Source organism: Gossypium hirsutum, chromosome D08 (genome assembly GCF_007990345.1).
Source record: "Gossypium hirsutum isolate 1008001.06 chromosome D08, Gossypium_hirsutum_v2.1, whole genome shotgun sequence".
Taxonomy (NCBI): domain Eukaryota; kingdom Viridiplantae; phylum Streptophyta; class Magnoliopsida; order Malvales; family Malvaceae; genus Gossypium; species Gossypium hirsutum.
This window is the reverse complement of record NC_053444.1, coordinates 14,725,568-14,791,478: the sequence shown is the minus strand read 5'-3', so window position 1 is coordinate 14,791,478 and position 65,911 is coordinate 14,725,568. Positions and strand designations below refer to the sequence as shown.

Sequence of the window (65,911 nt, the reverse complement as noted above, 5' to 3'; positions counted from 1 at the left end):
GTGGAGACCCGAGATGCACACATTCCATCTTCCATGTGGAGAGTGTACTATCACTTTGGAATATGTGAATTTGCAATTGGGATTGCCGGTGGACGGGTACGCAGTCACCGGGTCTGTTTAATCTGGTGATTGGGGAGCGGTATACTATGAGTTTTTGGACGCTATTCCGGAGAATATTAACGGAGGTCAGATTGAGATGGGCTGGTTACGAGACACATTCCCGGATCCGGATGATGATTCTACCGAACTAGAAAGAATCTGATATGCTCGGGCATACATTCTTTAGATAATTAGAGGTTATCTGATGCCAGACTTGTCACGGAACCTTGTACATCTAAGATGACTGCTGAAACTCGTTGGGTTTAGAGTAGCTGGTGAATTTAGTTGGGGGTCTGCCGTGTTGGCAACATTGCACCGGGAGATGTGTGGGGCGACGCTACCGAATAAAGTGAAAATCGGAGGTTGCCTGTCACTATTGCAGTCATGGGCACGGTTTCGCCTTCCATTTTTACGTCCTCGAGTGGATCACCCATATACATTCCCACTCATAACGAGGTAAATTTTATATTATATTTTACAATTATTACATAGATTTAAAATATAATAGTATGCTAAAAATTTATTTAATTAAGTGGAACCATTCGGCAAGTTATGCTCGATTACCTACCTCTCTTGAAGATATACGGCTTCTATTAGACCAACAGTCGGAAGCACAAGTAAGTATTAAATAAAATAGATATTTCCATCATGAGCTAGTCGATTGGTATTTAGTATTTAGTATTATGTATTTAGTATTATGTATTTTGTATATAACTAATATTTCCATCATGTTCATATAGTTTAGATAGACACCATACGAGGATCCGGCAATTTGGGCAGTAATTCCAGATGAGTACTTCCAAAATCCAAACGCTTGGCATGTAAAAGTCGCATTGGTCAACTATAAGTCCGTGGAGATGCACCAGTCAGACAGAGTATTACGGTAATTTAGATTTCGACAACTGATTCTCGTGGCACCTGAGGTGTTGGATGATCATCACAAAATCGACCTACGGCAATTGCATACGGATTGGCCGAGATTCTGGTCATACTATATCCAAATGTGGGAAGATCGGTATGATTATATACCTACTTGAGAATCGATCATCGTTCTAGAGTTAGCGTGCGTGCCGGAATACATGCCATGGTTTAGGATCCATGGCAAGCCGTATTTACTGTCGGCAGAGGAGAGGCAATGACAATTGCGTGTCCAAATGAAACAGCGTGGCCATTTAAATCTAAGAAGAATGGACGACGACGCAAGCCCATCAACGAGGCCCAGACATTCACCCGGCCCATCATCAGCGCCCATACAATCAATAGGCCCAGCAATAGCACCAACACAGTCACCTGACCCAGCAGTTCAACGGATGATACCCACGGAACAGCCTTTTCAGATGATGTCAGGTGCGTATCCTAGCCCTTTTATGTATCCTAACCCTTATATGTTTCCTTTTTATAGTCCTATGGCAGGTTTGAGTCCATGGCCCGGTTCATCTCCATTTTTTATTACGCCGAGTGGACCGCCGATGTATAGGCCAACGTCGCACGAGGGATCGCAAGAGGGGCCGTCGTGGAGCTCTTCTTTTTACCAATCCCCATCACTGTATGGGTTTCAAACAGCTTCGCTGTTGGTGATGCAAACACCTCCACAGTCACTATTCTATCAAGGTGGCTCATCGTCCCAACACCGACAACCAGATCCCTACCAGAGGAACCAGAATCCCCGCCGGAGCAACCAGAACCCTCGCCGGAAGCTAGACAAAGGAGGAATCCAGCTCGTAACCATCGACGACCGCCATGTGGTACTGAATCCGGCGGGCACGAAGATTGATTTTTATTTTAATATATTTGTACAAATATTTTGAATATTTTGATATTATTTGATGTAATAAAATAGAAATTCTTCCATATTATTTCATGTACTAAAATAGAAATTTACTTTTACATTTTTAATATAATAGAAATTCTTTTAAATAAGGCAATATGTTGAATATTTCTATATTATTTCATTTAATAAAATAAAACGTTGTTTTGAATAAAGTAATTGTAATTTACTTTAATATTTTTAATAAAATATATTTTCTTTTAAATAAGTTAATATTCTGAATATTTGTACCAATTTTCGATTTAAAAAAATATAAATAATACAATTTTTTTTACAATAATGTTCAACTATTGTAATTTGGGCATGATCAGCTTGTATGGCCTGGGTTCCTACACCATCCGCACAACTTCTGTTGACTGGCTGTTTCTCGGATATCCGTATTGTTATGTATTCTAGTCGAGCAAGGTCGACCCTTTGGTTTGCGACGCAATTCTCTATCCGGTAACAGCTTAAAGGGAGCAAGCGATACAGATGGCCACTTACGTTCATCTAGGACCGGTGGGAATACGTGTCTCCAGATGTTGTACATGTTTTCTAATTTGTACACTTCGTCGACATAGCTCATTGGATCCAGACGGAGATTCTGACAAGCTGCAATTACATGAGCGCATCGGATAACGAAGTGCGTCAAACATCCCACAGTCACAAGTCCTATTTCGTAAGTGTACACGATATTGCCCGCCAATAACACCTTAGTGCGATCTGTCAAACTTATCAGCTTGCACTGCACACTTCGCCTCAAACTTATCAGCTTTAGATTTGACCACGTGGTAGTTAACACCGTTATTGATGCTATGTTGTTTCAAAGAACCAATAAAACTATCATTGTTGGAAAACTGATTACCAACTTCAAATCACTCGAATCCAGTACCAAACTTGTACGATCATGCAACCGGTGTGGTAGATCTGGAAACTCCAACGCAACATCTGCAGACAAATCGACATTATGTGTTGAAACCATTTTTTTGTATTTGAAAAAAATGGGGATCGGCTTTGAAAATGGGAATGAAGTCGCCACCGATCCTTTATTGGAGTGTGATCGGCTCACCTTAAAATCGATTTTGGTCTACGAGATTTAAGAAAACAGGTTCGGGAGTCAGTTACACACGAGGAAGGGTTAACACCCTCGTAACGCCCAAAATTGGTATCGAATTGATTGTTTAATGTTTTAGTATCGAAATTTTGAAAAGATTTTAAAATACGATCATTTTATAAAATGAATGGGATGATAAGGCTTGCTTATTTCAAAGAAATAAATTGTCACACTCCGTAAGTTAGAGTGCAACACTTCAAATCCTCAAAATTAAGTTTGACTTTTAAAACCTATGCATTTTGAGAAGGATGTCTGATTATTTAGGTCAATCGAGAAATCAGAGTCCAGTAAGTTAGGGTTTAATTTCCCGAAATTCCTAAACAGCAAATATTGCCTTTATTTTAAAATTGAGATAACAGAATGTCATATCCAATAAGTTAGGATCCAACATTTTGAAATCTTAAAAAACTTTATTTTAAAGATTGTATGGTTTTAATAAAATAAACAATTGGCTATTTGAATTCATCGAGAAGAATTGGAACCCAATAAGTTAGGGCACAATTCTCTCGAAAAATATGAACGCCAAGCCTTTTGAAAATTATGGAATAGAATGATTGTTGAGCTTTAAAAAAGCGACTTTTACAAATGGAACATGATTGAATAGCGATACGTAATGTAAAAAGATATAATTCACATTCTAGGTACAAACTGAGGGATAATAAACAATGGAGGAATTCGAACGAAAGTGGTTACAACAATTTTTATCATATTATACAAATATCCATCCTAATTGCCAAATATCAAATGAATTAAGTGCCACAACATTTATTAATAATAACCTTTATAAGTTAAAATATTCACACATAGGCTCAAAATGGGCGTGAAACAATATGATACAACATTGGATAATGTTATTTTAAAACAAATATGAAACAAATAATATATTTATTAATGTACCCTAAATAATGCATATAAAATGACTATGTAGAGTCCCAATACGTATATAATTTTTTTTTAAAAAGTAATCACCTAAATAGATTTTGAAAGAAATAAATTATATAAAATCGACTTAAAATACATATATACATATAAAAACTTTAAATTTATAATCATGATAATATTAAACATCAAAACAAAAAGAATATACATAATTTTTTTGAAATGATTTAATAACATGTATAGTGGCATTTAAAAATATTATATCAAAAAATATAAGTTATAACACAAAATGAATTATTAAAATATACACAAGGTATGTCGAATTATTATAAAAACATTTTTACATATATAGGCGGTAAAACATATAATGATATAGGGTTTTAAAAAAAATTTAAAACAATGTTGATAAATTCAAAATATGTTTGGGCTGCGGCGTTGGAGGTTCTAGAAACCCTTAGGGTTTCTGAAACTGTAGAAAACCTGGGTTGTTTGGGCTTGATGCATTCGGGTTTGGGATTGGGTAATGTATTTTAGGTTTGGTTATTTAATTTCTGGTATGTAATTAGGTGGTGTATTGGGCCGACTAGGTTAGGTATTAGGAAATTTGGATTGGGCTATTGGGTTTTAGGTGGGTTAATTTGGGGCTTAGTGGGTCTGTAATTAGGTATTGGACCCGAATTGCATTGGGCTTTGTAAAACGGGACATTTTATTATTATTTAGTTTATATATATATTTTTTATATCTGGGTTTTAATAGTTGGGCTCGAGCCCAGCAAAATTTGGGTATTACATTATGCATGTGGGCTGGAGGTGAGTATGCCCTGAATCGTGGATTTTCTTCTTCATCTGAACCCCCTTCAACATCTTCAGGTTCAGTTGGAATAAGCTTCAGTTCAGAAAATAATGCAACTTATGCACTATTGGGCCCGGCCTCTCGAGGTGGATCCACATCGGAGTCATTTTCTAACCCACCATCATCTGCAACATACGAGGTCCCCTCACCGGTGGATGTCGTAGGGAGTACATCATCCCTTCTTCTGGGCGTTTCATAACGTCCCTAATTGGATGTAGATTGCCTACCACTAGAAGTTGATCCCGTTCCCCAGTACGTATTTTCAGCATCAAACATCGACCCACCGAGGTACATGTCCCATCCACCGACAGAGTGTCTTACAGGGGATATGCATTCCATACCGCTACCAAACATAGGTTGTTCTGTGTTTTGTAACCCACTAACCAAGTGTTGGGCAGGGGTCGTGTATACCTCTCGAACAGCAGTAGCAAGTACATCATTTGGCAATGTAAAGTGTACATATAACTCAATATAGGGTGCTCCACTAGCGAGATGAGTCTGCACCATTGCCTCCAAGCTATGAGCACCTTTTATGTCGAACAAGTCATATATCATCGGATCAATAGAAGAACAAAATCGATACGTAATAGATAGAACTTTCATTGGTGTCGTTCTGAATATTTTACGCCTAATTCTTTTACGAAGTTCTGTCAAATCTATGTTCTGGTTAAAAACCAGTCGCACTGTATTCTCCGGTAAAAAACCAACACCGTTCTCGGTGTGGCAAACCCCACCATCATAGTAAATAACAACACTAATACGTTTACTCATCTTTAATTTCTATCCTTCTTAGCCTCTCTAAATTATTTTTGCTGTAACTTATGCAATCTGAGAAAATTTTTTGCCTCATTTATTGCCTCAAGCCAAACATGCGCTACTATAGCAAAAGTGCGTTCACGTGGGAGCGATTTTAGTACTTTTGCTGACAAAGCATCCTACTTAAAGCGTTTTTGACACTATTTGCTCAGAAACGTCTACTCGAAATTATTTTTTTAGGAGCTACTGTAGCAAAAGCGCTTCCACGTGGGAGCTATTTCAGTACTTTTGCTGACAATGCATCTTGCTTAAAGCATTTTTGACACTATTTGCTCAGAAACGTCTACTCGAAATTATTTTTTCAGGAGCTACTGTAGTAAAAACGCGTCCACGTGGGAGCGATTTCCTTAAAAAATTCTTAATTAAATTACTCAAGTAACCCTAAACCCTAATTTAATTGATTTTTTCTTAAAAAACCATAAACACGAAACCTAATCCAATTTTGAAAAATTTATAATTAATTTAATTGAGAAACCCTAAACCCTTATTTATTTAATTTTTTCTCTAAAACCCTAAACTTAAAACCCCCAAAACCTTAACTCTAACCCTAAACCCTATACCCTAAACCCAAAACCCTAACGGCAGTGCAAAACGCTTCCTTGAAGAAGCGTTTTCCTACTTCGTCCCCTGACAATGCGCTGACGTGGACGCGTTTTTAGGAAAATAGGGTCATTCCAGTAATTAATTTATTTACAGGGCCCATTTCGGTAAATTTTTCTAAAAAAGGGCTTTTATATGTATTTTCCCCATTAAAAACTATATATGTTTTTTAAGCAAATAGAATTAATATTTGATAAAAATTAGCTTTAAAATACTTTCATTTTTTATTAGAAGACAGTTGTATTTTTATTAAATTGCTTTTTTTACTAGAAATTAACAAAAACATAACTATATTTTCATCAGAATTTTTTTAATTACAATATATGTTTTTAACAAAATTTGACAAACTAATTATATTATTTTTAAATATTAAAAATATTAACAAAATTATATGAACTAATTTAATAAATTTTAATTGATATTGCAATGACACAATAATTAACAACAATTAGTTCTGTTTATCGCACTTGTACTTTTAGCTATTAAATTCAATTTTAGTAATTAATTAATACAAATATATTTTATTACAATACGATATACATTTATGACAATTTATTTAATTTAGAAATTTTAATATATTATTTAATTGAGTAAATTACATTCAATTATATTTTTTTAAAACTACACTTATATATATTATTATGTTTTAATTTCATAATCACATTATTTGTAAAACGTTATAAAATTCTAAAAAAAAATCATTACATGTAATTTAATTAATACATAAAATAAATCCTACATTGCATGGATAAGAAAATTAATATATATATAAATTTTTAATTTTTAAAATTTTTAAAGTTTGTATTATTATCTATATAAGTTAAAGGATAAAAAAATAATATTTAGAGGTAGAAGTATTATGTAAGCCTTTTTACTAAGAGTCAGATTGCATTTTACCTCATTACTCAAAAAAATGAACAAATTAGTCCTTGCATGTTAGATAAAAAAGCAAATTAGTCCTTCAGTAAAAAAATTTATCAATTTCTACTATTAAAAATTTGTCTCTATATGTTGACATGAGGTCCACGTGACATACTATGTGTAATTGTCTAGTTATTCTATCAGCCATGTCAGTTTTTAATAATAGAGGTGGATGAAAATTGTAAGTGAAAGGACTAGTTTGCTTTTTTATTTAATGTATAGATACTAATTTATTTATTTTTTGAGTAAAAGAGACAAAATACAATCTGACTCTTAATACAAAGACTCAATAATACTTTTTACCATATTAAAAAGAAATTAGAATTAATTAATATTTGTGACAATTTATTCAAAGTGAAATATATTATTTAAAAATTTTCAAAAGAAAAAAAGTTTATTATTTAAAAAGACTATACTTTTTAACGGAAACGAGGATCAATCTAGATCGAAGAATTACAACTCCTTTTTCTATATCAAACTCCCCAGCAGGCTCTAGTAGCCCAATGTGGTGAGTCAAATATCTTTAATCCTCTCGTATCAACCTTTAGCCTCTTAATCATATAGTCGGCTACCTGGTTACTCCCTCGACACTTGCTCGAGTTTAACATTCCATTGCCATTATAATAACACCTTAATCCATCGAACCAATAAAAAAAATGGAAAAAAGATTGTATGAAACATGAATATTATCCATTTCCAATAGTTTAATGCCACATTAGCAATTTTATCTTGAATTTCAGGATTTTTATTTGGATTTGATTTTTTTCAAGATGGAAATGCTAATGTGGCATTAAACTATTAAAAAAGGGATACAAATGACGTGGCGTCACTATTTCATACAATCCTTTCCAACAAACATGTCTCTTATCTATACAATTTCCTATAAGCTGCAATGCTTCACTCTATCACTCTCGAGAATTACCTATCAATAGCCTTTACTCCAAACAACTTCCAGCCCTTCAAGCACCGCCCACAATTCCAAATGGAGCACTGATCTAATACCAATGATTCTTCTAAAACCAATAATCCAGCTACCATAGGAGTCCCAAACCACCCCTCCGACCCTCACTTGACCTATGCCGACCTCGGCTACCCCATCAACGTTCACATTCGCCCATCCTTGCTCCGAGCAACACCATCCTAGATGACTTGTCATAGTTGGTCTCCTACCAATGGAAAGAAAAAAAATCATAAATAGGGTTTAGATGATGACAAGTGTCTTTTAAGTTACATTTAAAAATCTAATAAATAAATGAACACATGTTATAATCTTAGCCATGCTTGTGGAATTTCTTTTATTGTTTACCTAGAATAATTGTATGTAAAAATAGGTAAACGTACATGTGAAGTCTCTCTATTATATGGGCTAAATCAAATTAGTCTATCTACCACTAAATGAATCAATTTAGCTCATATACTATTGAAAAAAATTTAAATAAGGTTAACAAAGTTAGCATTTATCATTTAAAAATTTTCATTTACTATTTAACAAAGTTATATTTTAAAAGTTTTTCATGGTTCTATAAATGAAATGTTTTGTTTGGAATTTAATTACAAATTACAAAATAATTTTCATGATAGTTTTTAAATAGTAAATGGTAACTCTAGTACAATTCGACCTTATTTGATTCTTTTTAATAGTAAGAGATTAAATTGATCCATTTATTGGTAAAGAGACTAATTTGACCCAATTCCTATAATAGATGATCTTTGCAGATAGTCTCACCTTTAAAATATTAAATAAAAGTATAATATTAATTTAAAATTAATAAACTTGAATAGTAAAATATTTAAATAAGTATTAACATATACTAACGCTATTCATTTATGTATTATAAAATGTTTTATAATAAATCCTTAATTTAATTTTTCGTGATTATAAATGTATATTTTTTAAAAAGGTTATGTAAATATTAAATTTTGATACAACAATGTTAAAATAATAATAATATTTATTATTTATTTAATTAATTTTATTGAATATTATGCATTAAAAACTACTTAGTTAATTTATTGAAAATTATAAAATATAGTTTTTAATATGTATGAGTTAAGTTTTAATTTAATTTACATGGGATACTAAAAAAACAATTGTAGTTTTTTAATATATATTAGTTAAATTTTTAATGTTTAGTTAAAATTACAAAATATAGTTTTTTAATATTTATTACTTAGACAAACAATATTTACTAATTAATTAATTGAAGTTATATGTTAAGTATTAAGATCATAGAGATTAAAATATTTATATCAATTTCATAAAAGTAAGATTTTATAATAAAAAAACATTTTTTATTTATAAGTAATTGAAGGTTTAAATATGTTAAAGGTTCTTGTACTCTTCTAAAATTTAAAATTTAGTCTCTATACTTTAATTTTGAGGTATTAAGTCCCTATACCTAGCGGTGAGCAGAAATTGGTTTTAATAAAAAAAAAACCGACATACTAAGTCTTTTTCGGTTTTAGTTTAGTTGATTTTGATAGTCTTGTTGGTCTCAACATCGATTTTTTTACTTGGTCAATTAGCTCTCAATTTTTAAATTTTGGAACCAAATCGACCGAAAAAATTAATTTATATTATATATTAATTATTTAAAATATATTTATTTTTATAATATATAATAAATATATTACCTGTTAAACGCAACCCTATAAACTTAAACCCAAACCATTAACCCAAAACTAATAAAATACAACTCAATTAAAAAGTGAAAGTGAACCCAAAACTTAAAAAAAAAACTCAACTCAATCTTACTAACCTCACTCATTTCCTATCCCCAACATTTCTCTCATTTCTCCCCAAAAAAATTGCAAAGGTGTTCCATTTAGCTTACTCATTTTGTCTTGAGAATCTTTGCTGCTTTGAAACATAAAACTTCAAAGATGATTGCTAATGAGTATTAACTATAAAGGTTTATGTAATTTCACAAATATGTCGTCTGAGGACACATGGCAAGCTAGCAAGCCATCTAACAAAAAATCGAGAAGCCACCCACAAGCTCTCTTTCTTGAAGACAACCATCCAGACAGGTGCAAACCTTCTGTCACCTAGATCCCCAAGCTTTCCTTGGGAACATAAAGTTGTTGGTCACCAAACACCACGTGGGCTCAATTATCCCGTACCATCAATTCAAAAGTGAATGGCAAGATTTTTCCCATCACAAACATCCTAGCTCTATCGAAGACATTCGCTCCATACACTCCATAATGATATCTAAATGGCAAGTCTAACACATTAACATCACCTTAAAAGAGACCTTGCCTATAAATACCTTCAGGGACGATGAAGAGGGGATCGACTCTTCAAGAAAATCATTCCTATACTCTTTCAACTTATCTTCAGTTCTTAACCTTAACACTTTTCTCACCTTCATTCTCTATAACATTTAGCTTTCTGCCTTAATTGGGTGAATTGACCTTTACAACAACCACTGTTCTCTCCCTCATACCTCTTCATTTTTGTATTATTGTATCAAAATTTGATGTAGTTAACATGGACATCATGGCTTCGCAATCCCAAAGTGGCATCCCCATTGCCCAAACCAACTAGACCAATGACCCAACCAACCAGATCAACTCTGCTCCACCCAACACTCCTATTGTCGAAACCGTTTTCTTGAAATTTGAAAAATGGATATCGATTTTGAAAATGGAAATGGAGTCGCCACCGATCTTTTATTAAGATGTGACCGGTTCACCATTAAAATAATTTTTTGGTTTGCGAATTTTGAGAAAAAATAGGTTCAGGAGTCGGTTACGCACGAGGAAGGGTCAGCACCCTCGTAACGCCCAAAATTGGTACCGAATCGATTGTTTAATATCTTAATGTCGAAATTTTGAAAAGATTTTAAAATATGATCCTTTTATTTTGAATAAAATGAATTAGATGATGAGATTCACTTATTTCAAAGAAATAAATCGTCACACTCAGTAAGTTAGAGTGCAACATTTTAAATCCTCAAAATTAAATTTATCTCTTGACTTTTAAAACCTATGCATTTTGAGAAGGATTTCCGATTATCTGAATCAAATGAGAAAATCAAACCCAGTAAGTTAGGGTTCGATTTCACCAAATTCCTAAATATCGAATATTGCCTTTATTTCCATTTGTTAGAAAAATCCTCGTCTCAAGAAAACAATACGTCATCTCCAATGCGTTAGGACACCACGTATCGAATTCTCGAGAATGAGCTATTTATTTATTTCGATTAAAGCACATCCTCGATTATTTAGATTCAACAAGGAAAATTGGAACCCAATACGTTAGGGCTCAATCTTTTCGAAGATTCTAAATGCCGAGCATTGCATTTAATTCCAAGATTTTCCCTTTTTATGAATTTGGGTAAAAAGTTGACGTAATGTTAAAACAATGCGCAAGTAAAGGGGTACATTGATGAATGACGACAATATGAAAATACGAGTAAACAATTCATAACTCACATGATAGAAATTATCGCACTATGTACGTTACTTCAATGCTAACTAATAATCAAAACGAATGAACTAAAATAGCATAACAACAAATTAGAGTAAATAATAAAGATTTAAAATGAATAATGCGAAATATGCAAAATTAACAATGCACAATTTCACGTAACTAAAACATAAAATAGTTTGCAATAAACAATTTAAAACAATTTAAAACATTGCACAAAACAGTTTAAAGGGAATGATATAAAATCTAAAATAAATAATACACGTAAAACATTTAATAAAATAACATAGAGAGCAATTTAAATAAGTAATATATGAAACAACTTAAAGGAACCAATATTAGACATTTTAATATGAATAATAAAAATGAAATAAATAAAATATGAAAAGGGGATCATAAATACAAAAAATTAGATGAAGTAATATTTGTAAAAGGTTGGAATTAGAAGTTAAGGATCAATTAAAATCTGAATAAAATTCGGGGGTTTAAAATTGCAAATAAAGTGAAAAGCAGCTCGGGACTAAAATGAAACGCGCGCCATGAACGAGGGACCAATCTCGCAATATTTTCGAGCCCCAAAACGCGGCGTTCAGCGCGGATTAAAGTGAAATCCAAATTAAATCATTGGGCCAAAATGAAAAAAAAAACAAAAGAACCAAATTGAAACAGGTGACAAAGCGGAAGGACCCGTAGCACAAATATCCCATTAGACCCAAAGTGCGCGGATCCTTCCCTCGAGTCGGGTCACCGTGCGGGTCGCAGGTCCTTCAACGGCACCATATTATGAAAACATTATAAAACTAAAAAAAACCTAACTCTAAAGACTTTCATTCAGATTTGCAGAAGAAGGGACAGCACCGCCTCTAGCTTCCCTTCTTCTACCGCTTCACCTTCCCCTCTGCCCGTTTGACTCTGTTTTGCTCAGAGGGAGGGCTTCATCGGCGCCGACAACAAGGTACAAATCCCCCCTTTCTCTCTAGCATCGCAGTCCTGAAATCCCATCCATCTCTGATTTCAAACGGAGTGAACAGAGCTCCGTTGGTGCACCCTTGCGAAGGTAACCGTCTCCTCCTTCTCTTTATATTTAAGTATATAAAAAAGAAACAAGAACAGAAAGATAGAAGAAAAGAAAAAAACTTTGAAGAAGGAAATCACCTTCGAAAAACTCCTTCTCTCTTGTCTTTTGATTTTTTTATTGATATTGTGTGTGTGATACAATATGCGTGTGTAAAAAAATACAAAGGCTTTCCCTCTGATTTTAAAGCCGAATCTGTGAAAAAGAAAATAATAAAAATAAAATACAAAAATCTCTCTGTGCTGTGTCGTTTGCTTGTGTTTGTTGCAGGTACTGGTGTATGGAGGCCAGCTGGGCGTGCGTGGCGTGGACGGAGGTGGCCGTACGGAGGCGCGTTGGCTGCAGCGCTAGAGGCTAGCTAGAAACCCTAGGGTTTCTGTTTCTGAAAGTTTTGTTTTGGGCCACATTGTAATTGGGCTAGGGTTTAGTAATTTGGGCTGATTTGGCTTTAGGTCTGGGCTTGGGTTAATTGGGTTTTGTTTAAGTTTAGTATTCAGACCAGCGTAATGGGTCAGATGTAAATGGACTTTTAATTGGATTCTATTATTTATTAATTTTACACCCATCCCACATGATTTAGGAGTTTCTACTGGCATGAACTCTACTCAATTTACTTTCTTTTCTTCCCTCCCTATAGGAACCCCTTTACAATATGCAAATATCCTTTTACCCACCCTAGAGCAATTAATGAAGGCTCTAAGGGATCCCTTGATTTCTAATCTTATCTCTCCTATTGCACCAATAAGAATAACTTCTACAGCTGCCTCGACTCCCCCAGTTACTACAGCACCTTAGCCACAACCTGGTGTGTCCCCTCTTAGACCTTTTAACTAAATAAGTCTCTGACTTCAATAAGCTATAACCTGCCTTACAACCACACATACTCTACCAACTGTGACCCCCACCCCTCTAGATCAAGTTTTTCGCCAATAAGCATCGGGTCCTTAATCCTATGACTTAGAAACCCAAGAAAAATTATGATGTCTAGAAGAATAATTTTCTAAGCAAAAGCATCACTTCAAGGAGCAGCACGAATAACAACGTGTCCTTGAGTAAAGAAATGCCTAGAACGAGATGCTTATCCATAAGTTAAAAGCCACATAGGGGTTCCCAAATGAGAAAACCCGCCTCCTCAAGAGGATAACACTCAGTCCACTATCCGTGGAGAGTATAACACAATAATTTGAAAGATCTTCACAAAAATAATGCCAACCTCACAACAATATCCCGACACTCCCAGGGTAACAATAATGTTTATAGGAAAACAACTCAGAGCCTTCAAAGGAGAACTAATACAAGAAGTAAATGAGGTATAAACAAAATGAATCTGTCTAGAACTACTCCAATAAACCATTGGCACCTGAGGTTTTTGATAGCCACATTTTAGCATCCTTCAAGTTTCTAAAATTTTTGAATAACGGGTTAGGGGATCCGAAAGATCATCTGATTTAGGACAATAATTAGATGAATATACTAGAAGTGTCTAATAGAGTTAAGTGTAGGGCCTTCTCTAAGATCCTCTTACAAATAGCTCAACAATGGTACTTGTCATTGCTCTGAGGATCCATTTACTCTTTCAAACAGCTGGTTGAGCAATTTATAAGTCGTTTACTAGAAATCAAGACACTCAAACAATCTTTAACTTATCTTATGACCATCCGCCAATGAGCAAACAAATCCCTTGTTGATTATGTGCAACGTTTCAGTGCTGCCACTATGGTCACGAAAGGGGTCACAGATGAATAGGCCATTCAAGCATTCATTGTTGAAACCACCCATCAACATCGCATGTACATCATCATTGAGAATACACTGAGCAAACTCTCTTATCTCTATGAAATGATACATAAGTTTTTGGAAGGAGATGAGGTAAAGAAATTGTGTCGATACCTCTATCCTAGTACCACATCAAACCAACCTTTTGTGGGGGATCACCTCTTAGGAGATTTTAAGGCTATCAACAGCCAAGAACCAATACATGGGTAGGCGAGCGTAGATATGGACAATCAAACCAGATAAATCAGTAGCGCATGAACAATTTCCATACCATGGATCGCCAAGGACCCATCCCTAACTATAGAGGAGGTGAAGACCAGTGACCTCGAGCCCTATACAATCAATTTAGGACTTATCATAAACTCAACTATTTCGCAACCTATATATTCAACCAAGTAGAGTACCAGGGAATTCTAGAAGTGACATTGCATCTCCCACCCAACCAACATCATAACAACTCCAACCACCATTGTAAATACCATTAGGGTGAGCAAAATCTGATTCGATTCAAAAAACTCGATAAAAATTCAATTTTTAAATTAAATAGTTTGAGTTATTTGAGTTAATCAAGTTATTCGGATCAACTCGAATAAAAAAGTAAATTTTTTGGTTTAACTCGAATATGAATTACACAATTCGAGTTATCCAAAAATCCAAATAAGAAAAGGCAAAACTACGTCATTTTGATAAATGTTTACCTTTTCTAAAGTTCAAAGTCAAAACTATCAAGTTAAAAGGCAAAATTTCATTGTTTTGATAAATATTTACTCATTAAGTTAAAAGGTAAAACAATTATATTGTTTATGTGGTTAAATAATCGTATACTTTGTCTACTAGTTAAATAATCGGTCCATGTAAATGCAACATTGAATATAAATAATATGATTCATTAACTCGACTCGACTTAACTCGAAATTTTTTCATTCGATTCGACTGGATTTGATTCGATTCGATTCGATTTGAATCGAAAAAAATTCAAATTGAGTTCAGTTGCTAAAATATGATTCATCAACTTGACTAACTCAAAATTTTTTGACTCGATTTGACTCGACTCGATGGAATACTCACCTCTAAATACCACAATGCTTGAGGACACCGTACTCATTAGTGTGTACATTTAAAGAAAGCTTTAGAAAATACGATCTGGAAGGGGTACCTTAAGCAAATTTTGGCTTAGGGCATTATCAATCAAACAAGGCTCAAGACAGGGAAATAGGTTTATTAGGTCCACAACATGATGACAGAGGAAAGAAACTAGTGAGAGAAATCATTGATATTCTAGTAGGAGGGAATTATGTGGAATGGGTCGCATCGAACTCAAAATGAAAGGCTTACATGGGAAGTGTTTTATCAGTTTCAACCATGGTAAAAGAACTCAAGCCTTCCCCATGGAACCTTTGATTCTTATAGCAAGATGAAAAAGATGTCATAGATGTAGAAGGATAGGACCCTCTAGTGGTTTCAACTAATATCTCTTCTTCCCTAGTTAAGAGGATTCTAGTCAATATGAGTAGTTTAGTAGATATACTAATGGCTAAAGCTTTCTACTAGACAGGAATCAAGAATATGCAGCTCAAGCCCGCAATCTCAGTTTATGGCTTCGTGAACCAACCTATTACAATTAAAGGATCCGTTATCCTTCTAGTAATCTTGAGATGTGGTAAGCAAACAATCATAGAAATGGTAGATTTTCTGGTGATTGACCACCTGGTGGCCTACAATGCCATTTTCTAGAAGCCAATCATGAGGATGACAAAGATAGTGGTTGCCACCTTTTGCATGACAACGAAGTTTCCTACTCTTAGAGGTGAAGGGTATATGAAAGCTGATCAAAAGGCAGCCTAAAAATGTCATATTGCCTTATTACAGATCACTAGAAAGAACTAAGACTCTTTACTTCCCCTTTGATTTATTGCACATCACACTCCCATCATTTTGCAATAGTCAATATAATCAGGAAAATGGGGATTAATCTAGAAAGTCTCGAAGCCAAACTTGAAACCCAACTCCCCAAAGCACAACCATCAGAAACATTATATCCCATCCATTTGTAGCAAGAGGAACTTGAAAAAGTTACCCAAATCACCTCGATCCTTTCCCCTAAAGGGAAGGAAAATATGAAGTACCTATTGATAGTATGTCGGGATGTTTTCGCTTGGACAACAATAGACATGCCGAGAATTCAACTATATATTATTAAACACTTTTTGAGACTAGATCCTAGTTCCTAACCAATGAAGCAAAAGAAATGAAAATTCTTTGATGAGTTTATTATAGTGCTATAATGGATTTTTATTTAATAAATTTTCTAAATGGACAAATAGTTAAAGTACAAGTGGTTCGATCCTAAAGTTAGTGGTTTTGGGAAAATGAGGTATCAGGACCTTGTTTCCGTATGGCTTAAATATTTTCATTAAATATTTACGAAGTTTTTATATAGGTGAATTGAATTTTGGTCCGAATTTTTTATTGAATTGATGGTTAATTAAGGTACAAAGACTAAATCATAGAAATCGTAAAAGTTAATCGATATTGATTTTATTAGTTAAAATGCTTAATTAATAAATGTTTGAGGATCAAAGTGGCAATTAACCACTTTTTAAATAGTGGTGGACATTTAGGTGTAGTATGGCTTAAAAATATTATAAAATTTTAATATTATAACATAAAATAAGAATAAAGAAAATGAAAGGAAAGAAAAGCCATTATCATTTTAATCATTTTCTTCCATCAAAAAACATAAGCTAAGGAGCCAAAAACACCATTTTTGAAGCTCCAAGTGTTCAACTTTGCATGGTATGATTTTTTAAACCCCCTTTTTTTATGAATTTATGTTTTTGAGATCATTATAACATGATTTACCTAAACTGTACCTCCATTTTAAAAATTGTTAAAGTTATAAAATGTTGCCATTGATGGTTTTTGAGATTCTTTATGTTTAATGGTAGGATTTGAAGATTAGAAGTGTAATAGGACTAATTTGTAAAGTAAAATTTGTTAGTTTTTATTTTAGGGACTAAAATGAAAATACTTCAAAATTGACATGAGTTTTCTATAATTATTGAAATTAGAGGGATGTTCAAGGATGAAATTGAAAATGGATTGAAAAATGAAGCTTATATTTGAAAGATATAGCTATTTTGATGTTAGGGACTAAATTGAGTAAAATGTAAAACTTTAGGGGAATATTGATAATAAAATTAAGCTAATAAATTTTTATAATTGGATGAAATAAGAGGGTTGAAATTGATAAATTGAATTGAATGATTGTATAGATTAGGAATGGGACCAAATTAGAATTAATTGGGGAAAAAGGCAAATTTGCTTATTAGTCCTTAGAGAGTTAATTGTTTGCTGTTTTGACCAGGTAAGCTCATACAGTATTTTGTGTTAAATTTTTATGTATTTAAAATTATAATTGTAAATATGTTTATTTGAAATTTAGATTGTTTACGATTTTGTATAAAAAGGTGAGATATGGATTAGATCATAAATAGATGACAAATTGATTGATAAATTGTATATAATGAATTGCAATCTGAGATTGATTAGTTTAATTGAATCAAATTAATATGATTATGTTGATTATCGAGACAAAGGACTAAATTGAATAGAATTGAAAATAGTATAAATTCGTGAAGTTGTAAAATCGGCTTGGTATTGAAATGAATTATGTTATGCTATGTATGAAATGATATCTTGATTAATGAATTGATGATATTGAGATTGATTAAACAAGGATCAAAATATAAAGAAATTAATTACTAGTTACCTTATTAATTGTTCGGGTAGAGTCGGATATAGTTGGCATGCCATAGAATAGATAGAGTACAAGTTACTTCGACTACGTGTTGATGAGTGCTGGACACAATTTTTACTTCGATTATATCAATGAGGCACCGGGTGCCAAACATATTGATGAGCGTTGGGTGCAATCTATTTACTTTGGCATTATCCGATGTTGCACTGAGTGCCAAACTGGTGTGATTGGTTGGATCTGTGTATCTGTTCTAATCTGAGTCAGATTAAAGGGGTATAAAACGAAAATTTGATAAATTATATTTGAATTGGGTTGATATTATGATTTGATGATTTGTATACATATTGTGATTAACGGATATCAATGACATGTGAAAAATCATGCAAGTAGGTTATACGAGCCTGGAAAGTCGATATAGAAATGTGATGAATCAATTAATTTGATTTGGAATTTGAATAAGTAAATGAAATAGTAATTGACATTAAATTGAAAATGGATGTATAATTGATAAATAGATGGAATGATATGATATTATGAGAATGATATTCATATGGTTAAATGTTGAATTGGTTTTGAGAATGGTATTGAAATGTGATTCTAGTTGATTTGGTTTATTTCATATTGAAATTTTATATGATGAGGTTAAATGTTAACTCACCTTTTTTATATTTGATTTGCCATGATAGACAAACTTTACCAAGCTAAGTAACATGTAATGTTTAATTATAACTTGAACTAAGTTACTTGGTTTAATACCTGTGAACTTACTAAGCATTTGTAATGTTTATCCTGTTGTTTCCCTTTCTCTATAAATGGCTAACTTACAGAACATGTCTAGTGGATTTTTGAGGAGCTCACACGATCCTATTGATTTGGTAGTCTTTCTATCATTTGAACCTCAGTTTTGTGGCATGTAAAGAGGTTTCAATATGGTTAAGTATTGATTTTGTAAGTTGATGAAATGGTCCATATATATAATGCTTGTTTTGAATGTGTGTATAATATGTATGTAGGACTTGAAGTGTATATGTGTTTAATTAAGAGTTCTCATGTGTTTGAACTATGAATGTATTTTTTTAAATGCCTTATTAAAAAGCTCAAAAAGTGAAAAATGGTATTATGGTTCACAAATGGTTGAAGCTTCCAAATGGTCATATTTAATTGTAAAAAGGTTGGATTAATGTGATATAAATGGTATACAATTGTATCAATTGATTTGAATGATTGACAATGTTGATATAACCTTGTTGTGAAATGGTACCACTGAGGCATATTGGTTAGTTGATTAGGGATTGTTATATGATATGTTTTGGACAAGTCTAAAAGTTGATAGATGTATATGTTTGGCTTATTTGGAAGATTGGTTTTGGTAACTTGCACAAAAAAACACATTTTTGCACCATATAGGCTGACTATAAACAGAAAAATATATAGGATTTTTCCTATATAATTCATCACCTTTTTACTTAAAATTGTTGTTAAAACCAAGTAATTATTTAATAAATTAATGAAATATGTGAAAATATGAAATTATTAAAATGTGATTTTATGTTTTATTATATAGTTTTCATGCATAAAATGGCTTATTTTATATTAATTTAAGCATATTATATTTTTAAGCTATGAAGTGGGCCATGCATGATTAAATTAAATAATAAAATATAATGTTATATTTTAATAATTCATTTTAAATATTTCATTAATAAAAATTTGGTTTATTTAATTAAGTAAATTGATTAATTAAAGTTGTTAAATTAATTTATTGGTCCTCTAAACTATTTGCTATCTTTGACAGTCTAAGGATTTTCTTCTAATTGCAAAACCGTTCAAGTGGGGACCAAGTCAACCCAATTTTTGGCTGCACATGGCTGATTATAAACCAACTTTTGGTTTAATTATACAAGGTCCTTGAAGAGTTGAAGAAATTAGAGATTTACCTGAATATTTCACTTGATCGAGTCTCAGTCCTGAATTATTGTGGCATCCAAACTGACAAAAAATCAAGGAAAAATCAGCTTGATTTGCTTGATTTATGGCTGGCCAACCATGAGAGATTTTTCAAAGGATGAACACCCCTATTTTTAGTAAACTATTCCCCTCTCCTCACCTACAAATAAGACCCTCTCATTCATTCATCCATCATCCCTCACTTCTCATCATTCTCTCCTCTCTCAATTCTCTCAACTCTCTTCGCTCTCACACCTATCATCATCATTGCATAAGGATTTCAGCAAATTAGCCTCTTAAAGAGCCCTTGGTCGGCCACCTTGGAGAGCCATCAGCAAATGAGCAAAGCAAAGGAGCGAAGGAGCCTCGTCAGTCAGAGTCTTGGGTGACAGCCACTCTGAATTGGGTTTAATCTTTCTCTTCTTTAATTTAATTTAAAGATGTTTTCTATGAGTTCTTTGTTCTTGTTTACAACAATGATAGCTTAATTTTATTTAAGCTAGGATGATTATTTTAATTAAATAATATTTATTTGATTCATGCTTATAATGTTTGTGCCTCAATCGAACATGTTTTCAATTAAAATCAAGTCTGTATTTCATTCATACGTGATTGAAATGTACCTGAATTAGCTGAGAAATCCTAACCAGATGATGGCTAATGGACGCATAATTGAAATGTGCATGCTCAATTTAGATCCTAACCCGATTAAATTGTAGGTTGCATAACAACCTTAACCAGGCTCTGTTATCTGCATAGTTTTTAGATTTGTGTGATTAAATTGTTTCAAACCTAACACGTCCCTGTTACCTCACACGAATGCTAAGAAACCCTTAGTAAATAAGGATCAACAAAATGCGAATTTACTAAGTAAAGGATTCCGAAAGGACCTAATTTGGTTTTCAAACTCATGAAAGATTGAGTTGCCATGGAATGTTTTTCCGAATATTATTAAGTATGATGATAATAAATTAAGTTTAATTAAAGTAATTGTCCTAGTTTATTTATGTTATAATTGTTGCAAATTGTGTTTAATTTTGCTAAAATCTACTTCATTCATATAGTCTGCATAGTTAGGAAAACTTGCATTAGGGATCATTGCATTTAATTTAATTTAGACACCACTTCTCAACTATATTCTGTTTTTATTTTTTTTACAAATTGTTAATATAATTTTACAAGTTAAGTGGCTTAGCACAAGCACAATCCCTGTGGAGACGATAAGTCGATACTTACTTATTACTTAACAACGACTGTGTACACTTGCACAAACTCAAGCGTTACACTGACACACGACTGTGTGTAACACATAAATAGTTGACACGGTTGTGTGCTTGCTGGTAGTTAGGAAGTATTTATATCACATGGTCTTAGTTTGTTACACAACCCATCTACATGGCCGTGTGACTTTTGATGAAATATTACATTTTGGTCCACACAACTTCAAAAACTTACATGGCCTGACACACAGCTGTGTGACCCCTATTTTACATGATTATCTTTAACTTTTTAAAATGTTACAATTTAGTCCATGTTCATGCTTGAGTATACAAAAGAGCTTTCGTAAGCTCAATTAAGACTCAAATTAATTGTGTATCTTAATATCTAGCTATTATGATATGATTTAATATTTGAATGTTTTGTTTATGGTATCCTTAATCATAATTTTTTTTAAATGTCACAAAAAGGTCCCTATTTGATCTCAGGCTAACCCTAAAGCATTTGTATGCTCGTATAAGACCCGAGAAAGAATGTTCATGTTATTCAATGTTGTATTATTGATAGATTGCATGATTGATGAAGTGAAATGATGTTTTTACGGTGAATTTATCTGTAGTTGCTCCGACAATGAATGTGGTACTCTATTGACCAGAGCCGATGATCGGGTCGGGTAAGGGGTGTTACATTTAGTGGTATCAGAGCTACAAGTTTAGCTGATTTAGGTCTAAATATAACACGTGTTGAGTCTAGAATTACATGCCACAATAACCTGTGATAGTGTAATGCCTTTTGGTATGAATTGATTTTGTTTTTCATTTAGATAACTATTGTTGGCCAATTGAATTGTGTCGTATTGATTGAAGTTAATAGTAATGTTTCTGCATCTAATTAGGGAGCTATTTTTAGTGTACTCATTGTACAAGGGCTTGGGAATATTACAAGAGATGCCTTTTTCCAATTGTTAAACCAGTGGTTCACCCAACATTTGGGAGCTATCCTTTTAGCTAAGTAACCTCAAATGCAACCTTCACCCTCGATTGTGCCTTCTATGGCACCCCATTGTCCTTAAAACCTAAATATGGTAAATATTAACTGATCTCAATCAAAAAAATTTGTAAATAAGGGACAGAAGAGTTTCTAGGTAAGAAAGATGATGATCCTGCAAGAAGTAAGTACTGGCTAGAAGAAACTTTAAGAGTGCTTGATGAATTGATGTTTTTTTATGGAAAACAATTGAAATGCATTGTATTGTTACAGAAAGAAGAAGTGTATCAATTGTGGGTAACTCTAACATCAATAACATTGAAAGAATGTATTGCACTGTATGAGTGAGCTTAGAGATGGTAAGATATGAAATGAAAAAAATTAAGCTAACTTAAAAAGCCGAGACCTAGAAAACACAATGTAACCAGATCTTTCTCGACTTCTCATTTAAGCAGACGAGAAATTTTAGGAGTCAATCCATTGCCCTACAGGAAATCCAAAGAAAATATATGTCTAAACAGAGTTATTCGAGGCCTTAGTCTATGTCGGTGGCTAATACAGGTAGTGTCTAAAACATGAGTAAACTGGTTTTTGAACATTCTGACAAAAATCATTTTAGGGAAAATATAGAATGAGAATGGGAGCTTGTTTCAGGGAAAATACGACTCTATTGAGCACTTATTGAAGGATTACTTGAGAAATCAAATGTCATTAGTGATCGGATTGTTAAACTGATGCCAACTTCGCAGGGAGATAGGAAATCAAGAATTAGTAATAAAGTTGGAACCAATCAAGGTTGGACTAGGGATATGACATCGAGATTTGAAGTTCGTGCACTAGTTGGAGTTTAAGTTATTTGAGCTAGAGAAGAGGCAACAACCCTTGACATTATAGCTGACAGAAACAATTTGTGTTTAGATATCTGAATGGTGAATTGGTTAATGTTGAGATAAGCAGACTTGATTTTTTTCTTAATATCATATCAACAATATTAGCCTGAGTATTGATCAAAAAAGATTGTAAAGTTTATTTAACTACATTTTAGATGCTAGAATATCAAAAACAAAGATGGAAAAAGCTTTAACAATTAACGAATGCACTGATGTATTTCCTATTGCTAGGTTTACTGCTAGAGTGAGAAAAGTTGAAATTATTATTGAAGTGACACCCAGAACTACTCCAATCTTGATTGCATCATACAGAATGGAAAGAATTGAAAGCATGGTTGTAATAATGATTAGACAAAGGATTTATTCAACCGAGCATGCTATTTTGAAGTGTGCCAATGTTATTTGTGGAAAAGAAAGCTGAGATTATGAGGTTGTATATTGATTACAGATGGTTGGATAGAGTCACCATAAAGAAAAATATATATGTTACATCGTATAGCCGATGTGTTTGATTAGTAAAAGGGAGCTACCGTATTTTAAAAAAGATTGGCTTTCGACCAGAATGTTATCAGCTTCAAATTATGACTCATAAGTATTGAAGACTGATTTTTAGACTTGATATGAACAATGTGAGTTTTTGGTAATACTGTTTGGATAAACAAACACACAGTCGCTTTTATGGAATTAATGAACCAAACATAATTAGTATTTGAAAACAGTGTTGCAAATTTTGCGAGAGAAACAATTGTATGCAAAGTCTAGTAAATGTGAATTCTGACTTTGATAGCAAGATAAATTCGTATTTTTAAGATATTTATTTTTGGCTAATTATCGGATAAAATGCTATTAAATTTAGGATTTCTTATCAGGAATGAAGTTGGTGTACTGAATTCAAAGTCTTACAAAAACGGGCTAAATTGGAACAAAAAGAAAAGAGGAGGGCTTGATTGAAAGATTGAAGATTTAAATATGGCTGGATAAAGATTGAAAGGTTGAAGATTTAAAAAAAGTGAGCTGATAAAGATTAAAGGATTTTTTATATTGTTCAAATTCTGTAACTAGTTTGAATTTAATCTCTAACTTAAATTTGAATTTTAAAATTTTAATTTATTCAGTGATAATATTTATGAAAATCTAGCTAAATTTCAGGACTAAAAGTGTGTATAAATACCTAGTGGCTACAGCCAATGAGACATACACTTTGACCTTGGCATTTAATAAATTCTTTATTTTTTTCCTTCATGCATCTCTGTGTTCTCCATTCTGCTGTTTAATTTTTTTTCTTTTATTTAAAACCTTTATTGGTTTAATTACCTTCTAAGCCCCTTTCCATTTCCACCTTCCACAATTCCATTTAAACCATTTATTTTCAAGCATGATTCTTTCCATGATTAATTAAACCCCTATTAAGCTTTAGCCCAGAAATTGCTCCAACAAAACAATCGTGAGATACGAACCCATTCAAAAAAACCTCTCAACGCAGTATTTTATATCTATCTAGTATATGGGATAGTACTAATTCATCCCTTAAAGTTGATTCAGCTTTGATTCAAAGTGCACGTTGGGTTGGAGTTGTTTGGGATATAGTTGGGAAGTTGAATAGGCGGTGCTGTGTTCGAATTCCCACGTATAAATTGACGTATCTAGGTGGAAAAAGCTAGTTGGATTCCATCGAGGGATATAGAGATTGGATTTAAACGACCCACGCGGTTGAGGCCATTGATTCGAGTTGTGCTTTTCAGATCGCAAGGCTCTCGAAATCTTAAATTGCGAACTTGTGTATCATAGTTAGAAATTTAGCAAGAGTCGATTTGTAGGTCGTACTGTGATCGACTACATAAGGAAAAGTTGGTAGTCGGGACGTTTTTGGTCGCTATAACTAGCGTATCACTTGGAAGGGAAAATCTATTTCAAGCATCGATTCAAGATTGGAGTACACCGAGGCTAAGGCTAAGCTTAAAAAATATTTTATTTACCAATTTACTTTATTTGCTTAAATTTATTTTTGCATTTTTTAATCTGTTTTTATTTTTATTTTATTACACTATGTATTTCCTTATTTTATTATCTTTATCAATTTAAACCTTTTTTTTTATTTTTTAGCATTGCTACGCATAGGTCATGGGCCCGACTGTGATCGCGATAGCGGTTCTGGTCACGGAAAAAGGCGAAATTAGATAACTAGTCCCTGTGGATTTGACCCTACTGCTTTATATTTCAACTTACTGTTATTTTTGTCATAGGAATTTATATTTGGTGATTTTGACGCCCATCAAATTTTGGCGCCGTTGTCGGGGATTGGTGAAAATTTCTAATTTTTGTTTGTTTTCTTTATGACTAGGTCAGAATCGGGGACTCTAGCATTTGAACCGGAAATAGAAAAGTTGGCTTGAACACTTTGAAGAGAAGCTATTTGGCACGATAAATAATCACAACCCAACTTTGAAGAAGGATCTTACACTGAAGATATTTACTCATCCGAAGATTTAGACAAAATGGCAGATCAAACTATACACCAACTTGTAGCTGCACCAAATGAACAACAACCACTATGCATAACTTACCCGGTGAGTGAAACACCGTTCAAGTTAAAGTTGGGATTAATACATTTATTGCTACTTTCCACAGTTTGAAAAATGAGAACCCCCATATTTATCTAAAAGAGTTCTACATGGTTTATTTAAGCATGAATCCAGAAAGAGTAATTGAGGATCAAGTAAAACTACGAGCTTTTCCTTTTTCATTAGTTGACTCTACGAGAGAATGATTATTTTATTTACCTCCAGAATCTGTTCATACTTGGACTGATATGTCTTAATTGTTTCTTGATAGGTTTTTTCCAGCATTTCAAGTAGCCGAATTGAGGAGGAGTATAGTCAGAATACAAAAAAAAGAAGCAAAATCACTCTATGGATATTGGGAACGATACAAGAAGTTGTATGTAAGTTGCCCACAACATGGCTTATCTTAACAGTCGCTCTTATAGTATTTCTATGAGGGGTTACTCACAATAAAAATAAAGATGATTGATGCTACTAGTGGAGGGACTCTTGTGAACATGACTCCCCAAAAAGCTAGGGAATTAATTTCGACTATGGCTGCAAATCCTCGACAGTATTAACCACCTATGGAACCTACGAGAAGGGTTCATGAGGTAAGTACTCCTTCCATAGTAAATAAGATTGATGAACTTACTTATGTGGTTAAAAGTATGATTCACTACACCAAAACAGGCTTTTAGCGACGCTTTTTTAGGCCTTTAGTGGCGCTTTTTGCAAAGCGCCGAAAAAAATGCCGCTAAAGAACGCGTCGCTAACTTTAGCGGCGTTTTTTTTCTAAAAACGCCGCTAAAGACCAAGACCTTTAGCGTCGCTTTTCCCACAAACACCGCTAAAGACCAAGACCTTTAGCGACTCTTTTATCACAAACGCCGCTATAAACCATGACCTTTAGCGGCGCTTTTATCACAAACGCCGCTAAAGAACAAACCTTTAGCGACGCTTCTAACAAAAACGCCGCTAAAAACATAATCTTTAAAAAAAATTATTTTAATCAAATAATATTTATTTTTATGGTAAATATTATATTACGTTTTGTTTTTTAAATTTGAACTTTAAACATACTTTTTAAGGATAAATAAAAAATATTATTTAAATTAAATTTTCTATGAAAATTTTAACTTTAAAACTAAATATAAAAATTAATGAATTTAGTTTTAGAATTTAAAATAATAAATTAATAACACAATTAAAATCCAAAAGTTAGAACTGAAGTTGTCGTAAATATTAAAATAAAAATAAAAATTTAGAATCAAAACTAAAATAAATAATACATATGAGAAACACACTGACTAGTTGAACTTGCCTATGACTATACACATTGCAAGGTAATAAAAAATACAATGCAGTCTGCTGCACCATCTTTGCTCTGCAAGTTTCATTGAAGGCATTCCAAACTATATCCTGCAATATAAACATGCATTATTCATAAGAAAGATAAAAGGTACAAACCACACATGTAGGGAGAGGAAAAGTGAAAGAAAACAGAAATTTATGCGTGTAAATACAAAATGCTTCAAACACAACCTAATTGTGATTCATAATAAATATTACCTCCACTTCTGCTGAAGAGTAAGCTGGATCCAAGTTCTAAAACAGAACAAGTTTTCCAAACTCGTGTGCATCCCGCAAACTTTCTTCCCAAGGCTGAAACAATGTAGGAAGCAGTTTAAGATCAGCTTAAAGAATGTAGACCAATTTTCCCACAAATAATAGCAATCAAAGTAGGCTATGAAAATAATTTAAACAACTGGTTTAGGAGTGATAGAGGAGTGCTTACGAGTTCTCCAAACCATTTGCTCCTATCTTGTAAGCATGAATAAACAGGAAAATGTAAGTACTTCTTCACAAGAAATATCCACATCAAGAATAGAGGGATAACAGGATAGTAAATCTGCAATAAGGAGGAAAGCAGAAACTTGCAAGCATGATATTGTACAAGATGATGAGGATTAAACATATAAATTTATTCATCCAAAAAGAAATACGAGTAGAAGCAAGAACCAGGTAGGAGAAACAATCAAATGAGACCACATTATTCTTCCAATAAATGTTAAAAGAAATTGAAATTTGAGATCATGTGATTTAAAAAAAAAGATCCAATGCAGGAGGGAAAAAATAGGCTATAAAGTGAGGTGAACAAAGAAACAAAAGGTGTCACAAGATTTACCTAAAAGAAACATTCAACGACAAGCTGTAATGGTACCCATAGGAAGAAGAAAACTGTAAAGTGTTAAGATAATTTAAAATGTAAAAGTACCAAGCAAAACCATGGGTAATATTCAGTTTCTGAAACAACAGAACAAACAAGTTATGAAAATTTTACAAATGAACACCTAAAATTCCAATCAGTCCAATCAATCAAAAGCAACTATAGAACTCCAGAGAATAAAATTTTAATCTTGTACGTAGCTAAGATCTTTAACAAATCAAATATTCCACAATGAACCAAGATAAGAACAGAACCTCATCTTGAGATGGTAGCGTGGAATTTTTGGACTCCTGTACAATTTGCTCTTTGGCATCCTCCATGCCTGACGTAGCTCCTTGTAAACCCCAGCCAATAGCACCTATGATAGCATACAAGTAAATTGAATAAAAACTTCACTAATGCTAGAAGTTCGACAAATTAGGCAGCACGAAAAAAAAACTAGGTAGAAAACAAAATGCAAAATCTTTGTAAACACAAGGCAAACATCATAAAAAAGGCTATGATGCAAGTAAAAAAATTCTCAGAGAATATCCATATCTACTCAATACCAGTTCGTAACATAACAAGCTCCAAATAATTACTAAAGGAGTTCACCAAAATTCAAGAAAAAATTGAACAAAAATTATAAGCAGTATTTATTCAACCTATTAATGACTTTTCAGGCTTAAAATACAAGTATCCCATCCCTAAATATTTACTTGCTGAAACATATCTATTCTGCATTAAAACCAATTATATAATTGCAGTAACAATGAAAAACCCCCAAATACCAAATATTTTACAATTAATAACATGCCAAAAATTTTACATTACATTAAATTTTACAAATACTAACCATTAAATTTAATTAAATTGAGGCAGAAGAAATGAGGTCCTTACTTAAGCTAGAAATTCGAATTAAAAACCCTATGACTATCAAAACCTAACAAACAATCAAACCACAATATATTCTCCAACTAAAATTAAAAACAACCCTACATTAAAAAAAACCCTAGGTACTAACAATTATTTTACAAGTTAATTCAGCAAATAAATGACGATAAATTGGAACTAAATTCAAAGATTGGAGGAAATAAAATGCGAAATTGAAAAATACCGAAGTACCTGAATATTTTTCAGAACTCTAAAGGGATCAGAAATTCAAAGGAAAAGAAGGTATTAAATTCTATATAAGCAGAAAAATTAACTATCGCAGCAAACTAGAATTGAACAATTAACTAACTGGATGTGGCATTTGAGAACACTCAAACTTCGACAAAAATGCAATTCCGAAAGTAGTGAGGCCACTGAATGGCATGTCTGCCTGGACAGCCATAGTGTTCCCTGCAACACTTCTTTCATCAGTTCCCGACTGCATAAAGGGAAAGAGAGTATGTGCATAACACACAAGATCAAAACAAAATTCCACAATTACAACAAACATCAAATGATAACAAACAAAGCAGTATAGACAATATACAGAAAATTAAGATTCAATTTCCATAATTGATTTTAAAACCACCAAGTAATGGAAACTCTCCAAGCTAGATCTACAGAACAGTAATTCTGAATTACCATAACAACAACAAATCTATTGGTCGTTGGTTCAGGTCCAATGTGAGCTCCTGAAAATGATAACAAAAATATATGAATGAAAAAGGAGGGGGGCTTCTAAATTAGTGATTTGTCTGAGTGAAAGTGAGAGTGAGAGTGAGAGGATCACTTGCCTAGATAACTAGTCTTAAGCAAATGCTTAATGAAGGTTGTTTGATTAAAATGGTAGTAACAAGAGCATCAGCAGCAAAGGAAGATCAACTATAAAATGACAAAACAAACCTTCTTTGATGATTTTGAATAAAACCATTGAGATGCAGGTGATGTTTGATTTGAAGAACTACCTGCAAGCCCCAACTTGTAAAAATAACATATGATAGTGAAATCGGAGTAAACTAATCATCAAAGGTTACAACAAGAAAGTCATACCATTGCTTTCAAGGCTACTTGGCTTTGAAGATTGTTTCTTTCTCTGAATAAATCAAGCAAATGATAAGAAATTCCAGACGCTAAGCATATGGAACATAGAGTTTAAGAAGGTAAAAGTAAGAAGCCACATACCATGATTAATGTATCTAAGCCTTCCATTACAAGAGGTCTAATATTCTCAAAGTTTACTGCAATATATCAGCATACCTTAACATTAGAAAATATTAAAAAATTGTAAAACGAAAATTTGAACAAAAAGTAAAGCTAAAATCGTACCTAAATCAGCGAAGTTGAACTTCAACGAAAAGAAGTTGAACTTCCACGACTTTGATCTGCTCCCGAACTAGCACTACCCGTACTCTGCTTTTTCTCTCCGGTCATCCACCTCTTCCACCACCGTAGAAGACTATAAATGTAACCGCAACAAAACAAGACAAATAGCCCAATACCACCAACGACCATGGCAATCAACAAAATCAGCTTCCTCTGTTTCTTTTTTCTCACATTTTTACAGTCATTATTCAATGGCTTACCACATAAATTTTCATTCATTGAAAATACAGAATTATCATTGAATAAAGAACCTAATCCACTTGGAATCTCACCTTCAAGATTATTTCTAGAAAAATTCAAGTACTTCAAATTAGACATGTTTGAAAATGAATCTGGTATGTTACCCGTAAGGCAATTTCCATCTAAAAGGTGATTTCTTCTGGGATTTCACCATTTAACTTGTTAGAACCCAAACCAAGCTCTTTTAAACGAGACAACCGAGAGAAATCCGCCGTTACATTGCCGATCAATCGATTCGAACGAAGCTGAATCACTTGAAGCTAAGAACAATTACCGATCTCCGATGGCTTCGATAAAAGAGAAGCTGGCTTTGAAACAGTGGAGAGAGAAAGAAAATAAGTAAAAAAAATCGAGCAAAACTGAAAAAGGAAAAAGAAAATACACTGCTGAAAAAGGAATTCCATGGATCAATCCTTGTGGTCTTTTGGTATAGATCGGAAAACCCTTTTGTCCCGATTCAGAGAGAAACAAAACCCTAAATTAATGAATCATTTGTTATATGCATATATGTATATATATAAATTGATGGAGAGAAAAAGAAAAGGTTTAGGGATTTGAACGGTATTACGAGATGTTGGGGGAAAAGGAACTCATGGAATTTTGAGATTAAAAGGGAAAAAGAATTACGTACATGAGAAGAAGAGGGAGTAAGGAGCGGGTAACCAAAAATCTTTTTTTGGGGGGTGAGCGGGAATTTGAATATCTTTTGTGGCGGTTTTATGAAAAACGCCGCAAAAGGTAAGTAATAGCGGTGTTTTTAATAAAAACGCAGCAAAAAATCATTTCATTTTGTACAAAACGACGCCATTTTGTTATGCCAAATTTTTTTTATTTTGTCTGCTAAAAATTATTTTAAAGTAAAATTATTTTTTGTGGCGTTTTTTTATAAAAACGCTACTATTGCTTACCTTTTGCGGCGTTTTTCATAAAAACGCCGCAAAAAATAATTTCATTTTAAATCTGTTAAAAATTATTAGTTAAGTGATTTTATAAAACATTTATTATTTTTTATAAATTGAATTTTTTTTAAAAATTCAAGTACTCTCAAAATAAATATCGTATATTTTAATAAGAAAAAATGATTAAATGGCTATAATTAATTATTAAGTTAGAATTATCCAACGTAAGCAATTAATCTCTCACATATCAAATTTCTATTAAAGATTGAGACGTTAATCATGATTTTATATTATTCAATTCCTATCCATATCAATCTGATACATTAATTTATTTATTTATCAATTTTTTAAATCTAATATTTAAATTTGACTCACTTACCTTCCCTTTCCAATCTGTCAGATATAGATCATGATATACAAAGGCACACACACATAATGTGACTTTAAAGCGTTCAACTTATAGTATTAACATTTCAACAGCCAATTCGACACCGAGCGCGATTATTGAACTCCATATAATACCTTTCTAGCTTTACAAACCTTAAACCCCATAACCCCTAACCCCTTATAACCCCTAAACCTTAAACCCCAACCCTTAAGCCATAAACCATAATCCATAATCCCTAAACACATAATCCCTAAACCTTAAAATCATTTAATGCAATTACTATAGTACAAATTGATTACATTTTTAAAGTACTAGCAACATAAAGAAACAATATTACGCTCAACTATTAGTATATTTCATACTGAATCTGGAGGCTCTCCAAATAGTTGTATGTTACCCAATCCACTTGAAGCTATTTTGGCCATATGATCGACAATCTTATTTTGAGATCTCGAAATGTGATGAAATCTTACTTTTCAGCCTCGCTTGAGCAAACTAAGTATTAAGCATAACTCGCCCAATTTGCTATTGGTCGTTAAATCGGTTAAAATGGATTCTACTAGAAGCATGTAAGCTTTCTATATTCGTTCTCCCATACTGTTTGAAGACCTTGTATCACCGCTCTTGTTTTGACCTTAAATTTAACCTAATGACATTCTTAGAAATATTATTTTTTTTGTTTTTAAAAATTAAAAAATAAGTGAGTGTTTGGTACACTAATAGATTATCTTTTTTATTCCACAAGTAACATTAAAAAATGGACATGTATTTTTTTATTAAATATTTTACTATACTCCTACAGGACACTTCTCAACCTTGCTTATAAGATCTAATATTGCAAATTAATATTACAAAATATATTTTCTTTCCAATTATTGTATTCACTAATATAAGAAATAGTAACTCCCTAAACCTTAAACCCCAACCCTTAAACCACATAATCCATAATCCATAATCCATAATCCCTAAACACATAATCCCTAAATTACCTTAGAATAGTAACTCCTAAATTTTAAACCCTAAACTATAATGATAATTAATTCAATATTTTAAAATTAATACTATTTCTTTTACGATTATATAAGAAATTATTTAATATATAAATTAAAAAATAATCAGTACTCATGTGCTCAAAAAACTTTAAAATTATTTTAAATAATAGTATTTTAATTTTTTTTCATTTTTAACAAATATTTTTCTATGTTTTTACTTTTAATTTTTTCTACGTGTCATTAATTTTTTTTGAAGAATTTAAATATTCAATTTAAATTAAATTGTATTTTAATTAACATAAATAAACTAGTTAAAACAGATAAAATGTTTTTTACGGCGTTTTTCAACAAACAAAATGTCCAGAGTTAAACACATTTCTATCAAGCAACAAAAATCTCTAACCACTAACAACAAAATATCCAGAAACACTAGGATCCAAACCACTAACAAAAATCTGCAAAAACCTTAAAATAGTAACCCCTATACCTTAAACTCTAATCCATATACCCAAAACCAAAACCTTAAACTATAGTGATAAATCTCTTTTACAATTATATAAAAAATTATTTAATATGTAAATTAAAAAACACTCAGTAATGTACCCAAAAAACTTAAAAGTTATTTTAAATAATAGTATTTCAAATAATGTACCCAAAAAACTTAAAAATATTTTTTGCGGCGCTTTTTAAAAAACGCCGCTAAAAATAGAGCATTAGCGGCGCTTCTTAAAAAACGCCGCTAAAAATAGAGCATTAGCGGCGCTTCTTCAAAAACGCGGCTAAAGCCCCCGAGCATTAGCGGCGCTTTTTCAAAAATGCCGCTAAAGCCCCGAGCATTAGCGGCGCTTTTTAAAAATCGCCGCTAAAGCCCCGAAAACTCAAAAAAAGACATCGTTGTGCTTAGGTTTTTTGCGACGCTTTTTGGAAAACGCTGCTAATGCTCATTTTTAGTGGCGTTTTCCAAAAAACGCTGTTAATACTGGATATTTAGCGGTGTTTTTTCTAAAGCGCCGCTAATGCTTGATTTTTAGCGGCGTTTTTTTATCCAAACGCCACTAAAAACGCCGCTAAAAGCCTGTTTTGGTGTAGTGATTGCAAGGAAATCAAACCTAGCTCGGTTATGCGGGAATTGTGTTCAACCTGATCATCCAACTGACTTGTGCCCAATTTTACTATAGGATGCAATTGCACAAGTAGATGCCATTGGGAATTTCCCAGGGCCACCTCAAAGGCATTATGATCCATACTCGAACACATACAACGTAGGGTGGAGGGACCAAACAAATATAAACTATGGATCGAATCCTAGATATAATCAACCATATCAACCAAGACCACTTTTGCCTCAACAGTATCAATCTCCAAAGTTATCTTTTGAACCCATAGTAGAAAGGTTAGTTATTAGCACTGAAAAGTTCCAACAAAAGACTGAAGCGCATCTTCAAAAAATGGATCAGCAAATAAGTAAGCTAGAGCTCACGGTCACTCATTTGGAGAACCAAGGAAAACTACTGTCTCAAACTGAGCCAAACCCACGTCAAAATGCAAGTGCTATGACCGTAAAGGATGGAATAGAGTCAGAACTAGTACCTAGCACAAGTCGTGACCACAACACTAAATAGGAAAAAAAAGCTAAACTAGTAGCTCCCACGAAGCCGGCACCTCATAAACCATTTGTTGTACTCCTCCATACCTTAGAAGGCTCGCCCAAGTTAAAAAGGAACGAGAGGAAAAAGAAATCCTTGAGACATTTTGGAAGGTAGAAATCAATATTCCTTTACTTGATACAATTAAATAGGTTCCACGCAATACAAAATTTTTGAAAGAAATGTGTACCAGTAAAAAGAAACTCCAAGGAAACGAATGGGTGAACGTGGGAGATAATGTTTCTACAGTGCTACAAAGGAAAATCCTGCCTAAGTTTAAGGACCAATGTATGTTTTCTATATCCTACAAAATAGGAAAAATTAACATAAAGAAAGCCATGTGTGATATGGGAGCATCTATTAATGTAATGCCTTTGTTTATTTTTAATATGCTAAACACGAGTAATTTGAAAGAAACATGGGTGATTATTCAATTGGCAGATAGATCATGCGTATATCTAGAATGAGTGCTGGAAGATGTCCTTGTAAAGGTAAATGAACTAATTTTTCTTGCAGATTTTTACATTATTGATATGGAGGACGACCATTTAAAAAATGCTTCTAATATTTTACTCGGGAGACCATTCCTAAGTACCGCACGTACAAAGATTGATGTTCGAAGTGAAACTCTTACATGGAATTCGACGGTAAGGTGGTAAAGTTTAATGTTTATGAGGCAATGGGCCATCCCAACACAATATCAAATATTTCTAGTGTTGATATTATTGAACCACTAATGAAATTTAATTTTGAGTATAATGAAGGGGATGGATTACAAACAGTGCTTTGCGGGAGTTTAGACCTCGAAATGATGGATAATTTAATGACGTTCAGAGAAACGATTCGGGAAACCATTGTTCTATTAGAGACTCCCCAATTTCATAGAAGCCAAGGTAAATACTTTGAACTTTCTCCTTTTAAACTAAGCTGTTGCCTTCTATTTTGCAGGCCCCAGAGATAGAGCTTAATCCAATACCGGAATACTTGAAGTATGCCTATTCAGGTAATAGGAACACTTTACTAGTAATAGTTTCCAGTAAACTTTCGATTTTGGAAGAAGAGAATTTAATTAAAGTCTTGAGAGACTACAAAGGGGCAATCAGATGGACGATCACCGACATAACAGGGTTAAGTCCCTTGACTTGTATGCATCGAATACCGATAGAAGAAAATGCAAGCGCAAAGGGAGAAGCTGAAAAATGCCTTAATCCACCAATGATGGATGTTGTAAAAAAGGAAGTTCAAAATCTACTAGATGCCGGGATGATTTATGCAATTTTTGACAGTAATTGGGTCAGCCCAATTCATGGTACCCAAGAAAAATGGTATGAATGTAATAAAAAATGTGACAGGAGATTTAGTTCCCGCTCGAGTCCAAAATGGGTGGAGATTCTATATAGATTATAGGAACTTAAACTCTTTAACTAGAAAAGACCATTTTCCACTTCCTTTTATTGATAAAATGTTAGAACGTTTAGTAGGAAAAACTCACTACTGTTGTCTTTATGGTTATTAAGGTTTTTTTCCAAATTCCAGTGGGACCAGAGGACCAAGTGAAAACAACATTTACATGTCCCTTTGGCATGTTCGGCTACATATGGATGTCATTTGGACTTTGCAATGCGCGAACCACATTCTAGAGGTGTATGGTAAGTATATTTTCTGATTATGTCGAGAAAATAATTGAGGTATTTATGGTAAATTTTACAGTTTATGGTAATTCTTTCAATGAATGTCTGTCGAACCTCGTTAAAATTTTAGAGAGATGCCTAGAATTTAATCTCATTTTAAATTATGAAAAGTGTCATTTTATGGTAGATAAATAATTGATTTTAGGTCATATTGTTTGAGCTGAAGGGATCGTGGTCGATAAGGCCAAAACTGATGTCATCAACTCATTTCTATACCCCCACGACTATGAGGGAAGTTCACTTTTTTTTTTGGTCATGTAGGTTTTTATAGGTGCTTTATAAAGGACTTTTCAAAGATTTTGCGACCCTTGTGCAATTTTCAAAGATTTTGTGACCCTTGTGCAATCTCTTGCAGAAAGATGACGTGTTCGAATTTGATCAAGCATGTGAAGACGTGTTCGAAAACCTCAAACAAAAGCTTGTTTAAACTCCTATAGTATAACCACCAAATTGGGATTACGCTTTCAAACTCATGTGCGATGCGAGTAGCCAAAGTGTAGGAGCTGTCATTGGGCAAAGAATTGGGAAAGAACCCCACGTCATATCCTACGCCCTAAAACATTAGATACTGCCCAGAGCAATTACTCAACTACTAAAAAATAATTATTAGCCATTATGTTTTCTATGGAAAAATTTAGATCGTATTTATTAGGCACTAAAGGTAATGTTTTTTCTAACCATGCAATGTTAAAATATTTGATCGGGAAAAAAAAGGCAAAACCTAGGCTGAATCGGTGGATTCTTCTCTTACAAAAATTCAATCTTGAGATTAAGGACAAGAAATGAAGTGAGAACTTAGTAGCTGATCATTTGAGTTGAATTCTCTTTTCAAAAGGTGACACACCTCTTAAAGATGACTTCCCAGATGAAAGTCTTCTTTCAGCTCTGACAATTTTACCATGGTTTACAGATATGGTAAATTACCTCGCTACAGATATTGTTTATTCCAACTTATCACGTTCTAAAAAGGACAAGCTCAAGAGAGACTCATGATATTATATGTAGGATGATCCATACCTATGGAAACACTATTTCGATAAGGTAATTTGACGACGTGTCGTACAAATCCAGGTACAATCTATCCTTTTCTTTTGTCATTCTTATGCTTTTGGAGGGCATTTCGGTCCTAAACGCACTACACATATGGTACTTGAGTGTGGATTTTTTTGGCCACACATATTTCGTGACACTTATTTATTTTGCAAAACTTGCGAGAGATGTCAAAAAATGGGGAATTTAAGCCGAAAAATGAGATGCCCCTAACACCTATACATGTATGCAAAATTTTTGATGTATGGGGCATCGATTTCATGAACCGTTTGTTTCATCATTTAATAATGTTTACATTATTCTCGCAGTAGATTATGTATCTAAATAGATAGAAGCTAGAGCTACCCGACATGCCGATGCTAAAACTATAGTGGATTTTCTAACGAACTTTATCTTTTCCAGGTTTGGCACACCGAGAGCATTAATCAGCGATTGAGGAACTCATTTTTGCATCAAGGTAATTGATACTCTACTAAAAGTATGAGGTGACACAACATGTGGCCACGACTTATCACCCACAAACAAACGGTCTAGCGGAAGTTTTAAACAATGAAATAAAGTCGATTTTGGAAAAGATTGTGAAATCAAATAGGAAAGACTAGAGCTTATGTTTAAAAGATGCATTGGGGGCGTACCGTACTGCTTACAAGGGACCCATAGGAATGTTCCCCTTACTAACTCATATTTGGTAAACTGTGCCACCTTCTAGTGGAGTTAGAACATAAGATATTTTGGGTGGTGAAAAGTTGCAACATGGAATTGGATGCTGCAGGTAATTATAAAAAATTGGACATTCAAGAACTTGAAGAGATCCAGCGAAACGCATATGAAAACACCCAAATTTATAAAGACAAAACCAAGGCGTTTCATGACCAGAAAATATCTCGCAAACAATTTTCATTTGACCAGAAAGCGTTACTTTATTATCCTACACTAAGAATTTTTTCGAGTAAGCTTCGAACCAAATGGCTTGGTCCTTTTGTTATTACTAAAATATTTCCTCATGGTGCAGTTGACATTAAAAGCGAGGAATCTGGGAAATGTTTTAAGGCCAATGGTTAAAGGTTAAAACCATTTTATGAGAATTTTCAAGTATAGGTGGTAGAGGAATTATTTTTCGAGGAGCCGAACGATTAAATTTTTCAGGTCGTCAAGCTAACGGCGTTAGACAAAAGCGCTTTATGGGAGGCAACCCACATTTATTTTTATTTAATTTAATTTTTAATTCTAGTATCGTTTGAAAATTAAATAAAATATTATTTTAATTCTTTTGATCGTGTTATTTTCCAAGAGCATGGATGATGACAGTCATTTGTTTTAAAAGTTGGAAATAAATTATGGTGTAGGCACATTTATATTTGGGGCGTACATTCCCAAAAGTTGAAAAGCCTAACATAGCTAAGGAAAACCAAATAGACCAAACCCAAAAAAAGGGGGAAAAAGATGGAGAAAATATACGGGCTGAACGGCCTAACACGACCCAAAGAAGAGAAAAAGAAAAATAGGCCAAACGACCAAAAGGAAAAAAAGAGAGAAAAAAATAGAGAAAAGGCCAGACGACTAAGAAGGAAAAAAAGGGAAAAAAAAAGAGAAAAAGAAAGTCAAAATCCAAAATTTTTTTTCAAACCACCACCTCACCTCACCTCACCCTTCCCTTTCTTTTTCTTTTCACTCTTCTTCTTCACGCATCTTTTACCCCAAAACCCTAACCCAACAATCGTTCCCCCTTCATCATCGTCGACCTCTTCATCGCCAGCACCCTTTGAAAATCTCCGTCGTTCGCCACCTCCATTGAAAAAAATCCGACCCCAAAATATCACCTTTCACCATCTATGCGCCACATTTACTTTCTATCTCCCCTCCGTCAAACACCACCCCTTGCAAGCCACCACTGCTGCCGCTCATAGCCCCCACTATCGAGCCTACACAAAACACCACTCCTTCCCCTAAACCACTCTAAAACTTTATCTTTCTTCACCCTAACCCAACCACCACCTTTACAACCCCAAAACCTCACCTTTCACCCTATAACCGCCGCATTTAGAAGCACCCAAACTTTCAACAACATTTCAAGCATTCACCACAGTATGTCACTATCCACCGTCGTCTACCACAGCTCGTCGTTGCTGTAAATCATCATAGATAGATTTTTGAGCCCGAAAAAATCCCATGGTTCGTACTAGACGCTAATCAGTCGACATTTTTTCAATTTTGTTAAACCAATGCCGAAATTGATTTTCAGCACCATCGGTCGTCGATCTTGACGATCAAGTTCCAGAACCACCATTGATACATGTTGCTGGAATGAGTCAAGATTGACAAAGAAGCCCGACGCCGGTCAAGATGAAATGTTCACACATTAGTCTCGATGAGTCTAGCGACACAAGGTATAACATTTTGAACCCATAAACTGATTTACTGTTATTAATGTTTCATATAGGTCGTTTAGATGAAGCTAGCATGACAAACCAAAGTGAACAACTAACTCCATGGCGAACAAGATCGACCACTGTTCGTGCTCGACATACACTATCACACCAGCCCAATGAAGGTTAGAGTCAACCCTGAGCAGCAGTACTGAAGCTGCTAATATACCAAGCCCACTGCAAAGCCTAGTCAAAAATGAGTACTAGCCTTCTCGTAATAATAGGCGCAGTCAACGGGGCCAAACCTATACAATGCCGCCAGAACAGAGGCTTCGAGGATTTCTAAATTTTATAACATCGAAACACCAAACAAGATACGAGGAAATTCAACATCGGCCAATTCCAGTCTGTAAATGTATCTTTCTCTTTACTATTGATGCACTTAACATGCGTGAGTCAGTATTTAATTATTTTGTTGCTATTGGTTAGACATCATATATGAATATTTACTGTGCTGCATACTATGAACTTGTGTTCAAATTTTATGCGACATTTAATTTTAATATGTTTGTAGTTAGGACAGTTAAAACCCTGGATGTAATTAAATTCAAATTGCTTGGTAATTCATTTTCTATGTTTATTTCTCATTTTAACATAGCCATGGGTTTCGTTGACCCTAGTGATGTCCAATTTGACTCGTACCATAGTGTTCTTCTTGAGATACCTAGTGATTTTGATGTCGGTTCCACTTACTCAGTTTTGACTAACTCAATATCCCGGTCTTACAATTCTAAGACCTCTAAAGCTTTTTTAGTGCATGAACCGGGCCTAAGGTACATTCATAGGTTTCTTGCTTTTAATTATTCGGGCTACAATGATTCTACATCTGTCTTAACTAAGACAACTATTTTTCTTATAGTGCACGCATTCTGGTTTTAGGGTCAATTTGGGATATTAGTTTGAATGTAATTTTCATACTGTAATTCGGCATCACCTCTCATATTCGGCCCCTACATCATACATCTAAGTAAAAGTATACTCCCATCCAGAACTAATTTTTCATCATTAACGTATGTTTATAATATGGATCCTTTGGATGAATATTGTTTGGATTCTATGGGTATGCTTGCCAGCACCTTTACTTCATTTTATTTTGTTCCCCCAGGTACACGAATCGCTCGAAGCAATAAAGTCTTTTGACGAAGACGCAATTCGGCTACTAGCAAACAAGAGGAGCAACCATCTTCCACTGTGGATGAACAACTTTATTACATTGAGGCTCGCCTAGAAACAATGAGAGCTAACATCTCAAGCATCATCACCATCTTGCAAAGCGATCACTTCTATTGCCCTCCGGCCTATTAAATATGCACGGGATTACACTTTTCTCCACTCTTGTTACTCTTTTTGCATATTAAGGGCAATGTGGGCTCAGTAGAGGAATCATGCCATACTTTTTTCTTTGCATGTGTTTTGCTAAGAATAATTTCTTAACTTGTTTCGGAAATAAACCTCTACTTCTTATGTTTAGTTTATTTAAATAAGTGGGTGAATCATGAATAACGTAGAATTGAAAATGTTATGCCTTAGTCAATATTTCATGAAAATTGTTTGTTTTTTTTAACTTGCCTAATGAAAGTACTTGTTTTAAATCTATTAGCTTAGTTAAGAGTGAAGATTTAGAAATGTGACCAAGTTGAGTAATTGGGATGAGGTACTTGTGTTGTCATCTCATTTCGCGTCAAAAGGTTTGGTGATGAGCCAAAACTTGTAACACTCCGCTAACCAAGCTGCCTTGAGAAATGAGAAATAAATCGATTAGGGACATATAAAATTGAGTAACTAGGATGAGGTGCTTGGGTTGTCATCTCGTTTCACGTCAAAAGGTTTGATTATGTCTCGAATTCATTAAAAATAAACAATTAAATAAAGAGAACATGTCAGGTTGAGTAACCGGGGTGACGTGCTTGGGTTGTCGTCTCACATCGTGTCATAAGACTTGACTACGTTTGAAAAAAAAATATAAACAAAAGTATATATTAAGTATGATCGTTTCGTATGTTTAACTAAGCCTAAATTTAGTGAAATAGTTGAATTTGACATACTGTTCGAGATTTTATAAAATGCTTATTGATTGAGTTTTGCAATTGTTTATTTTTTTATTCATTTAATTGTTTGTAGTATGCTTGACTAGGAAAGAGGGTTTTGATTTTGAAAAGGATTAACGAGTTATTTTTAGTAGATATCATGCTTAAAGACAAACATCGGCTAAGTAGGGGGAATTTGATAGCAAGATAAATTCATATTTTTAATATATTTATTTTTGGCTAATTATCTGATAAAATGCTATTAAATTTAGGATTTTCTTATCAGGAATGAAGCTGGTGTGCTGAATTCAAACTCTTACAAAAAGAGGCGAAATTGAAACAAAAAAAAAAAGAGGAGGGCTTGATTGAAAGATTGAAGATTTAAAGATGGCTGGATAAAGATTGAAGGGTTGAAGATTTTAAAAAAGTGGCTAGATAAAGATTGAAAGATTTTTGATATTGTTAAAATTCTGTAATTAGTTTGAATTTAATCTCTAGTTTAAATTTGATTTTTAAAATTTTGATTTATTTAGTGATAATATTTATGAAAAATTCTAGCTAAATTTTAGCACTAAAAGTATGTATAAATACCTAGTGGCTACAACTAATGAGACACACACTTTGGCCTTGGCATTTAATAAATTCTTTATTTTTTCCTTTATGCATCTTTACATTCTCCATTCTGCTGTTTCATTTTTTTTCTTTGACTTTCAAACTTTATTGGTTTAATTACCTTTTAAGCCCTTTTCCCTTTCCACCTTCCACAATTCCATTTAAATCATTTATTTTCAAGCATGATTCTTTCAATGATTAACTAAACCCTTATTTAGCTTTAGCTCAGAAATTTCTCCAACAAAACAATCGTGAGATACGAACCCGCTAAAAAAAACCTCTTAACGCAACATTTTCTATCTCTCGGTATATGGGATAGTACAAATTCATCCCTTAAAGTTGATTCAACTTCGATTCAAAGTGCACGTTGGGTTGGAGTTGTTTGGCATACAGTTGGGAAGTCGAATCGATTGTGTTGTGTTTGAATTCCCACAAACAAATTGACATGTCTAGGTGGAAAAGGCCAGTTGGATTCCGTCAAGGGAGATAGAGATCGGATTTAAAAAACCAACGCGGTTGAGGCCGTTGATTTGAGTTGGGCTTTTCAGATCATAAGGCTGTCAAAATATTAAATTGCGAACACGTGTATCGTAGTTAGAAATTTGGCAAGATTCGGTTTGCAAGTATTTTCGGGATCGACTACATAAGGAAAAGTTGGTGGTCGGGATGTTCTTGGTCACTATAACTAGCTTATCGCTTGGAAGGAAAAATCTATTTTATGGATCGATTTAAGATTGGAGTACACCGAGGCTAAGGCTAAGCTTAAAAATATTTTATTTACCAATTTACTTTATTTGCTTAAATTTATTTTTGCAATCTCGAATCTGTTTTTATTTTTATTTTATTACACTACGTATTTCCTTATTTTATTTTCTTTATCAATTGAAACCCTCTTTTTTATTTTTCAGCATTACTACGCACGGGTCGTGGGCACGACTATGACCACGACAACAATTCTGGTCACGAAAAAAGGCGAAATTAGATAACCAGTCCATGTGGATTCGACCTTATTGCTCTATATTTCAATGTACTGTTATTTTTGTTGTAGAAATTTATATTTGGTGGTTTTGACGCCCATCAGAGTTCAAGAAGTAAAATTTCTGAGACTTATAATATTGGCAGAAGTATATGTATTTATCTGAAACAAAATTTTAGCATTGTGAACTGAAAATCTCCGAAAGTTATGACAGAGGGACAATTTTTTGGGACGTAATAGATATTCTAGATCATTTGCTGTAGACTTGTTGATAATAACTCTGCCGTTGTCAAAACTGTTACAGAAAAATGTCAGCTTTGTTTGGTTGGATAAATGCCCGAACAGTCGAAAGTTATGTTAATAGAAACTTAAGAGTTAAATCCGAGACAACATAGATGGATCAAATTGTTGAAATATTATGATTTGACTATTGATTATCATCTGAGTAAAAGCTAACGTAGTAGATGATGCTTTGAGTCAGAAGTCTTTGTTTGCTCTGAAAGTAACGAATACTCATTTGACTTTGGAACGTGACGATGCCATTTTAACCAAGCTGAGAACTAAACTGATATTTCTATAAAAAATTTGGGAATAATAGAAAAATGATATGGAATTGTTAGATAAATGAAGACTTGTTAAAATGTTTAGACTTTAGAGATCGATATTGATAATAGCGAGAATTTGTGCTTTCAAAACTATTTGTGTGAACCGAGAAATTTACACTGATGACTGGGAATGAAAAGACAAAATATCAGATTACGTGGTTAAATGTCAAATATGCCAGCAAGATAAAGTCAAACGCTAGGTTCTGTCAGGTTTGTTATAACCTGTAATGATTGCAGAATGTGAATGAAAATAAGTTGCTATGGATTTTGAATTGAGTTTACCTTTGATATCGGAAAAAGAAGTTGTGATCTGAGTAATACTTGACAGGTTGACCAAGCCAGTATACTTTATTCCTATCATAATAGACTTTTCACTTGAGAAGTTAATTGAATTGTACATCTCTGAGTTATCAAATTACATTATATGCTATTATCTCTCATTTCTAATCAAGACTCGAGAATTACCTTCAGATTTTGTGATAGATTGTATGAAGCTTTAGGCACAGAACTAAATTTCAGTACAACATGTCATCTTTAGATTGACAGAAAATCAAAGCGACTGATTCAAATACTAGAAGATAAGTTGCATTGTTGTATATGATGATAGTTATCGACTGAGTATTAAATGGTACTATACGAGGCTTTATACGGATGCAAATACATAACTCATTCGTATTAATTAGAGTTAAGCGATAAAAAGTTGACATGAACTGATTTGACATGTGAGACAGAAGGAAAGGTTCAATTAATTCGAGATTGCTTGAAACCTACTTCAGATCGTCAAAAAATTTATGTGATTTGAAAAGAAAATATATTTAAAAGGCTACGGGAAGTTGGACGGAAAGAAATTTTGAAAACACTGAATCCTATCCTTTTTGCTGGTAAAAATTTCAAGGACAAAATTTTTTAAAGGAGGAGAGCTGCAACAACCCAATTTTTAGTGGTATCGGAAACGGTAGTTTTGGAACCCCATTCTCTAATGGTCGATTTCGTAAATATTATTAAATAATATCGACAAGTTTATTATAGTGTTATATTGGATTTTGATTTAATAAATTTGCTAATTGGATAGATAGTTAAAGTACAAGTGGTTCGACCCTAAAGTCAATGGTTTTGAAAAAATAAGTGTTTTCGTAAATCGAACTCGCAAGTATTTTCATTAATTTTTACGAAGTTGTTATGTAAGTGAATTGAATTTTGATCCGCTTATTACAAGTGAGCTTATTAAAAGCTCGTTTTTTTTCTAGAATTTCCCTAATATACTACGGCATTGAGTCTCTAATAATAATTTAATAATTAATTAGTATTTATATAAAAAATTAATTAAATAATGATTAAATAATTAATTGGTGTTTATATACATTCATTAATGAAACAATTATTAGCTAAATTTCGTTTTAGATTAGAGAAAAAAACCATTTCGAATTAATATTTTTTATTAATATAGAACTAACAGGGCAAATAACCAAAAAAGGCCGGTTTTTTTCAAAATTTACCGAAATGGGCCGATTTTTTAATTATTTACCGGAATGGGCCATTTTCCGCGAAATCGCGTCCACGTCAGCGCGATGTCAGGGTACGCGCAGGAAATCGCGTCCACGTCAGCGCGATTTGCTGACGTGGAAGGAAATCGCTCCCTCTAGGACGCGATTTGCTGACGTGGCATGAACAGTGTGTTTTTAGCTTGGAAAACTTTGAAAGGCCATAACTTTTGGCTCGGTTGTCCAATTGAGACGAATTTTTTTTTGATTTCGAATAACTTTTAGAGATCTACGCGTTGCCGAAGTTTTCGTCGAAAAAGATCCTTTTTTTCCCCTAAATTTTGATTTTTTTGGTTTAAAATTGAATTTTGAAACATTCAAATCGTTATTTTCCTCATTTATTTGAAGTAAACACCGGATCTTTTTTTACAGAATTGTCTTATATCATCCTGTTATAGGTATAAGTTAGCTCATTCCACTTTTGAGAAGTTCCCTAAAATTTTCCATTTTATTCAATTTAGTCCCTAAAACCTAAATAGTCATATTTTCAAATCTAAGCTTCGTTTTTCAATTCAAATTCAATTTCATCCTTCCATAACATTCAAATATTCTTAAATACAAAAATTTCGTGCTAATTTTGAAATAATTACACTTTAGTCCCTATACTCGTAACTAACAAATTATACTTTACAAATTAGTATCTATTCATCTTTAAGAAGTTTTCCAGTGCGTAGATCTCGAAAAGTTATTCGAAATCAAAAAAAAATTTGTCTCAATCGGACAACCGAGCCAAAAGTTATGGCCTTTCAAAGTTTTCTAAGCTAAAAACACACTGTTCATGCCACGTCAGCAAATCGCGTCCTAGAGGGCGCGATTTCCTTCCACGTCAGTAAATCGTGCTGACGTAGACGTGATTTCCTGGGCGTACCCTGACATCGCGCTGACGTGGACGCGATTTCGATGAAAATGGCCCATTCCGGTAAATAATTAAAAAACCGGCCCATTTCGGTAAATTTTGAAAAAAAATGGCCTTTTTTGGTTATTTGCCCGAACTAACATTCAAATTTAGTTTTTAAATTAAGTAATAAAAATAAATATATTTCAGTTACAGAATATTTATGTTGAGTTTGTTTTATTAAAAAATTCAAAACAAACGAAAATATTTAATGAAAATCATCTAAACACAAAAATTATCATATTTTTCAAAAATTCAATCAACTTTTAAAAAAATATTTTTGGAAAGTTATTTTTAGTAAATTAAACAACCCTAATACAGGACGCAACCTTCTATCGAAATATACACAAGATTCATACCCATGGGACCAAAAATATCCGAATTGAAAATTCAGTAAGAATGACAGATTTTTTTATGAATGCTTAAAGCTTAAGATTTGAGTATTCGTATTTTGATGAAAAAAGGGGATTCATATTGATAACAAAAGACATACTAATTTAAGATTCACTCTCATATTCATGTTCAAGTTTGCAAATGCGTGATTCGCACTTTAACTTCGGAAAGAATACCAATTACATAAAAATGTAGGTTTTTAAAATATTTACTAATTAGGCCGAATTTTTGAAAATGGATGGGACTAAGCTGGAAGAATTTTCAACTGATTTGTAGGAAAATGCCAATGTGTGGAAGCGTTTTCTACCACATCAGCTGATTTTTCCCTAACGGTAACTACTAATGGCTATTTTCTCCAATGACTATTTAATTAGCCGTTAGAGAGCAACGACTCCCCCCCTCCTATTGGAACAACTGCTCCCTTCCTAACAATCACTTTTTAAATTTCTATATACCCCCATTTCATTTTTTTCAATTCAATCTCAACTCTTTCTCACATTCTCAAATTTCTCTCAATTCCCTCTTAATTTCTCAATAAAATTTTATTTCTCTCTCAACTCTTTTTATTTATTTATTAAAATTGTCTTAAGATTTTCGTAAATTATTTTCTCTATTACAATTTATTTCGTGTTTTTCGAAATTAACAATGACACAATCTCTAATTCGTTCGGATGACAAGCACATTTATGTAAATCAATTGCAAATGGTAAGAATTTTTTTATTATATTTAATTTAAATACTTTCTTGTTATATTGGAATTTAATATTTTGTATGTTTTTTTATATATAGGCGAAAAATGAAATTTTGGAGACGTATATTCATAACCTACCCGCTCCTCTATCACCCTTAATCGAACCCTACTTCAGAGATGCCAGATTTTTGCACGTGACCCTTATGGGTAGGGGTGTAAATTGGACCCCACACTTGTAAGTACGTTGGTGGGAAGGTGGAGACTCAAGATGCACACATTCCATCTTTCATGTGGCGAGTGTATTATCACTCTGGACGACGTGCAATTACAGCTCAGGTTATCGGTGGATGGGCAGGTAGTGACTGGGTCAGTTCACGCAGTCGATTAGAGAGACGTATGCGAGCAACTTTTGGGAAGGATTCGGAAAAACGATTTATGGAGACCGGATAGATATGAATTGGTTAAGAAGAAATTCAGTGGTCCCGATGAGGATTCGACTGAAGTCTAAAGAGAACAACATGCTCGAGTGTACATCCTTATAATTATCGGGGTCTCCTAATGTCCGATAAGTCACGAAATCTTATCCATTTAAGGTGGTATCTAAAACTCGTCGACTTTAGAGAAGTGGGTGAACTCATTTGGGGGTCAGTCATGTTAGCGACGTTGTATCGGGAGATTGTTGGGCTACAGAATCACAAAAAATCAAAATCGGTGGTTGCATGCTACCATTACAATCATGGGCACAGTGCGGACTGCCATTTTTATGTCCTCGAGCAGACTACCCTTATACACTTTCACTCGTAACAAGGTAAAATTCATTAGATAATATATTTACCATAATAAAATTATTTAAAATTTAAATTATTGTGTTAACATATTATTTCTATAGGTGAAACCATGGGTTGAGTTACGTGGGACTACTGGATGAGCTTCGAGATATACAACTTCTGTTAGACCAACAATTGGAAGCGGATGTATGTTTTTTTTAAATTTGAATTATATAATATTAACGTAGTTCATTTAAACATTAGCAGTATATAGATAACTAAAATTTTAAGAATGCATCCCATTCAAATTCTTGGTGAATCCCAACATCTGGCACGTGAATGTGTCATTGGTAGTGTACATTATTGTGGAGATGCATGAGTCAGATAGAGTGTTGCAACAATTCAGATATAGGCAAACGATTTCATCGGCACCCTAAGACATCGAAGATTTGTTTCATATCGACTTGTGGGGGAGAACGGATGAGCATTGGCCTACATTCCACGCGCAATATATCAACATTTGGAACAATAGGTATGCTTTTTTACCTACTCGCGAGGCCATTATCGCTATCGAGTGAGCCTGCTTTCTAGAGTACATGCCATGGTTTAAGGTCCATGGAAAGTTATATTTGCTAGGTGAAGAGGCGAGGGGTAGGCAACCGCATACGAGGAGGCCATGACAGGAGACTAGGCTTCTAAGGTCTGACGAAGCTACCGAGGCGGGTCCACCATCTATACCTACGATCAATATGACTCGACTTATTTTGGTACTTATACTAACCCTGTCATTTTTACACAAGCATCACATATTGCACCATATGTTTTTGCTTCTATTTTGATGCCAGGTTTTGTTTATGGACCTCCATCCCTGACATATTACATGTCGATGCCATCAATTTTTCAAACAATGACAATACCAACGATGACGTATAGGCCGTCTATGTTTGGAGTACTGGACGAAAGTCTGATTGTTATGTCATCGGTGTATGGGACATATTATAGTTATATCCCTACGCCGATGGTGTCACAAACACCTCTGGGCTCATTGTTCTACCAAGGTGGACCATCTTCACAACCACCTATTCCTAGAACGGAGGATACACGATGGCAACCGATGGTAATCAACTATGGATGAAGGTGAAGAAGATGAGAGGTCAGAACCACAACCTGTACTAGAGGCTGAACCAAGAAGGAATTCGGCTCGCAACCGTTGACCATTCCTATGAGGCACACATTTTGATCAGGGATTGGATTGATTTTTTTTGTGCTTCTCATGTAAATTTTTAAATAAATATGAAATATTTTTATTGTATGGATGTTGTAAATCCTTATGTTTTAAATAAATATCACTTTAGCATCAAAATTGGTATATTTTATTGATTTGTATGGTATAATAAAAACGTGTGTCTACAAATTACAACAAAATTTGAGTATGAATGAAAAATATCAACAAATAAATTGTCGTTAAAAAATTAATAAATTTGTTAATGAGGTGTTGTCCTTATATCATCCCATCGATATGGAGATGACGACATTGTATGCTCTAGGTTCCTACACCACTTGCATAAGCTCGATTGGTTTGTCTTTTCTCGAATATCCATGTTGTCGCATATCCGAGCCGATGTCGATCAACCTTTTGGTTTGTGACGCAATGATCTATCGGGTAACAAATTGGATGGAGTGCTCGATATCGGCGACCACATATGTTCATCTGGGCGCATCTAGTTGAAAATGCCTCCAGCTAGACGCGCTTTCAATGCTTTCTAACAGTGCACTGAAAACATGTCCTACGTAGAGCGTTTTCCCTCTAGCACTTTCAACTCCCCACTTTTTCCCACTCACCGATCAGATATCCCGGGATTCCTGGAATATATTTTCTGAAGAAAAATGCACTGAAAGTTCAAAAATAATGCATTGAAAAATTTGATCGACTTTAACCTCCCATAAAAAAACAGATCAAAACTCAGTTGCATTCAAAAAAATTGAAAAAAAAATTACAAACTAAGATTTAATCAAATCAAGTAGTTTGAGTTTCAATTATGAATCGAATTGAATTTTACAAATTGAATAATTCAAATATATGATTGGTGTAAATACAATGCTTGTAAATATCGAATTAAATAATTATTAACTTTACATCTAAAAATTTATAAAACAAAACTAAATAATATATAATAAACTTTAAAAATATAAAAAAAATCAAAATCCTACAAAACCCTAAATTCAAAATCCTAAAAATCACAAAACTCTAACCCTATTTAAAAAAAAGGAAGGAAAATGCTTCCAGCTGGAAGCATGTTCAGTTGATGTGGCAGAAAGCGCTTGGAAGTGTTTTGCTACAAATCAGTTGAAAATGCTTCCAGTTGGAAGGTTTTCGTTATTTCAGCCTAATCCAGTAAAATTTTTTAAATGGATATTTTTCAAAAATTGAGTCAAAATCTAACTAATGAATTAAAAAAAAAATTATAAGCATAATAATTCATTTGGCTCTCCAACTTAAAAAAAAACTATCCATTTAAATTTTCACCTTTTAGCCATTAGATTTACGTTGTTTGTCAAATCATTCCAAAATAGATTAAAAATAATTAACATCATAATAGATGAAAAAGTTATAGTCAGTTAACTTTGCTGATGTGGAATACATGTGGATGTCATGTCAATAATTAATTATTTTTTAATTTAAAAAAATCAAATTTTTTTTACAAATAGTATTAAAAATTTATAAAAAGTATTTTTTTTATTATCTTAAAATTAAAAAAAATTAATTGCTAACGTGACATACACATGTATGTCATGTCAACAAACACTAACTTTTCCATTTATTTTTAAATAATTTAATAAATAATATAAATTTAAATATTAAAAAATTAAATAAAAAACTAAAACTATTTTTTTAATAAAGTTGAACACCAACTAAATCATTATACAAAGACTACATGCCATTAATTTATCAAATTTTTACTTAAACTTACTTTCTAATACACTTTCTAATTCCTTAAACCAAAGTTAAGGAAAGATGAGCAAGTCAAAAAATTTTAATTTCATAAACAGAGTTAAAATAATGTTGGGTCAATATTTGGTCTATTAACAGTATACTTTTGTTTTATTCTACTAGTACTTTGAAAAAATTGTTCTTTTTTTTATGTATATATATTTTAATATTATACTATACTTTTATATTTCCCTAACCTTGTTTGTGGAGTCTACAAATTTCATAGCTAGTATACCATATATTTTCTCATAATGTTATGTTTTTTCAGGAAAAATATTTGTTACACTGCTTGTGGAGTCTTTTACACTTCACAAGTAGATTGAGGGTTTGACAAGTATATTTTACGGTATAATAAAAAATAAATATAAATAAATGCGATAGTTGTCACACCCTCAACCTGCTTGTGGAGTATAAAAAAATTCACAAACAGTGTATGAAATAATTACTCTTTTTTTAATAGAAAAATTATCTCATATATCGCTTGTGGAGTTCTTTATATTCCACAAGTAGGTTAAGGGTATACTATGTGTTTCATAAGGTATAGTAAAAAAAAAAAAAAAACTAAATATATAAAAAATTGGTTCACTTGTCACAACCTCAACTTACTTGTGAAGTATAAAAAACTTCACGTGTTGTGTATCAAATAATTACCCTTGTTAGGATTTAATGTTTATTATATCTTAAAAGGAATGTGTTGCCCTTTGTGGAGTTTAAATTTTCCACTAACAATATATCAAATAAGGTTGTGTTTGCTTCATTGGAAACAACTTTCGGAAAATAATTTTTGGTAAATAGATTTACTTTTAAAAAAAAAACTGATATTTTTTAATGTTTGGGTAATTCTGCATAAAATACTTTTCATTGTTTGACAAATTTTCCTGAAATCATTTTTTGAAACTTGTTTTTAGTGGAACAATTCAACATAAATTATATATTTTAACAAAATATTATAGAAACAAAGACAACATAAACTTGTTTGACGAATTTGGTGTCACAAGTTAAGTGACACCAACTTAGAGATTGAATTGACAAAAAAAAAAAAAAACTTAAAAGGCCATGTTGTCTTCTGTTCAAATATTAACATGTTTGAGTATTTTTATCGACTTATATAAAAATATAAAATGGCAAAACGTCCTCATAATAATATAATTTATTTTGTAAAAGTATACTTTTTAGTCATTTTCTAATGAAGATAGTATTCGGTTGACTCATGACACCGACTCAATAAATTTTTTTAAATATATTAAAGATAAAACAAATAATTATATACGAATAATAATTATATCATTTAAAAATGAATATATTACAATTCTAAAAAAAAAACCTTCACTCTTTTTTTAAAAAAAAAACTACCTATCTTCAAAATTTACCATTCTCTTTAAAAATAGGCTTAATATAACATTTGGTACCTAAATTTGAAACTTTTTTCTAAAATTTGGTACTTCAACTTTTTTTGGCCTAATTCGGTACCTGAACTTGACACATTTTCCTAATTTGGTAACTAAACTTTTTTGGTCCCAATTTAGTACCTAAACTTGGCATTTTTTCCTAATTTGATACCTAACTTTTTTTAGGTTCAATTTGGTACCTAAATTTATTAAAGATTACACAAATTAATATTAAATGAGAAAAAAATATTTTTAAACCCCAAATTAAAAGAAATTCATTATTTTCAATTAATAAAATAATTTATTAAATAAATAAAACAAAAATTAATTAAATATATAAAATACAAAAATATCATATCATCTGTCACATGTTGGTCATACATTGATTATTTTTATTACTTCGTAAAAAAAAAACATTGTTAGTATACTAGGGTAATTTGTAAAATGTTTGACAAGTACCAAATCGAACAAAAATAAGATTATGTATCAAATTAGGAAAAAGAGTCAAGTTGAGGTACCAAATTGGACCCCTCAAAAGTTTAAGTACCAACTTAAGAAAAAATGTTAAGTTTAGGTACCGAATTAGGAAAAAGTGTCAAGTTTGGGTACCAAATTAGATCCAAAAAAAGTTTAGGTACCAAATTAGAAAAAAAATCAAGTTCAGATACCAAATATTATGTTAAGCCTTAAAAATATTAATTTCTTAAAAAAATTAATAATATATATTTAAGAAATTAACCACTATCTTGAAAATGTCAACTTATCTTAAAAAGATAATAAAAAAATAAAATTCTTTTTATTCAAATGAAAATAATTTCTCACGTGTGTAGTGAAAAAGAGTTATTTTCTAATTTTATTCTAATTTTTTAAAGAAAATCATAATAATTTTCTCTTTTCCAAACATATTATTCCAGCTTAAAAAAAATGTTCAATTGCAATTGCTTAACTTTTCTACTTTTTGACATATTATTCTCGCTTAAAAAAATAATTACCAATTACAATGGCTTAAATTTTCCACTTTTAGACAAATTATTCTTGCTCTTTTTTTTCTTCCAATTTTAGTTGCTAGGTTTTGAATTGAAACTCCAGGAATCACATTTTCACTTTCTTACCACTACACTATAATTATTGTTGAGGTATTTTCTCTCTGTCCCTTTTTTCTGGTGATGTTTGTCTATTTATATGATATGGGTATTGTTCACTGATATGACAGGCTAAGTAGGCTCCATGCATACAGACACGTACCCTACTCTAGGTTGAACACGTGTTACACATGCTTATGCATGTATAAAATCGTAAGGGACTAGGCTCAGCGAGTGACCTGCTAGCTCAATCTGCGATATCATCATGCGAGCTCAGTCTATGATCCTATCATGCGAGCTCAGTCTATGACCTCTTGGGCTTGGGCCGGTGCCGGTCCAAACCCAAATGGGTTTTCTACCGATGGTGGTAACTATCCTAAAAATTTGTCCTCCATCTGGTTAAAAGAGAGAGTCATAAAGTGACTCTGGTTGAGATAAATAAAACTTATCGAGCATGTTTTATGCTTCATCAAATGTCACAAGGTTTTCCACGTGTAGGAGAGGATACAACTGCGTGTGATTTATGCTTTTACCACTAGGTATTTGAATTGTTTAAGCCTACGGAGAAACCCTTTTAAAGGGGTTAACAGAGCCCTAGAAAACACAGTGTTTTGATCCAAAACTTTCAAAGAAGAGTAACGGACAAGAAGCATAGTTTCAGAGGTAATCTTTGAAAATTTTATTTCATTTTCTAGATTTTTTTTGTACTTTCATTGGTAAATCATGGTGAAAACCAGAGGCAGTGGTCGTGCTATCTCAGAGAACCCTTCTCGACAAGAGGGAGTAGAAGCTCAAGAGTATATTTGTATAACAAAACTAGATGAGATGAACCAAATTTTAGTTGTGTGAGGGATTCAAACTCCAAATTTCGCGTATGATTTCTCAATTCCCGAGGGGGCACATCGCCTGAGCGACACCAGCAACGACAGTTTCCTGCTTCCTTTACACGTACTTTAAGCGGGGTTCCATTTACCCCTCCATCCTTTCTTTTTTCATCTCCTTGATGACTATAGGATAGCTATCGACCAACTATCTGGATTTTCCTAGTGGTTAGCCATGACTACTTCATTGAGGTTAGCCGACGCAATGAAGTTCCGTTGTTCGTCGTGTTTTAGAGTTTATATCTACTAAAGGCTCACAATCAAGGGGCTCAATAGGTCTTTATTACTTCACTCATAGCAAGAATGTGAAATCCATTGTCTCTAATAAGTGTACCAACCTCCATCTAAATCAATGTAAATATATACGAGTTAGATACAAGATGAACGGTTGTTTTGATTTCCCCACTTAGTGGTCGCTACCAAATAATAATATATGCACGAGAAGACGAGACATAATAATAGAGGAAGGTTGGGGGCAACATTACCGGCCTCACTAGAGTGCCATTCTTGATTTAGAGGAGATATTGACTGTGAGAAATATCTTCCGGTATTGCCTATTGAGTTTGAGCCCTAATGGGTGGAGACAAGCTAATACAGATGTTGGAAAAAATAGGTTTTGGAAAATGCAGCGGAAATTAAATTTAGGGAAAACAAAGTTTTAAAATTTTTTCCAAAACTATATCTTAATTGTGATATCTAAAGTAATAAACACTTAATCAAAATTGTACCTTTTCGATTCGTCTAGGATGAGCACTTCGACCGAGTAGTCTTCTCTGCTATCCTCAAGCTCACGTCTACCGAGTATGGGCTTGCTTCGAATCAGAAAATTTTTCATAAAAATACCAATAGGGTAATTTCACAATTTCTCTAAACTTTTGGATTAAATTGTAAATCAGAAAAAATATCTCTAGAAATTTTATGAAATAATCTCTTCTGAGAATTTTCTCTTTACAACTTTCTCTTGAATTTAAGTGTGTGTCAAATAATGACTCAAGGCTCTCTTTATATAGGGAGAGCTTAAAGAGTTCAGCTATGATTAACCTTAATCACTTCAATATTAAATCTTATTAAAATAATATAATGTTCATCTAAAGGATAAACATTAAATTAAATTTAATATTAAGATAATCACTTTAATATTAAATTAATAAAATACTATTAAGATAAGTATTAAATTAAATTTAATATTAAACTATTAAAATAGTATTTTTTGGAATAGTTAACCTAAAATCAAATTCTTTGGTAGAGTCCTAGTAGGAGTGCAACTCTTCCACTGCTTAACCACCGAAGACCAACCATCGTCGGCCATCGGGATGCTGCCATCGCAGCCCTCGACACCACTGTGTCTGGTGATGCAGGTGCGACACCCTTACGACATCCCGAATTTGTTCAGCTACTGCCGGTTCGGTTTGGGTCAATGACGACCTAATCGGTCTGGTCTAGCAACCAGTTGGACCGTTAGCCTAGTTTAACATACCAGGCCCGGTTCGACTAGTTTTTGGATCTTGGTCTTGATTTTGGGCTCTCAAGTCCAATTTATGATCTCAAGTCCAGTTTTCAAGTTCAATTACCCATTGGGCCAATCGTCTGACTTGAAACTTAATTTCCAAAATATCATATTAATTTTAATTAATTTGATTAATTTAGTTTTACTTGATCAAAATTAATTTTTCCAAAAATCACTTAGATTTTCCAAATTAATTTTTCAAGAAAATTCTTTAATCAAATTCTCTAGTTGAACAATTATCACGGCCACCTAATTTAATTCTACATTGAATAAATCGACTCAATTAAATTATTTCCAAAGTCATAGAGTTTTCTTCTTATTCTAATATAGTCTGATCGAGCTTTTATTGAGCTAGCAGAAGTATGAATCAAACATATACAATTAGGCTCTAGTAATTACAATTATGTCCAAAAGCATCGTTCCAATAATTCGCAATTACTTAATCATGGAGTCAGTCTACAAGAAGTATCATGGTTGAAAACTCTTTATTGTATACTCTTTACGAAAACAATTTATCCAACTGCTTCGTCCAATGACCTTGTTATGTATGTGTTACCCTCATATGATATCCTTGATTCCTTTAAGTTAAATCTATTCACTCAATACAATCCTATTTTATCTCATTATCACTATTGTGTCTTCTTAATGATTAATATAACCACTTTTAACAAATGACTGTGATAAATTGCTTGTCCGAGAACAAGCAACCAGTGACCATGTTCCATATTTATCAACCCACACAATGCCAATGAGATGATATCATTAACTCTTTAATTGAGCTATGAATTCCAATACTGCTAGTAAACCATGCCATACACAAGTCATGTACCCAACATACCAAATATGGGCTCGATCATCTTTAGAGCATAAGTGTGCACTTATATCAAAGCACATGAGTTGCATACACATGGTCAGTGAATAACTCAGGATTTAGGTAAATCACACCATGAATGTCACAAGTGAATTAATTCACAAACGGATTTAGAATTAATTCATTTTGGGTCCAGTCCAATGTATCATTCTACCAGTGAATACATTTATGCCTCTACCCATGGAGTCAACTGCTTTGATAGCCAAGACTAGCCATCTCTCTAATTGGAATTGTAGATGACATAATAATCCTTCTTAATATTTGAATCAAATGCTCATTTCGATTCTTTTACGATATTCCCGACTTATTTAGACTATCTATTGAAGTAAGTTGTCTTTCTCGTAATGTAAATGTTCTTACAAATCCACTTATCTTCAGTTTGAACTTAGACAATCAATGAGATAATATTTTCTTGTCACAATTTCGCCATGCATGCAAAATATAAAAGATAGAAATACAAAAGACATAATAGTCAAATGTGAAATTAACTTAATTTATTTATTCATCATTCAAATAAATAGAAAATATTTACATGTTTACTACATTATGGGAACATTTCCCAACAACAGATGCTGGGGTAGATACCATTAGCCTTGTTCTTGTACAGTTCGCATGGCCAAAAGAAGCAATAGATGATTCGGCTCTCATACTGTAGGGGAAAAAAGATGAACCTAGGAATTTTTTGTGTACTTTACGTAAACTAAAGCCTCGTTCATGGTTTTCGCAGCCTCCACCAATTATCGAATGTGATGCGAACCCCCTTATGTTAAATAATAGTGTTGACATACAAATTGTTGGTGGTGTAGGCACAAGTCAAGGTACCAAAGACACTTCTGAAGATCCTACTAGCCTGTCTAGGGAAATTGACGTGTACATGGACGTGCATGCTTATATGCAAAGTGTGAGAGGGGGTCATTTTGGCAAAAATATTGGCGAAGGTAGTAGAAAGAAACAAAAGACAAATGCGAGCACTACGAACATTATTTTAAGCAGTGAAGAGGAAGGTAGTTCTATAAGAGAACTTCACCAAAACAGGAAAAGAGATCGCAGTGAAACATTCGACAGTGCTGTTCCTACTACCATTGCTCCCACTGTAAGCTTATCTCCGACAGTCTCTCCTGTTATTTCTTCACCACCCCTAAGGCTACGAAATAATGATACCTTTGGGGTTACTATCAATCACAGTCCTCCTAGTGGTTTACTGAAGTTTAGAACCCCTAATGGCGAAGCAGGGGTTTTATTTCCTTAGAGCAAGCAATTTTCCTTTCGACCCTACCAAAGTGAAGAAGAAATGGGATAATCTTATGCTTGAAGAAATTAGATATCTTTTCTGCCCAAATGTGTCATCCAGTGGTTCTAGGCATCCTTTTCTGTGAGAAATAACAGTCTCCTTGCAAGTGTTTCTAAGTGAAGCTTGCATGGCCAGTACATGACTTGTGGAAGTTGTGGATAAGGTAGAAACGAGTAGGATAAGAAGCGAATATACCTACCAGCCTATTATAGAAGCACTAATGTGAGTATGCAAACTCTACTCTAAAATGGATGAGGAAAATAAGGGGTTTCGAGAACAAAATAAAAGGCTACAAGAATGTCTTGCTATGTTCGAGCAAGAGTTTAAAAAATTAAATGGGGAGATCGCTGGTGAGCGAGCTAACAAATTAGTGTTAGAAGATAGTTTAAGGAAGAAAGAAGAAGAACACAAGACTGTGATGGCAAACTTGGCAAAGAGTCATGAGTATGCTAAGGAGAGGTATAAAGAGGAAACTATGTAAAACTTAAATTAGTATTTTCCTGACTTAAAGGAAATTTTTTTACTACATGCTTAAGTATTCACTGGCCCCTTCGATGTATGAAGAGTCAATTTCGATGCTCTTAGTGAGTTCACCGGTGCTCAGCTAGACTTCGACATTCATTTTCCTTTTGGAGTAGCCTAGGAGGACTTTGTGTCAAAATGGGAAAACTCAAGTAAGTTTTACTTAGCTGGTGATATTGGTGAGGCAAGCTCTGCTCCAGAAGATCCTTTGGGTACCAGCTCCACTTGTGGGAATAGTGATCAACTCTTTGAGCTCGAAGGGCATGATCAAGAAGAGGATGATGTGCTAGCTGATCTTTTGGATGCAGCTAGAAATTTATAATTTAGATGATTTTGTTGTGTTTTCCTTATTATCTTTCAAATTTAGAATGAAAAACTTCAATTTGATTTATGTTCAGATGGTAGCATGCCCGATTGTGAACTTTTTTTTAATTTGTCGTGCAGTTATTGAAATTATTAAGATGATTATTCCTAAAGAAAACCATCCATAATTTTGAACTTGTCACACATTAAGTGTATGTTGATGAATTACTCAAGAATTATAATCTTACATTAGTTAATCCAGCGATAGATAGGTTGCGATCTTGAATCAGCTACCCTTAGCGTCGCAATCTTAAATAAGCTAACTCAAAGATGAATAGGTTGCGATCTTAAATCGACTAACCTTTATAAAATCAATTGTGAACGTAGGTTAGCGAGCTATTTAGGAGTTGTGATTTTAAATCAGCAAACATAAAGATGGATAGGTTGCGATATTAAATTAGCTAACCTTTATAAATTAGCTATGAACGTAGGTCAATGAGCTATTTAGGAGTTGCGATCTTAAATCAACTAACTCAAAGATGAATAGGTTGCGATCTTAAATCAATTAAACTTTATAAAATTAGTTGTGAACGTAGGTCAACGAGCTATTTAGGAGTTACGATATTAAATCAGCTAACTCAAAAATGAATAGGTTGCGATCTTAAATCAACTAACCTTTAAAAAATCAACATCTGTAAATAATATATCTTTATTGTAGAAAAGAATTTTTTCATACGTAGTAATTTTTAAGGTGGTGAGCATTCCATGTTTGCGGTAGGATAGGACCCGCCATTTTAGCTAACTTATAGGCTCCATAACCTATTTTCTCTACCATCTTGTAAGGCCCTTCCAAACTTAGAGCCTTCTTTCCTTGTTACGCCGCTAGAAGACTAGTTTCAGTATTTTTGAGGATAAGATCACCCACCTAAAACTGTTTATTCCTAACTTTAAAATTATAGTAATGGGCCACTTGTTGGGCTTGAGCAGCAGTTCTGACTTCCGTTGTTTCTCTAACTTCATCAAGGAGATAAAGACTGAGTCTCATGGCCTATTGATTAAAAACTTTATTAAAATGTAATGTTATATGTGAGCGCATACCTATTTCAGCAGGAATTACTGCCTCTGCTCCAAAGACGAGTGAGAACGCAATCTCTCCAGTTACTGTGTGAGGCGAGGTTCTCAAGGCCCAAACAATTCCTGGGAGTTCGTCTAGCCAAGCACCCTTAGCATCATTAATTTTCTTTTTCAGATCTATTAAAATTTTCTTATTCATGGCTTCTACTTGACCATTTGTTTAGGGGTCTTGATAGAGCTTTGAGCTAGAGCAATTTGTAAATCCTTACAAAATTCCTTAAATTTCCCTTGAAATTGCGTCCCACTATCCGTTATGACTAGGAGAGGGATGCCAAATCTGCACACAATAGATTTCCTAAAAAAGGATTCCATCTACTTTTCTGTAGTTGTTGCTATGGCTTTAGCTTCTATCCATTTAGTCAAATAATCTACAACCACCACTATGAATTTCTTTTGCGCTGTAGCTATTGAAAATGGGCCCAAAATATCAATTCCCCAAGTTGCAAATGGCCAACGGCTTGACATGATTTGCAAAGACTCTACGAGAGATCGCTACACTTAAGCATATCTCTGACAAAACGAAAGAAATGTGAATGATAGTGGAATGAAAGAGAATTTTCATTCTCCTTTACATGCAACTTTTGAAACAAGAAAAAGAAATAGCAAGGGGAGAACGCACGGTTTGGGGGGCTTTAAGGTCAAGCTTAAAATTAGTTCAATTTAGTCAATTTCTTGTAATTTTTGCGTTTTTAGAATCCCGGTACTATGGATTAGCCAACCCATGTTATAATTTTTAGTATTGTTTAAGACTGAAGATGTTACCATTGTTGATTAGTTAGAGTTTTAGGGATTAAATTGATAGATTTTTAAGTTAGAAGTGAAAAATGACTAAATTGTGGAGTTAATTGTTGATCTTGAGCAATAGGGACTAAATTGTGAGAAATGTAAAAGTCCAGGGAAAATGTATAAAGAATGAAAAATTGAGGGTCCATGTATAAATAAGTTGGAATATCTATTTGAATTTGATAAATTGAATTTAATCAATATAGATCAAAATTTGACTTGAGCGGTGGAAAATCGAGGAAAAGGAAAAATTGTGGATTATTCCCTGTGAGTCAATTGTCAACAAATACTAGTAAGTTCATAGATTAGATATATTTTTATATGTTCATGCTATATGTTGTATGAATTGATTAATTAATTTGTGATTGAATTATTAATATGGAATTGAGAATATTAACTATTTAAGGTTGAATGTAAGGTGAGTATGATTTAGTTGAAATGTGATGAATGTATATGTAAATATTTATAATTCATGCTATTTTAAATTAGATGAAATTGATATATGGTTGAATATTTAATATCAGATTGTAATGATAAATTGTTTACAATTAAGTATAAGGTGAAAGAGTATTTAATTGGAAATTAATGAATGATTGTGAAATATGAATTATATGATCTTGAAATAGATGTAATGGAATTACAATGTGTGTATGGATGTTATGGAAGTGCCTTTGATTAGTTAATTTGATGAATTGAGTTAAAGTGCCCGCTTGAACATAGTAAACGATTAGGATACGATTGACATGCCAATAGGGTTATTTGTGCGCTGTACACGATATATGTGATGGTATAGAGATATTATTGAATATACCAAAATCCAACATTTGTTGCAGATTACCGAGTTATACTGGTGTGGTGGAGGGATGCATTAATACTGATTATATGATGCCTACAAGCTTTGCACTATGGTGCTCTGGTGTGTTGTAGTTAGAGCTCTTACGAACATTCTGGTGTAGTGTAGTTACTCATGTATCTATATCTGTTTATTATAGTTCATCGGGCTATATGATGAATATATATACATTGAATTCATGATTTATTTGGAGATGATATGTTTATATAAATATTGAAATGTTAAGTGATGAAATTGAATAATTAATTATTATGTGTTTAAAAGTGGTTTGAAATGATATTAAAATGACTCGAAAGTTTATAGTTTTATGTATGAAACGTTTACCTAATAAATGCAGCATTGGTGACAAAGTTGTGTGTATAAAAGAAATGGAATATGAATACGAATTGACATGAGCAATTGGTTAATACGATTTATATGTTAAATCTTTCCTAATTGAATGATTGAGAGATTATGCAAATAATATGTGAAACACTCACCTTATTGTTGTAAATGTCTTGACAGGAAATACATATGAAATTAGTTATATTTTTTTAATTCATTGTAAACTGAGGTAAAATTTTTGTTTAAGTAATTATGAACTTACTAAGCTATATAAGCTTACTTTGTTATATTACTATTTTTTGTAGTTTTCATTTTGTGGAACTGGTCGGACGGATCAACTTCAAGGCTCACACTATCAACCTTCTATTTCGGTATCTTTGACTTGGTTATTTCAGTTTGTGGCATGTATATAGGGTTTTGAAGTTGTCAACTTTAAAGTTGTCAAATTTAAAGTTTTAGTTAAATATGTAAGCGAAGTGAATGTTGGTATATAATGTAAGCTTGTGTTTCATGTTGATATTGTGTTGAATGTGGAGTAAATAGTAGAATTATCATGTTAATTGTAAACTGAAAAATATATAGGATTTTTCCTATTTAATTCATCACCTTTTACTTAAATTTGTTATTAAAACCAAGTAATTGTTTAATAAATTAATGAAATATGCGAAAATATGAAAATAGGACATGAAAATTATTAAAATGTGATTTTATGCTTTATTATATAGTTTTCATGCATAAAATGGCTTATTTTATATTAGTTTGAGCATATTATATTTTTAAGCTATAAAGTGGGCCATGCATGATTAAATTAAATAATAAAATCTAAAGTTATATTTAGTAATTCATTTTAAATATCTCATTAATAAATTGGGTTTTAATTAATTAAGTAAATTAATTAATAGAAGTGGTTAAAATTATATTATTTGGTCCTCTAAACTATCTACTATTTTTGGACAGGTCTGAAAGTTTTCTTCTAATTGCAAAACCGTCCAAATTGGGGAGCAAGTCAACCTAATTTTTGACTGCACCTGGTTGATCATAAATAAATTTTTGGTTTAATTACAGAAGGACCTTGAAGAGTTAAAGAAATAAGATATTTTCCCGAAAATTTGCTGGTGATCGAGTCTTAGTCTTGAGTTGTGGTGGCACTGAAATTGACCAGGAATAAAACAGAATCAGCCACATTTCCTCAATTCATGGCCGACCATCCTTGGAAGAAGTTTCAAAAGATGGACACTCCTATTTTTAGTAAACTAGCTCCCTTGCCTCACCTATAAATAAGAGCTCATTTCTCACTTTTTCAAGCATCCCTCACTCATTCATCATTCTCTCCTCTCTCAAATATCTTCCCCCTCACGCCTATCATCATCCTTGCATAAGGATTTTTAGCAAAAATAGCCTCTTAGAGAATCCTTGGTCGGCCACCTTGGAGAACCATCAGCAAAGGAGCAAAGCAAAGAAGCGAGGGAGTCTCGTCAGTTAGAGTCTTGGGTGACAGCCACTTTGAATTGGGTTTAATATTTCTTTTCCTTAATTTAATCTAAAGATGTTTGCTATGTGTTCTTTGTTCTTATTTACAACAATGTTAGCTTAATTTTATTTAAGCTAGGATGATTGCTTTGATTAAATAATATTTATTTGATTCATGCTTATAATGTTTGTGCCTCAATCGATCATGTTTTCAATTAAAATCAAGTCTGTATTTCGTTCATACGTGATTGGAATGCACCTGAATTAGCTGAGCGATCCTGACCAGATGATGGCTAATGGACACATAATTGAAATGTGCATGCTCAATTTAGATCCTGACCCGATTAAATTGTAGGTTGCATAACAACTCTGACCAAGCTCTATTATCTGCATAGTTTTTAGATTTGTGTGATTAAATTGTTTCAAACCTGACATGTCCCTATTACTTCACACGAATACTAAGAAACCCTTAGTAAATAAGGATCAGTAAAATGCATATTTACTGAGTAAAGGATTTCGAAAGGACCTAATGTGGTTTCCAAACTCATGAAAGATCGAGTTGCCATGGAATGTTTTTCCGAATGTTATTAAGCATGTTGATAATAAATTGAGTTTAATTAAAGTAATTGTCCTAGTTTATTTATGTTATAATTGCTACGAATTGTGTTTAATTTTACTAAAATCTATTTCATTTAGTTTGCATACTTAGGATAATTTGCATTAGGGGTCACTGCATTTAGTTTAATATATTTGAATCACCCATTCTTAATTATATTGTGTTTTTATTTGCCAAATTGTTAATATAATTTTACAAATTAAGTGACTTAGCACAAATACAATGCCTATGAAGACGATAACTTGATACTTACTTATTACTTGATAACGACTGTGTACACTTGCACAAACGTAAGCATTACAAGTTTTTGGCGCCGTTGCCAGGGATTGTCAACTGTTGCCATAGTCATTTTTCTTCGTGAAATTATTTATTTTCAATTTGATTTATTTCTAACATTACTAACTTATTCTTTTCAATTTTTGTGATTTTCTTTTCAAGTGTTCATGAGCATAGATCGAATTATCAATTTACTCCCTGTAGATCCTGAAATTGAGCAAACTTTCAGACAAAAAAGACCTGAACGAACAACTCAAAGACAAGTCGAGATGGACCTTGGAAGTCAGAATCAAGGCCAAGGTAATTAAGCCAATTATGTCTAAAATCATATCCTCATTTCTGATGATAGGGATCGATGCATCAGACAATATGCTGTGCCACTTTTTAGTGAGTTAAACCCAGGAATTAGAGGGTCAGATATTGAGGCAACCCAGTTTGAATTGAAACCAGTAATGTTTCAAGTGTTACAACCGGTGGGCCAATTTAGTGGTATGCCCACAGAAGATCCACATCTCCACCTTCGATTGTTTATGGAGGTGAGTGATTCATTCAAGATAGCCGGTGTGACTGAAGATGCACTGAGGTTGAAGTTGTTTCTGTACTCGTTTCGAGATCAAGCATGAGCATGACTCAATTCATTGCCACCAAGTTCCGTATCTACATGGCAAGAATTAGCAGAGAGATTTTTGGTTAAGTATTTCCCACCTAGCAAAAACGCTAAGTTGAGGAACGAGATCCCAACTTTCCAACAATTGGATGACGAGTCTTTGTATAAGGCTTGGGAACGATTCAAGGAGTTACTTCGTAAGTGTCCTCATCATGGGATTCCTCATTGTATCTAGTTGGAGACATTCTATAATGGTCTCAATGCACATATAAGATTGATGGTGGATACTTCCGTGAATGGTGCAATTTTGTCTAAGTCTTATAATGAGGCTTATGAGATCATCGAGAGGATTGTGAGTAATAACTATTAATGGCCCAAAAATTGAATAGCTTCAGGAAAACGTGTAGCCAGAGTTCATGAAGTTGACTCTCTCACTTCGTTATCAGCTTAGGTATCGTCTATTTCCTCTATGTTAAAACAGTTAACCGCTAATAGTACTAATAATTTTGCAACTCAGCCACTAAGTCCGTTTGAAATAGTTTCCTGTGTATACTATAGGAAAGGTCATTCTTTTGAGAATTGTCCATCGAATCCCGAGTCAGTGTACTATGAGAGAACCAATATCAAAATAGGGGTGGATAATGACCCCAGTCCAACTTCTACAATCCTTCATGGTGTACTCATCCTAACTTTTCCTGGAAAAACCAAGGAAGTGGACCGAACAACAACTTATTGCAACAAAGACCTAACCAATCTCAAGGGTTTAATCAGCAAGATCCAAAACCACCTCAAGCTGAGGCATCAAATAGTTTGGAGAACTTGTTGAAAGCGTACATGGCAAAGAATGACGCTTTGATCCAAAGCCAAATAGAAACACTGAAAAATTTGGAAAACCAAATGGGTCAGTTAGCTACGGAGCTACGTAATAGA

General features: G+C 33.2%; 2 protein-coding genes, 1 long non-coding RNA gene and 1 other non-coding gene across 15 annotated transcripts; 2 read left to right on the top strand and 2 right to left on the bottom strand.

Moving 5' to 3' along the window:
• Positions 1 to 1,286: 1,286 nt before the first annotated feature.
• LOC107907967 (lysine-rich arabinogalactan protein 19-like) lies at positions 1,287 to 1,873 on the top strand. Its single transcript, XM_016835261.1, has 3 exons — positions 1,287 to 1,446; positions 1,513 to 1,570; positions 1,711 to 1,873. Exons 1-3 carry the CDS (start codon positions 1,287 to 1,289, stop codon positions 1,871 to 1,873), a joined length of 381 nt encoding a protein of 126 aa, XP_016690750.1.
• A 25,077-nt stretch (positions 1,874 to 26,950) lies between these two features.
• Positions 26,951 to 31,145, bottom strand: LOC107914231 (EH domain-containing protein 1). Of its 12 annotated transcripts, XR_005917527.1 has the most exons (10): positions 30,186 to 31,107; positions 30,042 to 30,097; positions 29,910 to 29,952; positions 29,763 to 29,824; positions 29,170 to 29,298; positions 28,202 to 28,305; positions 27,906 to 27,958; positions 27,516 to 27,541; positions 27,290 to 27,382; positions 26,951 to 27,139 (listed from the first exon to the last, which is right to left on the bottom strand). XR_005917527.1 is itself a non-coding variant. In XM_041099922.1 (9 exons), the coding sequence occupies exons 3-9, from the start codon at positions 30,066 to 30,068 to the stop codon at positions 27,133 to 27,135; spliced, it is 465 nt and encodes a 154-aa protein (XP_040955856.1). In that variant the 5' UTR covers positions 30,069 to 30,097; positions 30,186 to 30,957; positions 31,114 to 31,130; the 3' UTR covers positions 26,951 to 27,132. The 12 variants fall into 12 exon arrangements, 8 of the variants coding, with proteins under 8 accessions (XP_040955856.1, XP_016698572.2, XP_016698580.2 ...); XM_041099922.1 differs by lacking the exons at positions 27,516 to 27,541; positions 27,906 to 27,958 and adding an exon at positions 31,114 to 31,130 and having other exon boundaries at positions 30,186 to 30,957; XM_016843083.2 differs by lacking the exon at positions 27,906 to 27,958 and having other exon boundaries at positions 27,516 to 27,537.
• A 7,579-nt stretch (positions 31,146 to 38,724) lies between these two features.
• LOC107914269 (uncharacterized) lies at positions 38,725 to 42,127 on the top strand. The gene is made up of 2 exons (XR_001688758.2): positions 38,725 to 39,929; positions 40,680 to 42,127. It is a non-coding gene; the product is annotated as an uncharacterized lncRNA (long non-coding RNA).
• A 22,966-nt stretch (positions 42,128 to 65,093) lies between these two features.
• LOC121220463 (small nucleolar RNA R71) lies at positions 65,094 to 65,200 on the bottom strand. The gene has a single exon (XR_005917665.1). It is a non-coding gene; the product is annotated as a small nucleolar RNA R71 (small nucleolar RNA).
• Positions 65,201 to 65,911: the final 711 nt, after the last annotated feature.

Coding starts and splice junctions, on each gene's coding strand:
- LOC107907967 (XM_016835261.1), top strand. CDS start 1,287: ATGGACGACGACGCAAGCCCATCAACGAGGCCCAGACATTCACCCGGC. Junction 1,447..1,512: donor GCCTTTTCAGATGATGTCAG/GTGCGTATCCTA, acceptor GTCCTATGGCAG/GTTTGAGTCCATGGCCCGGT. Junction 1,571..1,710: donor ACGCCGAGTGGACCGCCGAT/GTATAGGCCAAC, acceptor TATTCTATCAAG/GTGGCTCATCGTCCCAACAC.
- LOC107914231 (XM_016843077.2), bottom strand. CDS start 30,068: ATGGAAGGCTTAGATACATTAATCATG. Junction 29,299..29,762: donor ATTCAAAATCATCAAAGAAG/GTTTGTTTTGTC, acceptor CCCTTTATGCAG/TCGGGAACTGATGAAAGAAG. Junction 28,306..29,169: donor GTTCTCAAATGCCACATCCA/GTTAGTTAATTG, acceptor ATGCTATCATAG/GTGCTATTGGCTGGGGTTTA.